Raw genomic sequence first — 72,089 nt, forward strand, 5'->3', positions numbered from 1 at the left:
ACACAACAGGATGTTGACAGTGCTGACATCTCCAAGTGGGGAGACTCTTAGTAAAGACGCTGGAGGGGTGAACCAGAGCACCAGGAGATGAGGAGATGAGATGTCTTTTCCAAACTCTTCCCGATCAGATGGTATACCATCCTCTGGATGTGACAGACATGTTTTAGCAGTAGGAAGAGTCCCATTCATGTAAGGAGAACACCAGGGCTTTTTCAAAATCAGTGTCTCCCCGAAACCCAAACTGGGGAGTTTTTTAAGCTACGGCTACACATATGTTCATTAAGGGCCTTGGGAAGTAGGCAGAGTCCAAACTTTAGATGATTGAAGTCTTCAGGGTCAGAAGCACTCACCACCGGCTTCCCTTAGGTTACACTTTAACTGTCATTGATTGATGATGTCAATAAAAATATCTATTCTTTTTCCGATTATTTCCCCTTATAGGTTATTGCAAAATATTGAGTGTAGTTCCCTGTGCTATACAGTAGTTCCTTGTTGATGATCTATTTTATACATAGCAGTGTGTATGTGTTAATTCCAAACTGTTAATTTATCCCTCCTCCCACCTTTCCCCTTTGATAATAATAAATTATAAGATTTTATACTTCTCAGAAATGGGGGAGCTGAAAGAGAGGTATCATTTTCAATGGAAAAGCATTTAAAACAAGATTGAAGCTTTAACCAAGATTATTAGATGTACATCCTTGGAAAGAAATCACTTCATTTCTCTAATATTGACCTGACAAATAAGACAAACCTTTTCACTGAACTTGCTGATAATAAAGTGATGGAAATATCAAATGGAAGTGTTAGAAACATCTTATTTTACCCGAGCCTTATAAACTGTTCTATGTTAACTACAGTTTGGCTCACACATCTGTTCATTGAAGTTACAATAGTCTCAATTTCTGTTACTGATCCTCCAGAGTGGACCCCAACAAGGGTCCCCCTGCCCAGTGTCATTGGGGCCAACAGATCGAGACTGAGTTTGGTTCCCAAGCAAAGGAAACTTTATATTTTGATCAGAGAATGGAGAGGTGAGAGCATGCACTACCCCGTGGGCTGTGGGCTGGGCTGCTGTGTAGAGATCCTGTCAGAGTCAGTGAGAGGGAGGGGGCGGAGCTCTGGAGGGCCGGGTTGGCTGCAGCTCAGGCTCTATATCTCGGAGTCTGCACTGGGCCCCAGGAGCTGAGGTGTCGACCCAGCCATTCTGCACTAGGAAATCTGGTCTGAAGTGCCGGGTGTGGAACCTCTGCATGCGGGACCCTAGGAGCACGTGAAATTAGACAAAGCACAAAGGATAAAAAAGGTCAGACTTGACTTTATTGCCCAGATTCTATTTTTATCTCCCAGGGATTTTTAATGGGCTTTGCTGGGGACAAACCCCTCCTCTGCCTTTTGTCCCGTTCCTCATTCTTGGAGTGCTGAGGGTGCAGACCTTTCTTCTGTAACTGCTGAGTGCTGAGTTGGGAGCCCTCATACCAGGGGACGAGGGTCAGAACTTCTCCCCAGCAGCCTCCAGGTGACGTTGATTGGCCCCAGGACCCCTGCCTCCCTGCTCGTCCGCCTGAGCACCAGCATTGGAAGTGTTATAGATTCTAATGACCTTTAAGGGTCCAGGAAAGAGATGTGCAGAGACGCTCTGGGGGCCGATTTCACCCCGCCCCACATTTGTTCGGCCACCTTAGGCTGACCGTTTCTGCCAGCCTAGATGCTCTGACCAGTAGTCTGCTCTTTCTTCAATTAGGCCCCTGAATTAACGTAAAAACAGCACCAGGTGTCAGAGCCCTGCCCGCTCAACTCCCAGACAGTCCAGGGTCAGTGGTGATCAAGGACCATGATGGCCACTGAGTCAACAGCCTTTTGAAGTAAACAGGAGTCCAGCCGGTCTTATTGGCCACCATCATCACGGTGTCTGTAGGCTTTTCTATGGTGACAGTGTGATATACAGTTCCCCCGCCAAGATTATTAGCAGTAAGTCCTGCAAGCAGTAGTCTACTCCTTCGGGACACACTATTGTTGTTTTATGAGAGAAACTCCAGGTCAAGTGATGTTCACACGAGTCGTCATGGTGCCCTGTTGCCCCCGGTTATCTCTCTGGATGTTGGAGTTGGAGGGCCTCCTCACTCGAGGTCGGTGTGCCCACGGAGCGAACCCTGCAACTTCAGGGCATGGTTGGTGATTAGGATCACCACGTGGGGTCCTTTCCCCTTAGGAGGGAGGTGGCCTTTTGGGCTGCTGATTTCCAGGTTTTTAGATACCGCCAGTATCTTGGCCAGATGTGGCAGTGGGCCAAGCCCCTTGGTGACTGTAGTTTATCCTACCTGGATGGCATTCTTGCGTTGTTCCATTTCAAGTGGTCCCAGTTTTTGCACTAATTCTCCAATGGCGATTCACCTTTCACCGGGAATGGAAAGGTCAAAGGGTTTAGCTCAATTAGGGAGTTCCAGGGCAAGGGTCTGAATTGACTGCTCTTTCCATTCTTGAAAGGCCACTTCTGGATTCTGTTCAAAAGGATCATCATCTTTTCCTTTCAGTGTTTCATATAGAGGCCCAGCTAGTAGACTGTAGTTAGGGATCCAGAAGCAGCAAACCCTGGCCTCCCCAGGAACCCCTAAGCTGTCTTCTAGTTTTAGAAAGGGGTAAGGCTGCAAATGGTTTCTTCCCTTTCCTGGGATGGGCTTCTCTGACCTTGTGTGAGAATGAAGCCCAGGCAGGTCACCGCAGTCTGTGATATTTGAGCTTTTTCTTGGACAACTTCTATCCTTTATTGGCTTGGTAGTTCAGAGGCCTCCTTAGTAGGGCTGGCGATCAGAATGTCATCTGCATATTGAAGGAGGGTTTCCTTTTCCAGAGGTAGAACATTTCGGTCTTTAGCTAAGCTTTCCCCAAAGATGGTGTGGGAATTTTTGAACCCTTGGGGCAAGACGGCCCGGAAGTATTGTTTTAGTTGTATGTTGAGTCCTGCCACTCACAAGCCAAAATTTCTTGTGACTCTGGGACTAATGGAATACAAAAGAAGGCATCATTGAAGACTAATAGAGAATACCATGTCCTGGTGGTTGGTAGAATGACCAGCAGGGTGTAGGAATCAGGAGCACCTGGAGGTATATCCTTGGTGGCTTCACTGACTGTCCTGACATCCTTTACCAGGTCCCCAGCAGCCCATGGGGCTCTCGTGGTCAGGCCAATCCCAGGATATGGAGCTCTCCTGGGCAGGTACCCCACCCCCAACCCAGCCCACGGGGCTCTCATGGTCAGGCCTCTCCCAGGATACAGAGCTACCCTTGCAGGTACCGTGGCAGGGCTGGGCACACAGGAACCGTACACATAGCCCTCATTGAAGAGCACCCCCAGCTCACCTGTCGCTCAGAGCTGACACAGAGCACCTCAGAGCAGGACTTGAACTAACAAACAGCAGCTCCGACAGGTCTGTGACCCTGGGCATCACTCTGTGTGGCCTCCCTCCACCTGGTCTTCCAGAGACTTCCACTGCACCCAGGGCACCAGGCCTCTGTCTCCAACCACCACCCACCCCCTCCTCTCCCTGACTCCTGGGTTCCTCTCATTAGGAGAGGGTTTTCTTGAAGTTGTCTCCCACTCATGGGCCAGATAAAATGATTAGAAAACAAGCCAAAGCTGCAGCCCCTTGTCTATCCTGACTCTCAGGAGCCCACACCTGTTCCTTGGACCTGGCCGGTTCAGCAAGTTCCATTTTCTGCAACTGTGAGCCCCTGAGGGGTGATGATTGGCTGACCTGGGCAGCCTTACCGTGCCGGCCAACCCTCCCCAGGCGTGCCTGGGTTGAGATCAATATAAATACCACTCCAGGCAGCAAGAGCCCCTGCAGCCGTGCCTGACGCCATTTTCTCTGCCCTGTCAGCAGTCTCGGGGCTGGGCTTGTGGGAGGGAGTGAGAGGCCATGGCTTTGTGGGTGGCCCAGTGTGAGTGGGGCTCTGCTGGACTTTCTGCAGCAGTTGCCAGGCTGCCACCTGCTAAAGAAGAGGATGTGTCACCCATACCTGCTGCTGGAATTTCTCCCTGGGCAGAGGTGAGGAAGGAAAAAAGCAGTGGGGGCAGGGACAGGACGGGTATCTCAGGCAGGGAAATGGAAATCTTCCAGAAGAGCACCCAGGGCCAGGACCATCCTGGCTGGCCTGCAGGCACCAAGTCAGCTGGCATGCTGTCACTCGTGTGGCTCCATGGCCCTTCCTCTAGGCTTTCAAGTCCTTGTATATATTCAGGTGTTTTACCTGGGAAGGGTGGGAACAGTTCAGCAGCAACTGGCCTGGGGCTCAGCTCACGTTTACTCACAGATGCCTCGGCACGGTGCCCCAGCTTTGCAATGAGGACGCTTGTTGTGTGGGCGCTGCTGGCTGAATGGGAGACGATTCCCCACCACGGACCAACTTCAGAATTGTTTACAACTGGAGCAAGTGCCCTGATACGGTTTTCCTCTGAGTAACTGGTGGGTTCTGTTTTTTTTTTTTCTCTTTTTCGTTTTTGGTTCAAGGTAGATTTTATTCCTCTTTTTTGTATTTACAGATATAAACATGGAAATAATTTATTCATATAAATACATGTATGTGAAGGGAATAATTGTTTTTTCTGTTTTATTTTTTAAATTTTATTTCTTTTTAATTTTGAATTTTATTTTATATTTTTATACAGCAGGTTCTTATTGGTTATCTATTTTATACATATAAATGTTTACATGCCAATCCCAATCTCTCAACTCCTCCCACCACCACCCCCCCAAGAGCTTTCCCCCCTTGTTGTCCATACGATTGTTGTCTACATCTGTTGCTCTATTTATGCCTTGCAAAACGGTTAATCTGTACAGTTTTTCTAGGTTCCACATATATGCATGAATATACAAGATTTGTTTTTCTCTTTCTGACTTACTTCACTCTGTATGACAGTCTCTAGATCCATCGACGTCTCTACAAATGACCCAATTTCATTCCTTTCATGGCTTAGTAATATTCCATTTTATATATGTACCACATCTTTATGCATTCGTCTGTCTGTGGGCATTTAGGTTGCTTCCATTACCTCGATATTGTAAATAGTGATGCAATGAACATTGCGTTGAATGTCTCTTTTTGATTTATGGTTTTGTCTGGGTATATGTCCAGTACTGGGATTGCTGTATCATATGGTAATTCTATTATTAGTTTCTTAAGAAACTCCATATTGTTCTCCATAGTGACTGTATCAATTTATATTCCCAACAATAGTGGAAGAGGTTTCCTTTTCTCCACACCCTTTCCAGCATTTGTTGTTTGTAGATTTTCAGATGATGCCCATTCTAACAGGTGTGAGGTGATACCTCATTGTTGAGTCCATTTCGTTGAGCAAGGGGTAGGTCTTGTCTATTACATATTTGGCTTATGGAACGGTATCTGTGCTAATTTCAAACTCTGGTTTTATGCAGCACCCCAACTCACCTTTCCCCTTAAGCAAGCATAAGTTGGTTTTCTAAACTTGAGACCCTGTTCTGTTTTGTAATTCAGTTCATGTGTAGCCAAGTTTACATTCCGTGCATTAGTGATACCTTATGATGTTTCTTTTTCTGTGTGACTTATTTCACTTAGAATCATCGTGCCTCAATCCACTCATTATGCTGGTACAGGCCTGGTGACACAGATTTCATTGCTGAGTGGTATTCTGTTGTACGTAAGTACCGCAACTTCTTTATCAATTATTTGTTCTCTGGGATATTTAACTTGTACTGTAGAAGAGGTTCCTGTAAACAGAGCCATCCCAAATTTTGGGGTGGCTGTGTCTTTTTGATTTTAATTTCCCTAAGCTATAGGACCATAAGTGGAAATGCCCTAGACTCTGTTGCTTTGTTTTTCAGATGTATCAGGAAACACCATACACTTCTCCAGAGTGGCTGTTGGCAATTTACATCCCGCCCATCAGCATAACAAGGCTCCTTTTTCCCCATGGCCTGTCTTGCCTTTCTGGATTTTACACTTTTCTCAGATGGCCCTTTAGACCGGGGGAAAGTGACACTTCATAGTAGTTTGGATATCCATTGCAAGCTTGCTTAGTTTGCCAAAAAGGGCGTATGTGTTTCTTCCTGAATATATTCAGGAACAAACTCATACGCCCTTTTTTGCCAAGTGCATCATTGTCGATGTTCTGCCTCTTTTCCTATGCTTTACATGCAATTCCAGTCTACCTCCCGAAATCGGTTTCCTGAAATTCTGCCCCGCTTTCAAGTCCTCTTCGCAGCCTTACTTCAATATATTTTTGGACGTTATCTGTCATTTATAACTCTGCAGGTTTGTGAATTACAGGGCCCCTGAGCTCCTTTCTTCAACTCGCTTTCTTGTGAGCTGGCCGCAAACCCACAAGACTGCTTCAGGCCCTAATCTGCTTCTGGCAGGGCACGCTGAGCCTTTGGTTAATTCCTCTTCCTGGTGGGAAATGAGTGTTAAATATGCCCGTCCAGACACCTACCTCACTCTCAACCCCTTGGTGATGTGGGTCCTCTGGTTTGTGGCCACCTTTGCTGGGTTCCTCACCTTTCGATGATGTGGCCCCACTAGTGTGAGGACACTCCTGCCTGGTTCTCATCCACGTGGTTATGTGGACCCCCTGGTGAGAGTCTGTTCCTGGCTGTGTTCCTCACCCTTCTGTGAGGGAGACCCTCTGCTGATAGGTCACTCCTGCATGGCTGGCACACATTGCCTTGGTGAAGTCAGCCGTGTGGTGGCAGTTGGAGCGTGCTGGGAATCTCCTCCCCCCGGTGATGAGGGCCCTCTTGCGTCAGGCCCTAACTGTTGGGCTCACCAACTTTTCTTAATGAGCCCAGTGATGCTTTGGCACTCCTCTTAGGATCCCATCTCCATGGGGATGTGGGTCTTCTGCTCTGAGGTCCCAAAGGCTGTGTTGTTCACATTTTCATGATGTGGGCTCTCTGGTGTTAGTTCACAGAGGCCTGGATCCCATAGCCTCTGTGCTCTTGGCCGCCTGCTGGGAGGTTCCAACTGCTGGATTCCTCACTTTTTTAATTTTTTGGGCTCTCTGTTGTGAGGATCCTCCTGCCTGCCTCACTCCCAGCCCCTTCATGATGTGTGTCGTCTGGTTTGAGGCCACATGTGCTGGGTTCCTCACCTTTCGATGATGTGGGACCAATGGTCTTAGGAGACTCCTGCCTGGTTCACATCCCCTTGGTGATGTGGGCCCTCTGTTGAGAGTCTGATCCTGGCTGGGTTCCTCACCCATCTGTGAGGTGGGCCGTCTGCTGTGAGGTCACTCCTCCCTGGCTTGCTCACCTCGCCTTGTGGACATGAGCCCTCTGGTGGCACTTGGAGCCTGCTGGGAGCCTCCTCCCCTTGGTGATGAGGGCCCTCTGGCGTCAGGCCCTAACTGCTGGGCTCCCCACATTTTGTGATGTGCGCCCAGTGGTGCGAGGACACTCCAGCCAGGTTCACATCCCCATTGGGATGTGGGCCTTCTGCTCTGAGGTCCCAACGCCTGGGTTGCTCACAGTTTCATGATGTGGGCTCTCTGCTGTTAGTTCACTCCTGCCTGCATCCCATAGCTTCTGTGCTCTCGGCCGCCTGCTGGGAGGTTCCAACTGCTGGATTCCTCACCTTTCTTATTCTTTGGGCCCTCTGTTTTTAGGCTACTCCTGCCTGCCTCACTCCCATTCCCTTTGTGATATGTGTCCTCTGATTTGAGGCCACATGTGCTGGGTTCCGCACCTTTCGATGATGTGGCCCCACTGGAGGGAAGACAGTCCTGACTGGTTCCCATCCCCTTGCTGATGTGGGCCCTCAGGTGAGAGTCTGATCCTGGCTGGGTTCCTCACCCTTCTGTGAGGTGGACCCTCTGCTGTGAGGTCAATCATGCCTGTCTGGCACACGTCACCTTGGCGACGTGGGCCCTCTGGTGGCAGTTGGAGTGTGCTGGGATCCTCCTCCCCTCGGTGATGAGGGCCCTCTTGCCTTAGGCCATAACTGCTGGGCTCCCCACATTTTCTGATGTGCGCCAAGTGAGTGAGGACACTCTTGCCAGCTTCCCATCCCCATGGGGATATGGGCCTTCTGCTCTGAGGTCAAAACGGCTGGCTTGCTCACAGTACCATGATGTGGGCCCTCTGCTGTGAGTTCACTCCGGCAAGGATCCCTTAACATCGGTGCTCTGAGCCGCCTGCTGGGAGGTTCCAACTGCTGGATTCCTCAACTTTTTTATTCTATGTGCCCTCTGTTGTGAGGCTCCTCCTGCCTGCCTCACTGCCAGCCCCTTGGTGATGACTGTCCTATGGCTTGAGGCCACATGTGCTGCGTTCCTCACCTTTCGATGATGTGGCCCCACTCGTGTGAGGACACTCCTGCCTGGTTCCCATCCCCTTGGTGAGGTGGGCCCTCTGGCGAGAGTCTAATCCTGGCTGGGTTCCTCAACGTTCTGTGAGGTAGGCCTTCTGCTGTGAGGTCACTCCTGCCTGGCTGGCACACGTCACCTTGGAGACATGAGCCCTCTGGTGGCAGTTGGAGCGTGCAGGGTGCCTCCTCCTTTTGGTGATGACGGCCCTCTGGCGTCAGGCCCTAAATGGTGGGCTCCCCACATTTTCTGATGTGCGCCCAGTGGTGCAAGGACACTCCAGCCAGGTTCCCATTCCCATGGGGATGTGGGCCTTCTGCGCTGAAGTCCCAACGCCTGGGTTGCTCACAGTTTTATGATGTGGGCCCTCTGCTGTGAGTTCACTGTGGCCTGGATCCCATAGCCTCGGTGTTCTGGGCCGCCTGCTGGAAGGTCTAAATGCTGGAATCCTCACGTTTTTTATATTATGTGCCCTGTGTTGTGAGGCTACTCCTGCCTGCCTCACTCCAAGGCCCTTGGTGATGTGGGTCCTCTGGTTTGAGGACACATGTGCTGGGTTCCTCACCTTAAGATGATGAGGCCCCGCTGGTGTGAGGATAATCCTGACTGGTTCCCATCCCCTTTGTGATGTGGGCCCTCTGGTGAGAGTCTGATCCTGGCTGGGTTCCTCACCCATCTGTGAGGTGGGCCCTCTACTATCAGGTAACTCTTGCCTGGCTTGCTCACCTCGCCTTGTTGACATGAGCCCTCTGGTGGCACTTGGACCCTGCTGGGAGCCTCCTCACCTCTGTGATGAGGGCCCTCTGACGTCAGGCCCTAACTGCTGGGCTCCCCAACTTTTCTTAGTGAGCCCAGTGATGCTCGGACACTCCTCTTAGGTTCCCATCTCCACGGGGATGTGGGCCTTCTGTTCTGAGGTTCCAACAGCTGGGTTGATCACAATTTCATGATGTGGGCTCTCTGGTGTTAGTTCACTGTGGCCTGGATCCCATAGCCTCTGTGCTCTTGGCCGCCTGCTGGGAGGTTCCAACTACTCGATTCCTCAACTTTTGTATTCTATGGGTCCTGTGTTGTGATGCTCCTCCTGCCTGCCTCACTCGCAACCCCTTTGTGATGTGGGTCTTTTGGTTTGAGGCCACATGTGCTGGGTTCCGCAACTTTCAATGATGTGGTCCCACTGGTGTGAGGACACTCCTGCCTGGTTCCCATCCCCTTGGTGATGTGGGCCTTCTGGTGACAGTCTTATCCTGGCTGGGTTCCTCACTCTTCTGTGAGGTAGGCCCTCTGCTGTGAGGTCAATCCTGCCTGACTTGCACACATCACCTTGGCGACGTGGGCCCTCTGTTGGCACATGGAACCTGCTGGGAGCCTCCTGCCCTTGGTGATGACGGCCCTCTAGCATCAGGCTCTAACTGCTGGGCTCCCCACGTTTTCTGATGTGAGCCCAGTGATGCCAGGACACTCCTGTCAGGTTCCCATCCCCATGGGGATGTGGGCTTTCTGCTCTGAGGTCCCAACGCCTGGGTTGCTCACAGTTTCATGATGTGGGCTCTCTGGTGTTAGTTCACTCCTGCCTGCATCCCATAGCTTCTGTGCTCTCGGCTGCCTGCTGGGAGGTTCCAAATCCTGGATTCCTCACCTTTTTTATTCTTTGGGCCCTCTGTTTTTAGACTACTCCTACCTGCCTCACTCCCATCCCCTTTGTGATGTATGTCCTCTGATATGAGGCCACATGTGCTGGGTTCCTCACCTTTCGATGATGTGGCCCCACTGGTGGGAGGACAGTCCTGACTGGTTCCCATCCCCTTGGTGTTGTGAGCTCTCTGGCGAGAGTCTCATCCTGCCTCGGTTCCTCACCCTTCTGTGAGATAGGCCCTCTGCTGTGAGGTCACTACTGCCTGGCTGGCGCATGCCACCTTGTAGACGTGGGCCTCTGTTGGCAGTTGGAACCTGCTGGGAGTCTCCTCCCCTCAGTTATGAGGGCCCCCTGGCGTCAGGCCCTAACTGCTGGGCTCCTAACATTTTCTGATATGTGCTAAGTGGTGCGAAGCCACTCCTGCCAGGTTCCCATCCCAATGGGGATGTGGGCCTTCTGTTCTGAGGTTCCAACGGCTGGGCTGCTCACAGGTTCATGATGTGGGCCCTCTGCTGTGAGTTCACTGCGGCCTGGATCCCATAGCCTCGGTGCTCTGGGCCACTTGCTGGGAGGTTCCAACTGCTGGATTCCTCAACTTTTATATTCTATGGACCCAGTGTTGTGAGGCCGGTCCTGCCAGCCTCATTCCGAACCCCTTGGTGATGTGGTTCCTCTGGTTTGAGGCTACATGTGCTGGGATCCTCACCTTTCGATGATGTTGTCCCACTGGTGTGGGGACACTCCTGCCTGGTTCCCATCCCCTTGGTGATGTGGGCCCTCTGGTGAGAGTCTGATCCTGGCTGTGTTCCTCACCCTTCTGTGAGGTGGGCCCTCTGCTGTGAGGTCACTCCTGCCAGGCTGACACACATCGCCTTGGCGACGTTGGCCCTCTGGTGGCAGCTGGAGCCTGCTGGGAGCCTCCTCCTCTCGGTGATGAGTGCCCTCTAGCGTCAGGCCCTAACTTCTGAGCACCCCACGTTTTCTGATGTGAGCCCAGTGATGCCAGGACACTCCTGTCATGTTCCCATCACCATGGGGATGTGGGTCTTCTGCTCTGAGGTCCCAATGTCTGGGTTGCTCACAGTTTCATGATGTGGGCTGTCTGGTGTTAGTTCACTCTGGCCTGGATCCCCTAGCCTCTCTGTTCTTGGCCACCTGCTGGGAGGTTCCAACTGCTGGATTCCTCACCTTTTTTATTTTTGGGCCCTCTGTTATGAGGCTCCTCCTGCCTGCCTCACTCCCAGTCCCTTGGTGAGGGGTGTCCTATGGTTTGAAGCCACATGTTCTGGGTTCCTCACCTTTAGATGATGTGGCCCTACTCATGTGAGGACACTCCTGCCTGGTTCCAATCCATTTGGTGATGTGGGCCCTCTGGTGTGAGTCTGATCCTGACTGGGTTCGTCACACTTCTCTGAGGTGGGCCCTCTGCTGTGAGGTCATTCGTGCCTGGTTGGCACACATCGCCTTGGCGACGTCAGCCCTCTGGTGGCAGTTGGAGCCTGCTGGGAGCCTCCTTCCCTTGGTGATGAGGGTCCTCTGGCGTCAGGCCCTAACTGCTGGTCGCCCAAAATTTTCTGATACGTTCTCAGTGGTGCGAGGACACTCCTACCAGATTTCCATCCCCATGGGGATGTGGGCCTCCTGCTCTGAGGTCCCAATGGCTGGGTTGCTCAGTTTCATGACATGGGCCCTCTTCTGTGAGTTCACTGTGGCCTGGATCCCATAGCCTCGGTGCTCTGGGCCGCCTGCTGGGAGGTTCCAACTGCTGGATTCCTCACTTTTTTATTCTATGGGCCCAGTTTTGTGAGGCTACTCCTGCCTGCCTCACTCCGAGGCCCTTGGTGATGTGGGTCCTCTGGTTTGAGGACACATGTGCTGAGTACCTCACCTTTCGATGATGTGGCCCCACTGATGTGAAGACACTCCTGCCTGGTTCCCATCCCCTTGGTGATGTGGGCCCTCTGGTGAGAGTCTGATGTTGACTGGGTTTCTCACCCTTCTGTGAGGTGGGACCTCTGCTGTGAGGTAACTCCTGCCTGCCTTGCTCACGTTGCCTTGGCAATGTGAGCCCTCAGGTGGCAGTTGGAGCCTGCTGGGAATCTCCTCCCCTCAGTTATGAGAGCTCTGGATATAACACATATGCCCTTTTTTGCCAACTGCATTATTTTCCAAGTTCTGTCTCTTTTCTTATGCTTTAAGAGCGACTCCCGTGTACCTTCTGAAATCGGTTTTCCAGCAATTCCGCCCCGCATTCAAGTCCTCTTCGCAGCCTTACTTCAGTATAATTTTGGATGATAGCTGTCATTTATAACTCTGCAGGTTTGTGAATTACAGTGCCCCTGAGCTCCTTTCTTCAACAAGCTTTCTTGTGAGCTGGCCACAACACCGCAGAATTGCTTCAGTCCCTAAAGTGGTTCCAGCACAGCACGCTGAGCCTTTGGTTAATTCCTCTTCCTGGTGGGAAATGAGAGTTAAATTTTCCCATCCAGACACCTCCAGCTAGTCTCTCATTGGTTCTCCCTATTCCTCTTCATTTTCCGCAGAAATTGCAAACTGGGCCAAACAGGAGGTTAAAGGCACTGACTCTCCAAGTGGGGAGAGTGTTAGTAAAGCGTCTGGAATGTTGCACCCGAGTACCAGGGGACGAAAACTGATACACCTTTGAACACGTTTCCCGATCACACGGTGGATCATACTCTGGGTTCCACATGCATGTTTTAGCTGAAGGAAGATCCCTTAAACCTGGAGAGTTGAGATCCATGGAATGGGTACCATGCAATATGACTTCAAAGGGTCTGCATTTGCTCACCGATCCTCACCAATCCTATTACTGCTTCGTTTATGCTGCTGTACACACGCTTGATTCTCTTTCGGAGACATAGAAATCCATAGGTTTTAAGATTCTTACTAGTCAGGTATATTCTTAGGCGTTTAATATGGGGTGTAGAGTCCACTTCGTTGAGCAAGGAGTAGCTCTTCTCTATTACATATTTGGCTTATGGAACGGTATCTGTGCTAATTTCAATCTCTGGTTTTATGCAGCACCCCAACTCACCTTTCCCGTTAAGCAAGCATAAGTTGGTTTTCTACATTTGAGACCCTGTTCTGTTTTGTAATTCAGTTCCTGTGTAGCCAAGTTTACATTCCATGTAGTAGTGATATCTTATGATGTTTCTTTTTCTCTGTGACTTATTTCACTTAGAATCATTGTACCTGAATCCACTCATTATGCTGTTACGGGCCTGATGACATAGATTTCATTGCTGAGTGATATTGCATTGGACGTAAGTACCACAACTTCTTTATCCATTTTTCGCTTTCTGTGATATTGAACTTGTACCGTAAATGAGGTTCTTGTCAACAGAGCCGTCCCAAACTTTGGGGTGGCTGTGTCTTTCTGATTTTAATTTGCCTAAGCTATAGGACCATAAGTGGAAGTGCCCTAGGCTCTGTTGCTTTGTTTTGTAGATGTTTCAGGAAACACCATACACTTCTCCAGAGTGGCTGTTGGCAATTTACAGCCCGCCCATCAGCATAACTAGGCTCCCAGTTCTCCATAGCCTGTCCTGACTTTCTGGATTTTACACTTTCTTCAGATGGCCCTTTTGACCGGGGGGCAGTGAGACTTCATTGTAGTGCAGATTTCCTTTGCAAGCTTGCTTGGTTGGCCAAAAAGGGCGTATGCATGTTTTGCTGAATATATTCAGGAAAAAACGCATACGCCCTTTTTGGCCAAGTGCATCATTGTGGATGTTCTGCCTCTTTTCCTATGCTTTACATGCAATTCCAGTCTACCTCCTGAAATCGGTTTTCTGCAATTCTGCCCCGCTTTCAAGTCCTCTTGGCAGCCTTACTTCAATATATTTTTGGACGATAGCTGTCATTTATAACTCTGCAGGGTTGTGAATGACAGTGCCCCTGAGCTCCTTTCCTCAACTCGCTTTCTTGTGAGCTGGCCACAACACCGCAGGATTGCTTCAGGCCCTAGTGTGGTTCCGGCATGGCACGCTGAGCCTTTGGTTAATTCCTCTTCCTGGTGGGAAATGAGAGTTAAATTTGCCCGTCCAGACACCTCCACTAGTCTCTCATTGGTTCTCCCTATTCCTGTTCATCTTACGCAGAAATTGCAAACTGGGCCAAACAGGAGGTTAAAGGCACTGACTCTCCAAGTGGGGAGAGTGTTAGTAAAGCGTCTGGAATGTTGCACCCGAGTACCAGGGGACGAAAACTGAGACACATTTGAACACATTTCCCGATCACACGGTGGATCGTACACTTTGTTCCACATGCATGTTTTAGCTGAATGAAGAATCCCTTAAAGCTGGAGAGTTGAGACCCATGGAATGGGTACCATGCAATATGACTTCAAAGGGTCAGCATTTGCTCACCGAATCTCACCAATCCTATCACTGTTTCGTTTATGCTGCTGTACACACACTTGGTTCTCTTTCGGAGACATATAAATCCATAGGTTTTAAGATTCTTACTAGTCAGGTATATTCTTAGGCGTTTAATATGTGTTGTAGAGTCCACTTTGTTGAGGAAGGAGTAGTTCTTGTCCATTATATATTTGGCTTATGGAACAGTATCTGTGCTAATTTCAATCTCTGGTTTTATGCAGCACTCCAACTCACCTTTCCCCTTAAGCAAGCATAAGTTGGTTTTCTACATTTGAGACCCTGTTCTGTTTTGTAATTCAGTTCCTGTGTAGCCAAGTTTACATTCCGTGTAGTAGTGATGTCTTGTGATGTTTCTTTTTCTGTGTGACTTATTTCACTTAGAATCATCGTACCTGAATCCACTCATTATGCTGCTACGGGCCTGATGACATAGATTTCATTGCTGAGTGATATTGCACTGTACGTAAGTACCACAACTTCTTTATCCATTTTTCGCTTTCTGTGATATTGAACTTTTACCGTAAACGAGGTTCTTGTAAACAGAGCCGTCCCAAATTTTGGGGTGGCTGTGTCTTTTTGATTTTAATTTCCCTAAGCTATAGGACCATAAGTGGAAGTGCCCTAGGCTCTGTTGCTTTGTATTGTAGATGTTTCAGGAAACACCATACACTTCTCCAGAGTGGCTGTTGGCAATTTACAGCCCGCCCATCAGCATAACAAGGCTCCCAGTTCTCCATGGCCTGTCCTGACTTTCTGGATTTTACACTTTTTTCAGATGGCCCTTTGGACAGGGTGGCAGTGAGACCTCATTGTAGTGCAGATTTCCTTTCCAAACTTGCTTGGCTGGCCAAAAAGGGCGTATGCGTTTTTTCCTGAATATATTCAGGAAAAAACGCATACGCCCTTTTTGGCCAAGTGCATCATTGTGGATGTTCTGCCTCTTTTCCTATGTTTTACATGCAATTCCAGTCTACCTCCTGAAATCGGTTTCCTGCAATTCTGCCCCGCTTTCAAGTCCTCTTGGAAGCCTTACTTCAATATATTTTTGGATGATAGCTGTCATTTATAACTCTGCAGGTTTGTGATTTACAGTGTCCCGAGCTCCTTTCTTCAACTCGCTTTCTTGTGAGCTGGCTGCAACACCGCAAGGTTGCTTCAGGCCCTAGTGTGGTTTCGGCATGGCACGCTGAGCCTTTGGTTAATTCCTCTTCCTGGTGGGAAATGAGAGTTAAATTTGCACGTCCAGACACCTCCAGCTAGTCTCTCATTGGTTCTCCCTATTCCTGTTCATTTTCCACAGAAATTGCAAACTGGGCCAAACAGGAGGTTAAAGGCACTGACTCTCCAAGTTTGGAGAGTGTTAGTAAAGCGTCTGGAATGTTGCACCCGAGTACCAGGGGACGAAAACTGAGACACATTTGAACACATTTCCCGATCACACGGTGGATCGTACTCTGGGTTCCACATGCATGTTTTAGCTGAAGGAAGAATCCCTTAAAGCTGGAGAGTTGAGACCCATGGAATGGGTACCATGCAATATGACTTCAAAGGGTCTGCATTTGCTCACCGAACCTCACCAATCCTATCACTGCTGCATTTATACCAGTATACACACGCTTGATTCTCTTTCGGAGACATATAAATCCATAGGTTTTAAGGTTCTTACTAGTCAGGTATATTCTTAGGCGTTTAATATGGCGTCTTGGGTCCACTTCGTTGAGCAAGGAGTAGCTCTTGTCTATTACATATTTGGCTTACGGAAAGGTATCTGTGCTAATTTCAATCTCTGGTTTTATGCAGCACCCCAACTCACCTTTCCCCTTAAGCAAGCATAAGTTGGTTTTCTACATTTGAGACCCTGTTCTGTTTTGTAATTCAGTTCCTGTGTAGCCAAGTTTACATTCCATGTAGTAGTGATATCTTATGATGTTTCTTTTTCTCTGTGACTTATTTCACTTAGAATCATTGTACCTGAATCCACTCATTATGCTGCTACGGACCTGATGACATAGATTTCATTGCTGAGTGATGTTGCATTGGACGTAAGTACCACAACTTCTTTATAAATTTTTCGCTTTCTGTGATATTGAACTTGTACCGTAAACGAGGTTCTTGTCAACAGAGCCGTCCCAAACTTTGGGGTGGCTGTGTCTTTCTGATTTTAATTTCCCTAAGCTATAGGACCATAAGTGGAAGTGCCCTAGGCTCTGTTGCTTTGTTTTTTAGATGTTTCAGGAAACACCATACACTTCTCCAGAGTGGCTGTTGGCCATTTACATCCGGCCCATCAGCATAACAAGGCTCCCAGTTCTCCATGGCCTGTCCTGACTTTCTGGACTTTACACTTTTTTCAGATGGCCCTTTTGACCGGGGTGCAGTGGGACTACATTGTAGTGCAGATTTCCTTTGCAAGCTTGCTTGGTTGGCCAAAAAGGGCGTATGCGTTTTTTCCTGAATATATTCAGGAAAAAACGCATACGCCCTTTTTGGGCAAGTGCATCATTGTGGACGTTCTGCCTCTTTTCCTATGCTTTACATGCAATTCCAGTCTACCTTCTGAAATCGGTTTCCTGCAATTCTGCCCCGCTTTCAAGTCCTCTTGGCAGCCTTACTTCAATATATTTTTGGACGATAGCTGTCATTTATAACTCTGCAGGTTTGTGAATGACAGTGCCCCTGAGCTCCTTTCTTCAACTCGCTTCCCTGTGAGCTGGCCGCAACACTGCAGGATTGCTTCAGGCCCTAGTGTGGTTCCGGAACGGCACGCTGAGCCTTTGATTAATTCCTCTTCCTTGTGGGAAATGAGAGTTAAATGTGTCCGTCCAGACACCTCCAGCTAGTCTCTCATTGGTTCTCCCTATTCCTGTTCATCTTCCGCAGAAATTGCAAACTGGGCCAAACAGGATGTTAAAGGCACTGACTCTCCAACTGGGGAGAGTGTTAGTAAAGCATCTGGAATGTTGCACCCGAGTACCAGGGGACGAAAACTTAGACAAATTTGAACACGTTTCCCGATCACACGGTGGATCATAATCTGGGTTCAACGTGCATGTTTTAGCTGAAGGAAGAATCCCTTAAACCTGGAGAATTGAGACCCATGGAATGTGTACCATGCAATATGACTTCAAAGGGTTTGCATTTGCTCACCGAACCTCAACAATCCTATCACTGCTGCCTTTATGCTGCTGTACACACGCTTGATTCTCTTTCGGAGACATATAAATCCATAGGTTTTAAGATTCTTACTAGTCAGGTATATTCTTAGGCGTTTAATATGGGGTGTTGAGTCCACTTCGTTGAGCAAGGAGTAGGTTTTGTCTATTACATATTTGGCTTATGGAATGGTATCTGTGCTAATTTCAATCTCTGGTTTTATGCAGCACCCCAACTCACCTTTCCCCTTAAGCAAGCATAACTTGGTTTGCTACATTTGAGACCCTGTTCTGTTTTGTAATTCAGTTCCTGTGTAGCCACGTTTACATTCCGTGTCGTAGAGATATCTTAAGATGTTTCTTTTTCTGTGTGACTTATTTCACTTAGAATCATCGTACCTGAATCCACTCATTATGCTGCTATGGGCCTGATGACATAGATTTCATTGCTGAGTGATATTGCATTGTACGTAAGTACCACAACTTCTTTATCCATTTTTCGCTTTCTGTGATATTGAACTTGTACCGTAAACGAGGTTTTTGTAAACAGAGCCGTCCCAAACTTTAGGATGGCTGTGTCTTTTTGACTTTAATTACCCTAAGCTATAGGACCATAAGTGGAAGTGCCCTAGGCTCTGTTGCTTTGTTTTTAGATGTTTCAGGAAACACCATAGTGTTCTCCATAGTGAGTGTTGGCAATTTACATCCCGCCCATCAGCATAACAAGGCTCCCAGTTCTCCATGGCCGGTCCTGCCTTTCTGGATTTTACACTTTTTTCAGATTGACGTTTTGACCAGGGGGAAGTGAGACTTCATTGTAGTGCAGATTTCCTTTGCAAGCTTGCTCTTTGGCCAAAAAGGGCGTAGGCGTTTTTTCCTGAATATATTCAGGAATAAACGCATACACCCTTTTTGGCCAAGTGCATCATTGTGGACGTTCTGCCTCTTTTCCTATGCTTTAAATGCAATTCCAGTGTACTTCCTAAAATCGGTTTCCTGCAATTCTGCCCCTCTTTCAAGTCCTCTTGGCAGCCTTACTTCAATATATTTTTGGACGATAGCTGTCATTTAGAACTCTGCAGGTTTGTGAATGACAGTGCCCCTGAGCTCCTTTCTTCAACTCGCTTTCTTGTGAGCTGGCCGCAACACCGCAGGATTGCTTCAGGCCCTAGTGTGGTTCCCGCGCGGCACGCTGAGCCTTTGGTTAATTCCTCTTCCTGGTGGGAAATGAGAGTTAAATTTGCCCATCCAGACACCTCCAGCTAGTCTCTCATTGGTTCTCCCTATTCCTGTTCATTTCCCGCAGAAATTGCAAACTGGGCCAAACAGGAGGTTAAAGGCACTGACTCTCCAAGTGGGGAGAGTGTTAGTAAAGCGTCTGGAATGTTGCACCCGAGTACCAGGGGACGAAAACTGAGACACATTTGAACACGTTTCCCGATCACACGGTGGATCATACTCTGGGTTCCACATGCATGTTTTAGCTGAAGGAAGAATCCCTTAAACCTGGAGAGTTGAGACCCATGGAATGGGTACCATGCAATATGACTTCAAAGGGTCTGCATTTGCTCACCGAACCTCACCAATCCTATCACTGCTGCGTAAATGCCGCTGTACACACACTTGATTCTCTTTCAGAGACATATAAATCCATAGGTTTTAAGATTCTTACTAGTCAGGTATATTCTTAGGCGTTTAATCTGTGGTGTTGAGTCCACTTCGTTGAGCAAGGAGTAGCTCTTGTCTATTACATATTTGGTTTATGGAACGGTATCTGTGCTAATTTCAATCTCTGGTTTTATGCAGCACCCCAACTCACCTTTCCCCTTAAGCAAGCATAAGTTCGTTTTCTTCATTTGAGACCCTGTTCTGTTTTGTAATTCAGTTCCTGTGTAGCCAAGTTTACATTCCGTGTAGTAGTGATATCTTATCATGTTTCTTTTTCTGTGTGACTTATTTCTCTTAGAATCATCGTACCTGAATCCACTCATTATGCTGCTACGGGCCTGATGACATAGATTTCATTGCTGAGTGATACTGCATTGTACGTAAGTACCACAACATCTTTATCCATTTTTCGCTTTCTGCGATATTGAACTTGTACCGTAAATGAGGTTCTTGTAAACAGAGCCATCCCAAACTTTGAGGTGGCTGTGTCTTTTTGATTTTAATTTCCCTAAACTATAGGACCATAATAGGAAGTTCCCTAGGCTCTGTTGCTTTGTTTTTTGGATGTTTCAGGAAACACCATACACTTCTCCAGAGTGGCTGTTGGCAATTTACATCCCGCCCATCAGCATAACAAGGCTCCCAGTTCTCCATGGCCTGTCCTGCCTTTCTGGATTTTACACGTTTTTCAGATGGCCCTTTTGACCGGGGGGCAGTGGGACTACATTGTAGTGCAGATTTCTTTTGCAAGCTTGCTTGGTTGGCCAAAAAGGGCGTATGCGTTTTTTCCTGAATATATTCAGGAAAAAACGCATATGCCCTTTTTGGCCAAGTGCATCATTGTGGACGTTCTGCCTCTTTTCCTATGCTTTACATGCGACTCCAGTCTACCTCCTGAAATCGGTTTCCTGCAATTCTGCCCCGCTTTCAAGTCCTCTTGGCAGCCTTACTTCAATATATTTTTGGACGATAGCTGTCATTTATAACTCTGCAGGTTTGTGAATGACAGTGCCCCTGAGCTCCTTTCTTCAACTCGCTTTCCTGTGAGCTGGCCGCAACACCACAGGATTGCTTCAGGCCCTAGTGTGGTTCCGGAACGGCACGCTGAGCCTTTGATTAATTCCTCTTCCTGGTGGGAAATGAGAGTTAAATTTGCCCGTCCAGACACCTCCAGCTAGTCTCTCATTGGTTCTCCCTATTCCTGTTCATCTTCCGCAGAAATTGCAAACTGGGCCAAACAGGATGTTAAAGGCACTGACTTTCCAACTGGGGAGAGTGTTAGTAAAGCGTCTGGAATGTTGCACCTGAGTACCAGGGGACGAAAACTGAGACACTTTTGAACACGTTTCCCGATCACACAGTGGGTCATACTCTGGGTTCCACATGCATGTTTTAGCTGAAGGAAGAATCCCTTAAACCTGGAGAGTTGAGACCCATGGAATGGGTACCATGCAATATGACTTCAAAGGGTCTGCATTTGCTCACCGAACCTCACCAATCCTATTACTGCTTCGTTTATGCCGCTGTACACACACTTGATTCTCTTTCAGAGACATATAAATCCATAGGTTTTAAGATTCTTACTAGTCAGGTATATTCTTAGGCGTTTAATATGGGGTGTTGAGTCCATTTCGTTGAACAAGGAGTAGCTCTTGTCTATTACATATTTGGCTTATGGAACGGTATCTGTGCTAATTTCAATCTCTGGTTTTATGCAGCACCCCAACTCACCTTTTCCTTAAGCAAGCATAAGTTGGTTTTCTACATTTGAGACCCTGTTCTGTTTTGTAATTCAGTTCCTGTGTAGCCAAGTTTACATTGCGTGTATTAGTGATATCTTATGATATTTCTTTTTCTGTGTGACTTATTTCACTTAGAATCATCGTACCTGAATCCACTCATTATGCTGCTACGGGCCTGATGACATAGATTTCATTGCTGAGTGATATTGCATTGTACGTAAGTACCACATCTTCTTTATCCATTTTTCGCTTTCTGCGATATTGAACTTCTCCCGTAAATGAGGTTCTTGTAAACAGAGTCGTCCCAAACTTTCGGGTGGCTGTGTCTTTTTGATTTTAATGTCCCTAAGCTATAGGACCATAAGTGGAAGTGCCCTAGGCTCTGTTGCTTTGTTTATTAGATGTTTCAGGAAACACCATACACTTCTCCAGAGTGGCTGTTGGCAACTTACATCCCGCCCATCAGCATAACAAGGCACCCAGTTCTCCATGGCCTGTCCTGCCTTTCTGGATTTTACACGTTTTTCAGATGGCTCTTTTGACCGGGGGCAGTGAGACGTCATTTTAGTGCAGATTTCCTTTGCAAGCTTGCTTGGTTGGCCAAAAAGGGCGTATGCGTTTTTTCCTGAATATATTCAGGAAGAAATGCATACGCCCTTTTTGGCCAAGTGCATCATTGTGGACGGTCTGCCTCTTTTCCTATGCTTTACATGCAATTCCAGTCTACCTCCTGAAATCAGTTTCCTGCAATTCTGCCCCGCTTTCACGTCCTCTTGGCAGCCTTACTTCAATATATTTCTGGACGATAGCTATCATTTATAACTCTGCAGGTTTGTGAATGACAGTGCCCCTGAGCTCCTTTCTTCAACTCGCTTTCTTGTGAGCTGGCCGCAACACTGCAGGATTGCTTCAGGCCCTAGTGTGGTTCTGGCATGCCATGCTGAGCCTTTGGTTAATTCCTCTTCCTGGTGGGAAATGAGAGTTAAATTTGCCCGTCCAGACACCTGCAGCTAGTCTCTCATTTGTTCTCCCTATTCCTGTTCATTTTCCGCAGAAATTGCAAACTGGCCAAACAGGAGGTTAAAGGCAGTGACTCTCCAAGTGGGCAGAGTGTTACTAAAGCCTCTGGAATGTTGCACCGGAGTACCAGGGGACGAAAACTGAGACACATTTGAACACGTTTCCCGATCACACGGTGGATCATACTCTGGGTTCCACATGCATGTTTTAGCTGAAGGAAGAATCCCTTAAACCTGGAGAGTTGAGACCCATGGAATGGGTACCATGCAATATGACTTCAAAGGGTCTGCATTTGCTCACCGAACCTCACCAATCCTAAAACTGCTGCGTTTATGCCGCTGTACACACGCTTGATTCTCTTTCGGAGACATATAAATCCATAGGATTTAAGATTCTTACTAGTCAGGTATATTCTTAGGCGTTTAATATGGGGTGTTGAGTCCACTTCGTTGAGCAAGGAGTAGCTGTTGTCTATTACATATTTGGCTTATGGAATGGTATCTGTGCTAATTTCAATCTCTGGTTTTATGCAGCACCCCAACTCACCTTTCCCCTTAAGCAAGCATACGTTGGTTTTCTACATTTGAGACCCTGTTCTGTTTTGTAATTCAGTTCCTGTTTAGCCAAGTTTACATTCCGTGTAGTAGTGATATCTTACGATGTTTCTTTTTCTGTGTGACTTATTTCTCTTAGAATCATCGTACCTGAATCCACTCATTATGCTGCTACGGGCCTGATGACATAGATTTCATTGCTGAGTGATATTGCATTGTACGTAAGTACCACAACGTCTTTATCCATTTTTCGCTTTCTGCGATATTGAACTTGTACCGTAAACGAGGTTCTTGTAAAAAGAGCCGGCCTAAACTTTGGGGTGGCTGTGTCTTTTTGATTTTAATTTCCCTAAGCTATAGGACCATAAGTGGAAGTGCCCTAGGCTCTGTTGCTTTGTTTTTTAGATGTTTCAGGAAACACCGTACACTTCTCCAGAGTGGCTGTTGGCAATTTACATCCCGCCCATCAGCATAACAAGGCTCCCAGTTCTCCATGGCCTGTCCTGCCTTTCTGGATTTTACACTTTTTTCAGATGGCCCTTTTGACTGGGGGGCAGTGAGACTTCATTGTAGTGCAGATTTCCTTTGCAAGCTTGCTTGGTTGGCCAAAAATGGCGTATGCGTTTTTCCCTGAATACATTCAGGAAAAATCCATACACACTTTTTGGCCAAGTGCATCATTGTGGACGTTCTGCCTCTTTTCCTATGCTTTACATGCAAATCCAGTCTACCTCCTGAAATCGGTTTCCTGCAATTCTGCCCCACTTTCAAGTCCTCTTGGCAGCCTTACTTCAATATATTTTTGGACGATAGCTGTCATTTATAACTCTGCAGTTTTTTGAATGACGGTGCCCCTGAGCTCCTTTCTTCAACTCGCTTTCTGTGAGCTGGCCGCAACACCGCAGGATTGCTTCAGGCCCTAGTGTGGTTCCGGCATGGCACGCTGAGCCTTTGGTTAGTTCCTCTTCCTGGTGGGAAATGAGAGTTAAATTTGCCCGTCCAGACACCTCCAGCTAGTCTCTCATTGGTTCTCCCTATTCCTGTTCATTTTCCGCAGAAATTGCAAACTGGGCCAAACAGGAGGTTAAAGGCACTGACTCTCCAAGTGGGGAGAGTGTTAGTAAAGCGTCTGGAATGTTGCACCCGAGTACCAGGGGACGAAAACTGAGACACATTTGAACACGTTTCCCGATCATACGGTGGATCATACTCTGGGTTCCACATGCATGTTTTAGCTGAAGGAAGAATCCCTTAAACCTGGAGAGTTGAGACCCATGGAATGGGTACCATGCAATATGACTTCAAAGGGTCTGCATTTGCTCAGTGAACCTCACCAATCCTATCACTGCTGCGTTTATGCCGCTGTACACACGCTTGATTCTCTTTCGGAGACATATAAATCCATAGGTTTTAAGATTCTTACTAGTCAGGTATATTCTTAGGCGTTTAATATGGGGTGTAGAGTCCACTTCGTTGAGCAAGGAGTAGCTCTTGTCTATTACATATTTGGCTTATGGAATGGTATCTGTGCTAATTTCAATCTCTGGTTTTATGCAGCACCCCAACTCACCTTTCCCCTTAAGCAAGCATAAGTTGGTTTTCTACATTTGAGACCCTGTTTTGTTTTGTAATTCAGTTCCTGTGTAGCCAAGTTTACATTCCGTGTAGTAGTGATATCTTATGATGTTTCTTTTTCTGTGTGGCATTTTTCACTTAGAATCATCGTACCTGAATCCACTCATTATGCTGCTATGGGCCTGATGACATAGATTTCATTGCTGAGTGATATTGCATTTTACGTAAATACCACAACGTCTTTATCCATTTTTCGCTTTCTGTGATATTGAACTTGTACCATAAACGAGGTTCTTGTAAACAGAGCCGTCCCAAAGTTTGGGGTGGCTGTGTCTTTTTATTTTAATTTCCCTAAGCTATAGGACCATAAGTGGAAGTGCCCTAAGCTCTGTTGCTTTGTTTTTTAGATGTTTCAGGAAACACCATACACTTCTCCAGAGTGGCTGTTGGCAATTTACATCCCGCCCATCAGCATAACAAGGCTCCCAGTTCTCCATGGCCTGTCCTGCCTTTCTGGATTTTACACTTTTTCAGATGGCCCTTTTGACCGGGGGGCAGTGAGACTTCATTGTAGTGCACATATCCTTTGCAAGCTTGCTTGGTTGGCCAAAAAGTGCGTATACGTTTTTTCCTGAATATATTCAGGAAGAAACGCATATGCCCTTTTTGGCCATGTGCATCATTGTGGACGTTCTGCCTCTTTTCCTATGCTTTACATGCAATTCCAGTCTACCTCCTGAAATCGGTTTCCTGCAATTCTGCCCCGATTTCAAGTCCTCTTGGCAGGCTTACTTCAATATATTTTTGGACGATAGCTGTCATTTATAACTCTGCAGGTTTGTGAATGACACTGCCCCTGAGCTCCTTTCTTCAACTCGCTTTCTTGTGAGCTGGCCGCAACACCGCAAGATTGCTTCAGACCCTAGGGTGGTTCCGGCACGGCACGCTGAGCCTTTGGTTAATTCCTCTTCCTGTTGGGAAGTGAGAGTTAAATTTGCCCGTCCAGACACCTCCAGCTAGTCTCTCATTGGTGCTCCCTATTCCTGTTCATTTTCCGCAGAAATTACAAACTGGGCCAAACAGCAGGTTAAAGGCACTGACTCTCCAAGTGGGGAGAGTGTTAGTAAAGCGTCTGGAATGTTGCACCCGAGTACCAGGGGACGAAAACTGAGACACATTTGAACACGTTTCCCGATTCCACGGTGGATCATACTCTGGGTTTCACATGCATGTTTTAGCTGATGGAAGAATCCCTTAAACCTGGAGAGTTGAGACCAATGGAATGTGTTCCATGCAATATCACTTCAAAGGGTCTGCATTTGCTCACCGGACCTCACCAATCCTATCACTGCTGCGTTTATGCGGCTGTACACACGCTTGATTCTCTTTCAGAGACATATAAATCCATAGGTTTTAAGATTCTTACTAGTCAGGTATATTCTTAGGCGTTTAATATGGGGTGTTGAGTCCACTTCGTTGAGCAAGGAGTAGCTCTTGTCTATTACATATTTGGCTTATGGAACGGTATCTGTGCTAATTTCAATCTCTGGTTTTATGCAGCACCCCAACTCACCTTTCCCCTTAAGCAAGCATAAGTTGGTTTTCTACATTTGAGACCCTGTTCTGTTTTGTAATTCTGTTCCTGTGTAGCCAAGTTTACATTCCGTGTAGTAGTGATATGTTATGATGTTTCTTTTTCTGTGTGACTTATTTCACTTAGAATCATCGTACCTGAATCCACTCATTATGCTGCTATGGGCCTGATGACATAGATTTCATTGCTGAGTGATATTGCATTGTACATAAGGACCACAACTTCTTTATCCATTTTTCACTTTCTGTGATATTGAACTTGTACCGTAAACGAGGTTCTTGTAAACAGAGCCATCCCAAAATTTGGGGTGGCTTTGTCTTTTTGATATTAATTTCCCTGAGCTATAGGACCATAAGTGGAAGTGCCCTAGGCTCTGTTGCTTTGTTTTGTAGATGTTTCAGGAAACACCATACACTTCTCCAGAGTGGCTGTTGGCAATTTACATCCCGCCCAACAGCATAACAAGGCTCCCAGTTCTCCATGGCCTGTCCTGCCTTTATGGATTTTACACTTTTTTCAGATGGCCCTTTTGACCGGGCGGCAGTGAGACTTCATTTTAGTGCAGATTTCCTTTGCAATCTTGCTTGGTTGGCCAAAAAGGGCGTATACGTGTTTTCCTGAATATATTCTAGAAAAAACGCATACGCACTTTTTGGCCAAGTGCATCATTGTGGACGTTCTGCCTCTTTTCCTATGCTTTACATGCAATTCCAGTCTACCTCCTGAAATCGCTTTCCTGCAATTCTGCCCCGCTTTCAAGTCCTCTTGGCAGCCTTACTTCAATATATTTTTGGACGATAGCTGTCATTTATAACTCTGCAGGTTTGTGAATGACACTGCCCCTGAGCTCCTTTCTTCAACTCGCTTTCTTGTGAGCTGGCCACAACACCACAGGATTGCTTCAGGCCCTAGTGTGGTTCCGGCACGGCACGCTGAGCCTTTGGTTAATTCCTCTTCCTGGTGCGAAATGAGAGTTAAATTTGCCCGTCCAGACACCTCCAGCTAGTCTCTCATTGGTTCTCCCTATTCCTGTTCATTTTCCATAGAAATTGCAAACTGGGCCAAACAGGAGGTTAAAGGCACTGACTCTCCAAGTGGGGAGAGTGTTAGTAAAGCGTCTGGAATGTTGCACCCGAGTACCAGGGGACGAAAACTGATACACCTTTGAACACGTTTCCCGATCACACGGTGGATCATACTCTGGGTTCCACATGCATGTTTTAGCTGAAGGAAGAATCCCTTAAACCTGGAGAGTTGAGACCCATGGAATGGGTACCATGCAGTATGACTTCAAAGGGTCTGCATTTGCTCACCGAACCTCACCAATCCTATCACTGCTGCATTTATGCCACTGTACACACGCTTGGTTCTCTTTCGGAGACATATAAATCCATAGGTTTTAAGGTTCTTACTAGTCAGGTATATTCTTAGGCATTTAATATGGCGTCTTGAGTCCACTTCGTTGAGCAAGGAGTAGCTCTTGATTATTCCATATTTGGCTTATGGAACGGTATCTGTGTTAATTTCAATGTCTGCTTTTATGCAGCACCCCAACTCACCTTTCCCCTTAAGCAAGCATAAGTTGGTTTTCTACATTTGAGACCCTGTTCTGTTTTGTAATTCAGTTCCTGTGTAGCCAAGTTTACATTCCGTGTATTAGTGATATCTTATGATGTTTCTTTTTCTGTGTGACTTATTTCACTTAGAATCATTGTAACTGAATCCACTGATTATGCTGCTACGGGCCTGATGACATAAATTTCACTGCTGAGTCATATTGCTTTGTACGTAAGTACCACAATGTCTTTATCCATTTTTCACTTTCTGTGATATTGAACTTGTACCGTAAATGAGGTTCTTGTAAACCGAGCCGTCCCAAAATTTGGGGTGGCTGTGTCTTTTTGATTTTAATTTCCCTAAGCTATAGGACCATAAGTGGAAGTGCCCTAGGCTCTGTTGCTTTGTTTTTTAGATGTTTCAGGAAACACCATACACTTCTCCAGAGTGGCTGTTGGCAATTTACAGCCCGCCCATCAGCATAACAAGGCTCCCAGTTCTCCATGGCCTGTCCTGCCTTTCTGGATTTTACACTTTTTTCAGATGTACCTTTTGACCGGGGGGCAGTGAGACTTCATTGTAGTGCACATTTCCTTTGCAAGCTTGCTTGGTTGGCCAAAAAGTGCGTATGTGTTTTTTCCTGAATATATTCAGGAAGAAACGCATATGCTCTTTTTGGCCAAGTGCATCATTGTGGACGTTCTGCCTCTTTTCCTATGCTTTACATGCAATTCCAGTCTACCTCCTAAAATCGGTTTCCTGCAATTCTGCCCCGATTTCAAGTCCTCTTGGCAGGCTTACTTCAATATATGTTTGGACGATAGCTGTCATTTATAACTCTGCAGGTTTGTGAATGACAGTGCCCCTGAGCTCCTTTCTTCAACTCACTTCCTTGTGAGCTGGCCGCAACACCACAAGATTGCTTCAGGCCCTAGGGTGGTTCCGGCACGGCACGCTGAACCTTTGGTTAATTCCTCTTCCTGGTGGGAAATGAGAGTTAAATTTGCCCGTCCAGACACCTCCAGCTAGTCTCTCATTGGTTCTCCCTATTCCTGTTCATTTTCCGCAGAAATTACAAACTGGGCCAAACAGGAGGTTAAAGGCACTGACTGTCCAAGTGGGGAGAGTGTTAGTAAAGCGTCTGGAATGTTGCACCCGAGTACCAGGGGACGAAAACTGAGACACATTTGAACACGTTTCCCGATCACACGGTGGATCATACTCTGGGTTCCACATGCATGTTTTAGCTGATGGAAGAATCCCTTAAACCTTTAGAGTTGAGACCCATGGAATGTGTACCATGCAATATGACTTCAAAGGGTCTGCATTTGCTCACCGGACCTCACCAATCCTATCACTGCTGCGTTTATGCGGCTGTACACACACTTGATTCTCTTTCAGAGACATATAAATCCATAGGTTTTAAGATTCTTACTAGTCAGGTATATTCTTAGGCATTTAATATGGGGTGTTGAGTCCACTTCGTTGAGCAAGGAGTAGCTCTTGTCTATTACATATTTGGCTTATGGAACGGTATCTGTGCTAATTTCAATCTCTGGTTTTATGCAGCACCCCAACTCACCTTTCCCCTTAAGCAAGCATAAGCTGGTTTTCTACATTTGAGACCCTGTTCTGTTTTGTAATTCTGTTCCTGTGTAGCCAAGTTTACATTCCGTGTAGTAGTGATATGTTATGATGTTTCTTTTTCTGTGTGACTTATTTCACTTAGAATCATCGTACCTGAATCCACTCATTATGCTGCTATGGGCCTGACGACATAGATTTCATTGCTGAGTGATATTGCATTGTACATAAGGACCACAACTTCTTTATCCATTTTTCACTTTCTGTGATATTGAACTTGTACCGTAAACAAGGTTCTTGTAAACAGAGCCGTCCCAATATTTGGGGTGGCTGTGTCTTTTTGATTTTAATTTCCCTGAGCTATAGGACCATAAGTGGACGTGCCCTAGGCTCTGTTGCTTTGTTTTGTAGATGTTTCAGAAAACACCATACACTTCTCCAGAGTGGCTGTTGGCAATTTACATCCCGCCCATCAGCATAACAAGGCTCCCAGTTCTCCATGGCCTGTCCTGCCTTTCTGGATTTTACACTTTTTTCAGATGGCCCTTTTGACCGGGGGGCAGTGAGACTTCATTTTAGTGCAGATTTCCTTTGCAAGCTTGCGTGGTTGGCTAAAAAGGGCGTATGCGTGTTTTCCTGAATATATTCAAGAAAAAACGCATACGCACTTTTTGGCCAAGTGCATCATTGTGGACGTTCTGCCTCTTTTCCTATGCTTTACATGCAATTCCAGTCTACCTCCTGAAATCGGTTTCCTGCAATTCTGCCCCGCTTTCAAGTCCTCTTGGCAGCCTTACTTCAATATATTTTTGGACGATAGCTGTCATTTATAACTCTGCAGGTTTGTGAATGACAGTGCCCCTGAGCTCCTTTCTTCAACTCGCTTTCTTGTGAGCTGGCCACAACACTGCAGGATTGCTTCAGGCCCTAGTGTGGTTCCGGCACGGCACACTGAGCCTTTGGTTAATTCCTCTTCCTGGTGGGAAATGAGAGTTAAATTTGCCCGTCCAGACACCTCCAGCTAGTCTCTCATGGGTTCTCCCTATTCCTGTTCATCTTACGCAGAAATTGCAAACTGGGCCAAACAGGAGTTTAAAGGCACTGACTCTCCAAGTGGGGAGAGTGTTAGCAAAGCATCTGGATTGTTGCACCCGAGTACCAGGGGACGAAAACTGAGACACATTTGAACACGTTTCCCGATCACATGGTGGATCATACTCTGGGTTCAACATGCATGTATTAGCTGTAGGAAGAATCCCTTAAACCTGGAGAGTTGAGACCCATGGTATGGGTAATATGCAATATGACTTCAAAGGGTCAGCATTTGCTCACCGAAGCTCACCAATCCTATCACTGCTGCATTTATGCCACTGTACACACACTTGATTCTCTTTCCGAGACCTATAAATCCATAGGTTTTAAGATTGTTACTAGTCAGGTATATTCTTAGGCGTTTAATATGGGGTGTTGAGTCCATTTCGTTGAGCAAGGAGTAGCTCTTGTCTATTACATATTTGGCTTATGGAACGGAATCTTTGCTAATTTCAATCTCTGGTTTTATGCAGCACCCCAACTCACCTTTCCCCTTAAGCAAGCATAAGTTGGTTTTCTACATTTGAGACCCTGTTCTGTTTTGTAGTTCAGTTCCTGTGTAGCCAAGTTTACATTCCGTGTATTAGTGATATCTTATGATGTTTCTTTTTCTGTGTGACTTATTTCACTTAGAATCATCATACCTGAATCCACTCATTATGCTGCTACGGGCCTGATGACATAGATTTCATTGCTGAGTGATATTGCATTGTACATAAGTACCACAACTTCTTCATCCATTTTTCGCTTTCTGCGATATTGTACTTGTACCGTAAACGAGAGTCTTGTAAACAGAGCCATTCCAAACTTTGGGGTGGCTGTGTCTTTTTGATTTTAATTTCCCTATGCTATAAGACCATAAGTGGAAGTGCCCTAGGCTCTGTTGCTTTGTTTTTTAGATGTTTCAAGAAACACCATACACTTCTCCAGAGTGGCTGTTGTCAGTTTACATCCCGCCCATCAGCATAACAAGGCTCCCAGTTCTCCATGGCCTGTCCTGCCTTGCTGGATTTTACACTTTTTTCAGATGGCCCTTTTGACCGGGGGGCAGTGAGACTTCATTGTAGTGCAGATATCCTTTGCAAGCTTGCTTGGTTGGCCAAAAAGTGCGTATGCGTTTTTTCCTGAATATATTCAGGAAAAAACACATACGCCCTTTTTGGCCAAGTGCATCATTGTGGACGTTCTGCCTCTTTTCCTATGCTTTACATGCAATTCCAGTCTACCTCCTGAAATCGGTTTCCTGCAATTCTGCCCTGCTTTCAAGTCCTCTTGGCAGCCTTACTTCAATATATTTTCGGACGATAGCTGTCATTTATAACTCTGCAGGTTTGTGAATGACAGTGCCCCTAAGCTCCTTTCTTCAACTCGCTTCCTTGTGAGCTGGCCGCAACACCGCAGGATTGCTTCAGACTCTAGTGTGGTTCCGGCACGGCACGTTGAGCCTTTGGTTAATTCCTCTTCCTGGTGGGAAATGAGAGTTAAATTTGCCCGTCCAGACACCTCCAGCTAGTCTCTCATGGGTTCTCCCTATTCCTGTTCATTTTCTGCAGAAATTGCAAACTGGGCCAAATAGGAGTTTAAAGGCACTGACTCTCCAAGTGGGGAGAGTGTTAGCAAAGCGTATGGAATGTTGCACCCGAGTACCAGGGGATGAAAACTGAGACACATTTGAACACGTTTCCCTATCACACGGTGGATCATACTCTGGGTCCACATGCATGTTTTAGCTGAAGGAAGAATCCCTTAAACCTGGAGAGTTGAGACCCATGGAATGGGTATCATGCAATATGACTTCAAAGGGTCTGCATTTGCTCACCGAACCCCACCAATCCTCTCACTGCTGCATTTATGCTGCTATACACACGCTTAATTCTCTTTCGGAGACATATAAATCCATAGGTTTTAAGATTCTTACAAGTCAGGTATATTCTTAGGCGTTTAATATGGGGTGTTGAGTCCACTTCGTTGAGCAAGGAGTAGCTCTTGTCTATTACATATTTGGCTTATGGAGCAGTATCTGTGCTAATTTCAATCTCTGGTTTTATGCAGCACCCCAACTCACCTTTCCCCTTAAGCAAGCATAAGTTGGTTTTCTACATTTGAGACCCTCTTCTGTTTTGTAATTCAGTTCCTGTGTAGCCAAGTTTTCATTCCGTGTAGTAGTGAAATCTTATGATGTTTCTTTTTCTCTGTGACTTATTTCACTTAGAATCATCGTACCTGAATCCACTCATTATGCTGCTACGGGCCTGATGACATAGATTTCATTGCTGAGTGATATTGCACTGTACGTAAGTACCACAAATTCTTTATCCATTTTTCACTTTCTGTGATATTGAACTTGAACCGTAAACGAGGTTCTTGTAAACAGAGCTGTCCCAAACATTGGGGTGGCTGTGTCTTTTTGATTTTAATTTCCCTAAGCTATAGTACCATAAGTGGAAGTGCCCTAGGCTCTGTTGCTTTGTTTTTTAGATGTTTCAGGAAATACCATACACTTCTCCAGAGTGGCTGTTGGCAATTTACATCCCGCCCATCAGCATAACAAGGCTCCCAGTTCTCCATAGCCTGTCCTGCCTTTCTGGATTTTACACTTTTTTCAGATGGCCCTTTTGACCGGAGGGCAGTGAGACGTCATTGTAGTGCAGATTTCCTTTGCAAGCTTGCTTGGTTGGCCAAAAAGGGCGTATGCGTTTTTTCCTGAATATATTCAGGAAAAAACGCATACGCCCTTTTTGGCCAAGTGCATCATTGTGGACGTTCTGCCTCTTTTCCTATGCTTTACATGCAATTCCAGTCTACCTCCTGAAATCGGTTTCCTGCAATTCTGCCCCGCTTTCAAGTCCTCTTGGCAGCCTTACTTCAATATATTTTTGGACGATAGCTGTCATTTATAACTCTGCAGGTTTGTGAATGACAGTGCCCCTGAGCACCTTTCTTCAACTCGCTTTCTTGTGAGCTGGCCACAACACCGCAGGATTGCTTCAGGCCCTAGTGTGGTTCCGGCATGGCACGCTGAGCCTTTGGTTAATTCCTCTTCCTGGTGGGAAATGAGAGTTAAATTTGCCTGTCCAGACACCTCCAGCTAGTCTCTCATTGGTTATCCCTATTCCTGTACATCTTCTGCAGAAATTGCAAACTGGGCCAAACAGGAGTTTAAATGCCCTGACTCTCCAAGTGGGGAGAGTGTTAGTAAAGTGTCTGGAATGTTGCACCCGAGTACCAGAGGAGGAAAACTGAGACAAATTTGAACACGTTTCCCGATCACACGGTGGATCATACGCTGGGTTCCACATACATGTTTTAGCTGAAGGAAGAATCCTTAAACCTGGAGAGTTGAGACCCATGGAATGGGTACCATTCAATATGACTTCAAAGGGTCTGCATTTGCTCACTGAACCTCACCAATCCTATAACTGCTGAACTTATGCCGCTGTACACACGCTTGATTCTCTTTCGGAGACCTATAAATCCATAGGTTTTAAGATTCTTACTAGTCAGGTATATCCTTAGGCGTTTAATATGGGGTGTTGAGTCCACTTCGTTGAGCAAGGAGTATCTCATGTCTATTACATATTTGGCTTATGGAACGGAATCTGTGCCAATTTCAATCTCTGGTTTCATGCAGCACCCCAACTCTCCGTTCCCCTGAAGCAAGCATAAGTTGGTTTTCTACACTTGAGAACCTGTTCTGTTTTGTAATTCAGTTCCTGTGTAGCCAAGTTTACATTCCGTGTAGTAGTGATATCTTATGATGTTTCTTTTTCTGTGTGACTTATTTCACTTAGAATCATCGTACCTTAATCCACTCATTATGCTGCTACGGGCCTGATGACACAGATTTCATTGCTGAGTGATATTGCATTGTACGTAAGTACCACAACTTCTTTATCCATTTTTCGCTTTCTGTGATATTGAACTTGTAGGGTAAACGAGGTTCTTGTAAACAGAGCCGTCCCAAACTTTGGGGTGGCTGTGTCTTTTTGATTTAAATTTCCCTAAGCTATAGGACCATAAGTGGAAGTGCCCTAGGCTCTGTTGCTTTGTTTTTTGGATGTTTCAAGAAACACCATACACTTCTCCAGAGTGGCTGTTGACAATTTACGTCCCGACCATCAGCATAACAAGGCTCCCAGTTCTCCATGGCCTGTCCTGCCTTTCTGGATTTTACACTTTTTTCAGATGGCCCTTTTGACTGGGGGGCAGTGAGACTTCATTATAGTGCAGATTTCCTTTGAAAGCTTGCTTGGTTGGCCAAAAAGTGCGTATGCGTTTTTTCCTGAAGAAAAAACGCATACGCCCTTTTTGGCCAAGTGCATCATTGTGGATGTTCTGCCTCTTTTCCTATGCTTTACATGCAATTCCAGTCTACCTCCTGAAGTCAGTTTCCTGCAATTCTGCCCCGCTTTCAAGTCCTCTTGGCAGCCTTACTTCAATATATTTTTGGACGATAGCTGTCATTTATTACTCTGCAGGTTTGTGAATGACAGTGCCCCTGAGCTCCTTTCTTCAACTCGCTTTCTTGTGAGCAGGCCGCAACACCGGAAAGATTGCTTCAGGCCCTAGTGTGGCTCCGGCACGGCACACTGAGCTTTTGGTTAATTCCTCTTCCTGGTGGGAAATGAGAGTTAAATTTGCCCGTCAAGACACCTCCAGCTAGTCTCACATTTGTTCTCCCTATTCCTGTTCATCTTCTGCAGAAATTGCAAACTGGGCCAAACAGGAGGTTAAAGGCACTGACTCACAAGGTGGGGAGAGTGTTAGTAAAGCGTCTGGAATGCTGCACCCAAGTACCAGGGGACGAAAACTGAGACACATTTGAACACGTTTCCCGATCACACGGTGGATCATACTCTGGGTTCCACATGCATGTTTTAGCTGAAGGAAGAATCCCTTAAACCTGGAGAGTTGAGACCCATGGAATGGGTACCATGCAATATGACTTCAAAGGGTCTGCATTTGCTCACCAAACCTCACCAATCCTATCACTGCTGCGTTTATGGCGCTGTACACACACTTGATTCTCGTTCGGGGACATATAAATCCATAGGTTTTAAGATTCTTACTAGTCAGGTATATTCTTAGGCGTTTAATATGGGGTGTTGAGTCCACTTCGTTGAGCAAGGAGTAGCTCTAGAGTATTACATATTTGGCTTATGGAACGGTATCTGTGCCAATTTCAATCTCTTGTTTCATGCAGCACCCCAACTCACTATCTCGTTAAGCAAGATTAAGTTGGTTTTCTGCATGTGAGACCCTGTTCTGTTTTGTAATTCAGTTCCTGTGTAGACAAGTTTACATTCCGTGTAGTAGTGATATCTTATGATGTTTCTTTTTCTGTGTGACTTATTTCACTTAGAATCATCGTACCTGAATCCACTCATTACGCTGCTATGGGCCTGATGACATAGATTTCATTGCTGAGTTATATTGCATTGTACGTAAGTACCACAACTTCTTTATCCATTTTTCGCTTTCTGTGATATTGAACTTGTACCGTAAACGAGGTTCTTGTAAACAGAGCCGTCCCAAACTTTGGGGTGGCTGTGTCTTTTTGATTTTATTTGCCCTAAGCTATAGGACCATAAGTGGAAGTGCCCTAGGCTCTGTTGCTTTGTTTTTTAGATGTTTCAGGAAACACCATACACTTCTCCAGAGTGGCTTTTGGCAATTTACATCCCGCCCATCAGCATAACAAGGCTCCCAGTTCTCCATGGCCTGTCCTGACTTTCTGGATTTTACACTTTTTTCAGATGGCTCTTTTGACCAGGGGGCAGTGAGACTTCATTGTAGTGCAGATTTCCTTTGCAAGCTTGCTTGGTTGGCCAAAAAGGGCGCATGCGTTTTTTCCTGAATATATTCGGGAAGAAACGCATACGTCCTTTTTGGCCAAGTGCATCATTGTGGACGTTCTGCCTCTTTTCCTATGCTTTACATGCATTTCCAGTCTACCTCCTGAAATCGGTTTCCTGCAATTCTGCCCCGCTTTCAAGTCCTCTTGGCAGCCTTACTTCAATATATTTTTGGACGATAGCTGTCATTTATGACTCTGCAGGTTTGTGAATTACAGTGCGTGTGAGATCCTTTCTTCAACTAGCTTTCTTGTGAGCTGGCCGCAACACCACAGGATTGCTTCAGGCCCTAGTGTGGTTCCGGCATGGCACGCTGAGCCTTTGGTTAATTCCTCTTCGTGGTGGGAAATGAGAGTTAAATTTGCCCGTCCAGACACCTCCAGCTAGTCTCTCATTGGTTCTCCCTATTCCTGTTCATTTCCCGCAGAAATTGCAAACTGGGCCAAACAGGAGGTTAAAGGCACTTACTCTCCAACTGGGGAGAGTGTTAGTAAAGTGTCTGGAATGTCGCACCCGAGTACCAGGGGACGAAAACTGAAACACATTTAAACGTGTTTCCTGATCTCATGGTGGATCAAACTCTGGGTACCACATGCATGTTTTTGCTGAAGGAAGAATCCCTTAAACCTGGAGAGTTGAGACCCATGGAATGGGTACCATGCAATATGACTTCAAAGGGTCTGCATTTTCTCACCGATCCTCACCAATCCTATCACTGCTGTGTTTATGCCGCTGTACACATGCTTGATTCTCTTTTGGAGACATATAAATCCACAGGTTTTAAGATTCTTACTAGTCAGGTATATTCTTAGGCGTTTAAGATGGGGTGTTGAGTCCACTTCATTGAGCAAGGAGTAGCTCTTGTCTATTACATATTTGGCTTATTGAACTGTATCCGTGCTAATTTCAATCTCTGGTTTTATGCAGCACCCCAACTCACCTTTCCCCTTAAGCAAGGATAACTTGGTTTTCTACATTTGAGATCCTGTTCTGTTTTGTAATTCAGTTGCTGTGTAGCCAAGTTTACATTCCGTGTAGTAGTGATATCTTATGATGTTTCTTTTTCTGTGTGACTTATTTCACTTAGAATCATCGTACCTGAATCAACTCATTATGCTGCTACGGGCCTGATGACATAGATTTCATTGCTGAGTGATATTGCATTGTACGTAAGTACCACGACTTCTTTATCCATTTTTTGCTTTCTGCGATATGGAACTTGTACCGTAAACGAGGTTCTTGTAAACAGAGCCATCCCAAACTTTGGGGTGGCTGTGTCTTTTTGATTTTAATTTCCCTAAGCTATAGGACCATAAGTGGAAGTGCCCTAGGCTCTGTTGCTTTGTTTTTTAGATGTTTCAGGAAACACCATAAACTTCTGCAGAGTGGCTATTGGCCATTTACATCCCGCCCATCAGCATAACAAGCCTCCCAGTTCTCCAAGGCCTGTTGTGCCTTTCTGGATTTTACAGGTTTTTCAGATGCCCCTTTTGACCTGTGGGAAGTGAGACTTCATTGTAGTGCAGATTTCCTTTGCAAGCTTGCTTAGTTGGCCAAAAAGTGCGTATGCGTTTTTTCTGAATATATTCAGGAAAAAATGCATACGCCCTTTTTGGCCAAGTGCATCATTGTGGACGTTCTGCCTCTTTTCCTATGCTTTAAATGCAATTCCCGTCTACCTCCTGAAATCGGTTTCCTGCAATTCTGCCCCGCTTTGAAGTCCTCTTGGCAGCCTTACTTCAATATATTTTTGGACGATAGCTGTCATTTATAACTCTGCAGGTTTGTGAATTTCAGGGCCCCAGAGCTCCTTTCTTCAACTCGCTTTCTTCTGAGCTGGCCGCAAACCCGCAAGACTGCTTCAGGCCCTAATCTGCTTCTGGCAGGGCACGCTGAGCCTTTGGTTAATTCCTCTTCCTGGTGGGAAATGAGTGTTAAATATGCCCATCCAGACACCTACCTCACTCTCAACCCCTTGGTGATGTGGGTCCTCTGGTTTGTGGCCACCTTTGCTGGGTTCCTCACCTTCCGATGATGTGGCCCCACTAGTGTGAGGACACTCCTGCCTGGTTCTCATCCACGTGGTTATGTGGACCCCCTGGTGAGAGTCTGTTCCTGGCTGTGTTCCTCACCCTTCTGTGAGGGAGACCCTCTGCTGATAGGTCACTCCTGCATGGCTGGCACATATTTCCTTGGTGAAGTCAGCCGTGTGGTGGCAGTTGGAACATGCTGGGAATCTCCTCCCACCAGTGATGAGGGCCCTCTTGCGTCAGGCCCTAACTGCTGGGCTCACCAACTTTTCTTAGTGAGCCCAATGATGCTTGGGCACTCCTCTTAGGATCCCATCTCCATGGGGATGTGGGCCTTCTGCTCTGAGGTTCCAACGGCTGGGTTGTTCACATTTTCATGATGTGGGCTCTCTGGTGTTAGTTCACAGAGGCCTGGATCCCATAGCCTCTGTGCTGTTGGCCACCTGCTGGGAGGTTCCAACTGCTGGATTCCTCACTTTTTTAATTTTTTGGGCCCTCTGTTGTGAGGATCCTCCTGCCTGCCTCACTCCCAGCCCCTTCGTGATGTGTGTCCTCTGGTTTGAGGCCACATGTGCTGGGTTCCTCACCTTTCGATGATGTGGGACCAATGGTCTTAGGAGACTCCTGCCTGGTTCACATCCCCTTGGTGATGTGGGCCCTCTGTTGAGAGTCTGATCCTGGCTGGGTTCCTCACCCATCTGTGAGGTGGGTCGTCTGCTGTGAGGTCACTCCTGCCTGGCTTGCTCACCTCGCCTTGTGGACATGAGCCCTCTGGTGGCACTTGGAGCCTGCTGGGAGCCTCCTCCCCTCGGTGATGAGGACCTTCTTGCGTCAGGCCCTAACTGCTGGGCTCCCCACATTTTGTGATGTGTGCCCAGTGGTGTGAGGACACTCCAGCCAGGTTCCCATTCTAATGGGGATGTGGGCCTTCTGCTCTGAGGTTCCAACGGCTGGGTTGTTCACAGTTTCATGATGTGGGCTCTCTGCTGTTAGTTCACTCTGGCCTGGATGCCATAGCCTCTGTGCTCTGGGCCGCCTGCTGGGAGGTTCCAACTGCTCGATACCTTAACTTTTAAATTCTATGGGTCCTGTGTTGCGATGCTCCTCCTGCCTGCCTCACTCGCAACCCCTTCGTGATGTGGATCCTCTGATTTGAGGCCACATGTGCTGGGTTCCGCAACTTTCAATGATGTGGCCCCACTGGTGTGAGGACACTCCTGCCTGGTTCCCATCCCCTTGGTGATGTGGGCCTCCTGGTGACAGTCTGATCCTGGCTGGGTTCCTCACTCTTCTGTGAGGTAGGCTCTCTGCTGTGACGTCAATCCTGCCTGACTTGCACACATCACCTTGGCGACGTGGGCCCTCTGTTGGCACATGGAACCTGCTGGGAGCCTCCTGCCCTCGGTGATGATGGCCCTCTAGCATCAGACCCTAACTGCTGGGCTCCCCACGTTTTCTGATGTGAGCCCAGTGATGCCAGGACACTCCTGTCAGGTTCCCATCCCCATGGGGATGTGGGCTTTCTGCTCTGAGGTCCCAACGCCTGGGTTGCTCACAGTTTCATGATGTGGGCTCTCTGCTGTTAGTTCACTGCTGCCTGCATTCCATAGCTTCTGTGCTCTCGGCCGCCTGCTGGGAGGTTCCAAATGCTGGATTCCTCACCTTTTTTATTCTTTGGGCCCTCTGTTTTTAGGCTACTCCTACCTGCCTCACTCCCATCCCCTTTGTGATGTATGTCCTCTGATATGAGGCCGCATGTGCTGGGTTCCTCACCTTTCGATGAGTGGCCCCACTGGTGGGAGGACAGTCCTGACTGGTTCCCATCCCCTTGGTGTTGTGAGCCCTCTGGGAAGAGTCTCATCCTGCCTCGGTTCCTCACCCTTCTGTGAGATAAGCCCTCTGCTGTGAGGTCACTACTGCCTGGCTGGCGCATGCCACCTTTTAGACGTGGGCCCTCTGTTGGCAGTTGGAACCTGCTGGGAGTCTCCTCCCCTCAGTTATGAGGGCCCCCTGGCGTCAGGCCCTAACTGCTGGGCTCCTAACATTTTCTGATATGTGCTAAGTGGTGCGAGGCCACTCCTGCCAGGTTCCCATCCCAATGGGGATGTGGGCCTTCTGTTCTGAGGTCCCAACGGCTGGGCTGCTCACAGGTTCATGATGTGGGCCCTCTGCTGTGAGTTCACTGCTGCCTGGATCCCATAGCCTTGGTGCTCTGGGCCACTTGCTGGGAGGTTCCAACTGCTGGTTTCCTCAACTTTTATATTCTATGGACCCTGTGTTGTGAGGCCGGTCCTGCCAGCCTAATTCTGAACCCCTTGGTGATGTGGTTCCTCTGGTTTGAGGCTACATGTGCTGGGATCCTCACCTTTCGATGATGTCGTCCCACTGGTGTGGGGACACTCCTGCCTGGTTCCCATCCCCTTGGTGATGTGGGCTCTCTGGTGAGAGTCTGATCCTGACTGGGTTCGTCACACTTCTCTGAGGTGGGCCCTCTGCTGTGAGGTCATTCGTGCCTGTTTGGCACACATCGCCTTGGCGACGTTGGCCCTCTGGTGGCAGCTGGAGCCTGCTGGGAGCCTCCTCCTCTCGGTGATGAGTGCCCTCTAGCGTCAGGCCCTAACTTCTGAGCACCCCACGTTTTCTGATGTGAGCCCAGTGATGCCAGGACACTCCTGTCATGTTCCCATCACCATGGGGATGTGGGTCTTCTGCTGTGAGGTCTCAATGTCTGGGTTGCTCACAGTTTCATGATGTGGGCTGTCTGGTGTTAGTTCACTCTGGCCTGGATCCCCTAGCCTCTCTGTTCTTGGCCACCTGCTGGGAGGTTCCAACTGCTGGATTCCTCACCTTTTTTATTTTTGGGCCCTCTGTTATGAGGCTCCTCCTGCCTGCCTCACTCCCAGTCCCTTGGTGAGGGGTGTCCTATGGTTTGAAGCCACATGTTCTGGGTTCCTCACCTTTAGATGATGTGGCCCTACTCATGTGAGGACACTCCTGCCTGGTTCCAATCCATTTGGTGATGTGGGCCCTCTGGTGTGAGTCTGATCCTGACTGGGTTCGTCACACTTCTCTGAGGTGGGCCCTCTGCTGTGAGGTCATTCGTGCCTGGTTGGCACACATCGCCTTGGCGACGTCAGCCCTCTGGTGGCAGTTGGAGCCTGCTGGGAGCCTCCTTCCCTTGGTGATGAGGGTCCTCTGGCGTCAGGCCCTAACTGCTGGTCGCCCAAAATTTTCTGATACGTTCTCAGTGGTGCGAGGACACTCCTACCAGATTTCCATCCCCATGGGGATGTGGGCCTCCTGCTCTGAGGTCCCAATGGCTGGGTTGCTCAGTTTCATGACATGGGCCCTCTTCTGTGAGTTCACTGTGGCCTGGATCCCATAGCCTCGGTGCTCTGGGCCGCCTGCTGGGAGGTTCCAACTGCTGGATTCCTCACTTTTTTATTCTATGGGCCCAGTGTTGTGAGGTTACTCCTGCCTGCCTCACTCCGAGGCCCTTGGTGATGTGGGTCCTCTGGTTTGAGGACACATGTGCTGAGTACCTCACCTTTCGATGATGTGGCCCCACTGGTGTGAAGACACTCCTGCCTGGTTCCCATCCCCTTGGTGATGTGGGCCCTCTGGTGAGAGTCTGATGTTGGCTGGGTTTCTCACCCTTCTGTGAGGTGGGACCTCTGCTGTGAGGTAACTCCTGCCTGGCTCGCTCACGTTGCCTTGGCAACGTGAGCCCTCAGGTGGCAGTTGGAGCCTGCTGGGAATCTCCTCCCCTCAGTTATGAGAGCTCTGGATAAAACACATATGCCCTTTTTTGCCAAGTGCATTATTTTCCAAGTTATGTCTCTTTTCCTATGCTTTAAGAGCGACTCCCGTGTACCTTCTGAAATCGGTTTCCAGCAACTCTGCCCCGCATTCAAGTCCTCTTCGCAGCCTTACTACAGTATAATTTTGGATGATAGCTGTCATTTATAACTCCGGAGGTTTGTGAATTACAGTGTCCCTCAGCTCCTTTCTTCAACTCGCTTTCTTGTGAGCTGGCCGCAAAACCAAGGATCTCTTCAGGCCCTAATCTAGTTCCAGCACGGCACGTGGAGCCTTTGGTTCATTCGTCTTCCTGGTGGGAAATGAGAGTTAAATTTGCCCGTTCACACACCTACAGATAGTCACCCATTGCTTCTCCTTATTCCTGTTCATCTTCCGAAGAAATTGCAAACTGGGCCAAACAGGAGGTTAAAGGCACTGACTCTCCAAGTGGGGAGAGTGTTAGTAAAGCGTCTGGAAAGTTGCACCGAGTAGCAGGGGACGAAAAATGAGATACATGTGAACACGTTTCCCGATCACACGGTGGATCATACTCTGGGTTCCACATGCATGTTTTAGCTGAAGGAAGAATCCCTTACACCGGGATAGTTGGGACCCATGGAATGCGTACCATGCAATATGACTTCAAAGGGTCTGCATTTGCTCACCAAACCTCACCAATCCTATCACTGCTGCGTTTATGCCGTTGTACACACACTTAATTCTCTTTTTGAGACATATAAATCCATAGGTTTTAAGATTCTTACAAGTCAGGTATATTCTTAGGCGTTTAATATGGGTTGTAGAGTCCACTTCGTTGAGCAAGGAGTACTCTTGTCTATTACATATTTGGCTTATGGAACGGTATATGTGCTAATTTCAATCTTTGGTTTTATGCAGCACCCCAACTCACCTTTCCCCTTAAGCAAGCATAAGTTGGTTTTCTACATTTGACACCCTGTTCTGTTTTGTAATTCAGGTCCTGTTTAGCCAAGTTTACATTCTGTGTAGTAGTGATATCTTATGATGTTTCTTTTTCTGTGTGATTTATTTCACTTAGAATCATCGTACCTGAATCTACTCATTATGCTGCTATGGGCGTGATGACATAGATTTCATTGCTGAGTGATATTGCATTGTACGTAAGTACCACAACTTCTTTATCCATTTTTCGCTTTCTGCGATATTGAACTTGTACCGTAAATGAGGTTCTTGTAAACAGAGCCGTCCCAAAATTTGGGGTGGCTTTGTCTTTTTGATTTTAATTTCCCTAAGCTATAGGACCATAAGTGGAAGTGCCCTAGGCTCTGTTGCTTTGTTTTTTAGATGTTTCAGGAAACACCATACACTTCTCCAGAGTGGCTTTTGGCAATTTACATCCCGCCCATCAGCATAACAAGGCTCCCAGTTCTCCATGGCCTGTCCTTCCTTTCTGGATTTTACACTTTTTTCAGATGGACCTTTTGACCGGGGGGAAGTGAGACTTCATTGTAGTGCAGATTTCCATTGCAAGCTTGCTTGGTTGGCCAAAAAGTGCGTGTGCCTTTTTTACTGAATATATTCAGGAAAAAACGCATACGCCCTTTTTGGCCAAGTGCATCATTGTGGACGTTCTGCCTCTTTTCCTATGCTTTAAATGCAATTCCAGTCTACCACCTGAAATCGGTTTCCTGCAATTCAGTCCCACATTCAAGTCCTCTTGGCAGCCTTACTTCAATATATTTTTGGACGATAGCTGTCATTTATAACTCTGCAGGTTTGTGAATTACAGTGCCCCTTAGCTCCTTTCTTCAACTCGCTTTCTTGTGAGCTGGCCGCAACACCGCAGTATTGCTTCAGTCCCTAGTGTGGTTCCGGCATGGTATGCTGAGCCTTTGGTTAATTCCTCTTCCTGGTGGGAAATGAGAGTTAAATTTGCCCGTTCAGACACCTCCAGCTAGTCTCTCATTGGTTCTCCCTATTCCTGTTCATCTTCCGCAGAAATTGCAAACTGGGCCAAACAGGAGGTTAAAATCACTGACTCTCCAAGTGGGGAAAGTGTTAGTAAAGCGTCTGGAATGTTGCGCCCGAGTACCAGGGGACGAAAACTGAGACACATTTGAACACGTTTCCCGATCACACGTGGATCATACTCTGGGTTACACATGCATGTTTTAGCTGAAGGAAGAATCCCTTAAACCTGGAGAGTTGAGACCCATGGAATGGGTACCATGCAATATGACTTCAAAAGGTCTGCATTTGCTCACCGAACCTCACCAATCCTATCACTGCTGCGTTTATTCCGCTGTCCACACGCTTGATTCTCTTTCGGAGACATATAAATACATAGGTTTTAAGATTCTTACTAGTCAGATATATTCTTAGGCGTTTAATTTGGGGTGTAGAGTCCACTTCGTTGAGCAAGGAGTAGCTCTTGTCTATTACATATTTGGCTTATGGAACAGTATCTGTGTTAATTTCAATCACTGGTTTTATGCAGCACCCCAACTCACCTTTCCCCTTAAGCAAGCATAAGTTGGATTTCTACATTTGAGACCATGTTCTGTTTTGTAATTCAGTTCCTGTGTAGCCAAGTTTACATTCCGTGTAGTAGTGATATCTTATGATGTTTCTTTTTCTGTGTGACTTTTTTCACTTAGAATCATCGTACCTGAATCCACTCATTATGCTTCTATGGGCCTGATGACACAGATTTCATTGCTGAGTGATATTGCATTGTACGTAAATACCACAACGTCTTTATCCATTTTTCGCTTTCTGTGATATTGAACTTGTACCATAAACGAGGTCCTTGTAAACAGAGCCGTCCCAAACTTTGGGGTGGCTGTGTCTTTTTGATTTTAATTTCCCTAAGCTATAGGACCATAAGTGGAAGTGCCCTAGGCTCTGTTGCTTTGTGTTTTAGATGTTTCAGGAAACACCATACACTTCTCCAGAGTGGTTGTTGGCAATTTACATCCCGTCCATCAGCATAACAAGGCTCCCAGTTCTCCATGGCCTGTCCTGTCTTTCTGGATTTTACACTTTTTCAGATGGCCCTTTTGACCGGGGGGCAGTGAGACTTCATTGTAGTGCAGATTTCCTTTGCAAGCTTGCTTGGTTGGCCAAAAAGGGCGTATGCGTTTTTTCCTGAATATATTCAGGAAAAAACGCATACGCCCTTTTTGGCCAAGTGCATATTGTGGTCGTTCTGCCTCTTTTCCTATGCTTTACATGCAATTCCAGTCTACCTCCTGAAATCCGTTTCCTGCAATTCTGCCCCGCTTTCAAGTCCTCTTGGCAGCCTTACTTCAATATATTTTTGGACGATAGCTGTCATTTATAACTCTGCAGGTTTGTGAATTACAGTGCCCCTGAGCTCCTTTCTTCACCTCTCTCTCTTGTGAGCTGGCCGCAACACCGCAGGATTGCTTCAGGCCCTAGTGTGGTTCCGGCATGGCACGCTGAGCCTTTGGTTAATTCCTCTTCCTGGTGGGAAATGAGAGTTAAATTTGCCCGTCCAGACACCTCCAGCTAGTCTCTCATTGGTTCTCCCTATTCCTGTTCATCTTACACAGAAATTGCGAACTGGGCCAAACAGGAGGTAAAAGGCTCTGACTCTCCAAGTGGGGAGAGTGTTAGTAAAGCGTCTGGAATGTTGCACCCGAGTACCAGGGGACGAAAACGGAGAGACATTTGAACACGTTTCCCGATCACACGGTGGATCGTACTCTGGGTTCCACATGCATGTTTTAGCTGAAGGAAGAATCCCTTAAACCTGGAGAGTTGAGACCCATGGAATGGGTTCCATGCAATATGACTTCAAAGGGTCTGCATTTGCTCACCGAACCTCACCAGTCCTATCACTGCTGCATTTATGCCGCTGTAAACATGCTTGATTCTCTTTCGGAGACATATAAATCCATAGGTTTTAAGGTTATTACTAGTCAGGTATATTCTTAGGCGTTTAATATGACGTCTTGAGTCCACTTCGTTGAGCAAGGAGTAGCTCTTGTCTATTACATATTTGGCTTATGGAACGGTACCTGTGCTAATTTCAATCTCTGGTTTTATGCAGCACCCCAACTCACCTTTCCCCTTAAGCAAGCATACGTTGGTTCTCGACATTTGAGACCCTGTTCTGTTTTGTAATTCAGTTCCTGTGTAGCCAAGTTTACATTCCGTGTAGTAGTGATATCTTGTGATGTTTCTTTTTCTGTGTGACTTATTTCACTTAGAATCATTGTAACTGAATCCACTGATTATCCTGCTATGGGCCTGATGACATAAATTTCATTGCTGAGTCATATTGCATTGTACATAAGGACCACAACTTCTTTATCCATTTTTCACTTTCTATGATATTGAACTTGAAACGTAAACGAGGTTCTTGTAAACAGAGCCGTCCCAAAATTTGGGGTGGCTGTGTCTTTTTGATTTTAATTTCCCTGAGCTATAGGACCATAAGTGGACGTGCCCTAGGCTCTGTTGCTTTGTTTTGTAGATGTTTCAGGAAACACCATACACTTCTCCAGAGTGGCTGTTGGCAATTTACATCCCGCCCATCAGCATAACAAGGCTCCCAGTTCTCCATGACCTGTCCTGCCTTTCTGGATTTTACACTTTTTTCAGATGGCCCTTTTGACCGGGGGGCAGTGAGACTTCATTTTAGTGCAGATTTCCTTTGCAAGCTTGCTTGGTTGGCCAAAAAGGGCGTATGCGTGTTTTCCTGAATATATTCAAGAAAAAACTCATACGCACTTTTTGGCCAAGTGCATCATTGTGGACGTTCTGCCTCTTTTCCTATGCTTTACATGCAATTCCAGTCTACCTCCTGAAATCGGTTTCCTGCAATTCTGCCCCGCTTTCAAGTCCTCTTGGCAGCCTTACTTCAATATATTTTTGGACGATAGCTGTCATTTATAACTCTGCAGGTTTGTGAATTACAGTGCCCCTGAGCTCCTTTCTTCAACTCGCTTTCTTGTGAGCTGGCCACAACACTGCAGGATTGCTTCAGGCCCTAGTGTGGTTCCGGCACGGCACGCTGAGCCTTTGGTTTATTCCTCTTCCTGGGGGGAAATGAGAGTTAAATTTGCCCGTCCAGACCCCTCCAGCTAGTCTCTCATTGGTTCTCCCTATTCCTGTTCATTTTCCACAGAAATTGCAAACTGGGCCAAACAGGAGGTTAAAGGCACGGACTCTCCAAGTGGGACGAGTGTTAGTAAAGCGTCTGGAATGTTGCACGGGAGTACCAGGGGATGAAAACTGAGACACATTTGAACACGTTTCCCGATCACATGGTGGATCATACTCTGGGTTCCACATGCATGTTTTAGCTGAAGGAAGAATCCCTTAAACCTGGAGAGTTGAGATCCATGGAATGGGTACCATGCAATATGACTTCAAAGGGTCTGCATTTGCTCACCGATCCTCACCAATCCTATTACTGCTTCGTTTATGCTGCTGTACACACGCTTGATTCTCTTTCAGAGACATAGAAATCCATAGGTTTTAAGATTCTTACTTGTCAAGTATATTCTTAGGCTTTGAATATGGCGTCTTGAGTCCACTTCGTTGAGCAAGGAGTAGCTCTTGTCTTTTACATATTTGGCTTATGGAACTGTATCTGTGCTAATTTCAATCTCTGGTTTTATGCAGCACCCCAACTCACCTTTCCCCTTCAGCAAGCATAAGTTGGTTTTCTACATTTGAGACCCTGTTCTGTTTTGTAATTCAGTTCCTGTGTAGCCAAGTTTACATTCCGTGTAGTAGTGATATCTTATGATGTTTCTTTTTCTGTGTGACTTATTTCACTTAGAATCATTGTACCTGAATCCACTGATTATGCTGCTACGGGCCTGATGACATAAATTTCATTGCTGAGTGATATTGCTTTGTACGTAAGTACCACAACTTCTTTATCCATTTTTCACTTTCTGTGATATTGAACTTGTACCGTAAACGAGGTTCTTGTAAACAGAGCCATCCCAAACTTTGGGGTGGCTGTGTCTTTTTGATTTTAATTTCCCTAAGCTATAGCACCATAAGTGGAAGTGCCCTAAGCTCCGTTTCTTTGTTTCTTAGATGTTTCAGGAAACACCATACACTTCTCCAGAGTGGCTGTTGGCAATTTACATCCCGCCCATCAGCATAACAAGGCTCCCAGTTCTCCATGGCCTGTCTTGCCTTTCTGGATTTTACACTTTTTTCAGATGGCCCTTTTGACCGGGAGGCGGTGAGACTTCATTGTAGTGCAGATTTCCTTTGCAAGCTTGCTTGGTTGGCCAAAAAGGGCGTATGCGTTTTTTCCTGAATATATTCGGGAAGAAACGCATACGTCCTTTTTGGCCAAGTGCATCATTGTGGACGTTCTGCCTCTTTTCCTATGCTTTACATGCAATTCCAGTCTACCTTCTGAAATCGGTTTCCTGCAATTCTGCCCCGTTTTCAAGTCCTCTTGGCAGCCTTACTTCAATATATTTTTGGACGATAGCTGTCATTTATAACTCTGCAGGTTTGTGAATTACAGTGCGTGTGAGATCCTTTCTTCAACTAGCTTTCTTGTGAGCTGGCCGCAACACCACAGGATTGCTTCAGGCCCTAGTGTGGTTCCGGCATGGCACGCTGAGCCTTTGGTTAATTCCTCTTCGTGGTGGGAAATGAGAGTTAAATTTGCCCGTCCAGACACCTCCAGCTAGTCTCTCATTGGTTCTCCCAATTCCTGTTCATTTTCCGCAGAAATTGCAAACTGGGCCAAACAGGAGGTTAAAGGCACTGACTCTCCAAGTGGGGAGAGTGTTAGTAAAGCGTCTGGAATGTTGCACCTGAGTACCAGGGGACGAAAACTGAGACACATTTGAACACGTTTCCGGATCACACAGTGGATCATACCCTGGGTTCCACGTGCATGTTTTAGCTGAAGGAAGAATCCCTTAAACCTGGAGATTTGAGACCCATGGAATGGGTACCATGCAATATGACTTCAAAGGGTCTGCATTTGCTCACCGATCCTCACCAATCCTATCACTGCTGCGTTTATGCCGCTGTACACACGCTTGTTTCTCTTTCGGAGACATATAAATCCATAGGTTTTAAGATTCTTACTAGTCAGGTATATTCTTAGGCGTTTAATATGGGGTGTTGAGTCCACTTCGTTGAGGAAGGAGTAGCTCTTGTCTATTATATATTTGGCTTATGGAACGGTATCTGTGCTAATTTCAATCTCTGGTTTTATGCAGCACCCCAACTCACCTTTCCCCTTAAGCAAGCATAAGTTGGTTTTCTACATTTGAGACCCTGTTCTATTTTGTAATTCAGTTCCTGTGTAGCCAAGTTTACATTCCGTGTTTTAGTGATATCTTATGATGTTTCTTTTTCTGTGTGACTTATTTCACTTAGAATCAATGTACCTGAATCCACTGATTATGCTGCTATGGGCCTGATGACATAGATTTCATTGCTGGGTGATATTGCATTATATGTAAGTACCACTACTTCTTTATCCATTTTTCGCTTTCTGCTATATTGAACTTGTACCGTAAACGAGGTTCTTGTAAACAGAGCCATCCCAAACTTTGAGGTGGCTGTGTCTTTTTGATTTTAATTTCCCTAAGCTATAGGACCATAAGTGGAAGTGCCCTAGGCTCTGTTGCTTTGTTTTTTAGATGTTTCAGGAAACACCATACACTTCTCCAGAGTGGCTGTTGGCAATTTACAACCCGCCCATCAGCAAAACAAGGCTCCCAGTTCTCCATGGCCTGTCCTGCCTTTCTGGATTTTACACTTTTTTCAGATGGCCCTTTTGACCGGGGGGCAGTGAGACTTCATTTTAGTGCAGATTTCCTTTGCAAGCTTGCTTGGTTGGCCAAAAAGTTCGTATGCGTTTTTTCCTGAATATATTCAGGAAAAAACGCATACGCACTTTTTGGTCAAGTGCATCATTGTGGACGTTCTGCATCTTTTCCTATGCTTACATGCAATTCCAGTCTACCTCCTGAAATCGGTTTCCTGCAATTCTGCCCCGTTTTCAAGTCCTCTTGGTAGCCTTACTTCAATATATTTTTGGACGATAGCTGTCATTTATAACTCTGTAAGTTTGTGAATTACAGTGCCCCTGAACTCCTTTCTTCAAGTCGCTTTCTTGTGAGCTGCCCGCCACACCGCAGGATTGCTTCAGGCCCTAGGGTGGTTCCGGCATGGCACGCTGAGCCTTTGGTTAATATCTCTACCTGGTGGGAAATGAGAGTTAAATTTGCCCGTCCACACACCTCCAGCTAGTCTCTCATTGGTTCTCCCTATTTCTGTTCATTTTCCACAGAAATTGCAAACTGAGCCAAACAGGAGTTTAAAGGCACTGACTCGCCAAGTGGGGAGAGTGTTAGTAAAGCGTCTGGAATGTTGCACCTGAGTACCAGGGGACAAAAACTGAGACACATTTGAACACATTTCCTGATCACACGGTGGATCATACTCTGGGTTCCACATGCATGTTTTAGCTGAAGGAAGAATCCCTTAAACCTGGAGAGTTGAGACCCATGGAATGGGTACCATGCAATATGACTTCAAAGGGTCTGCATTTGCTCACCGAACCTCACCAATCCTATCACTGCTGCGTTTATGCCATTGTACACACGCTTGATTGTCTTTCGGAGACATATAAATTCATAGGTTTTAAGATTCTTACTAGTCAGGTATATTCTTAGGCGTTTAATATGGGGTGTTGAGTCCACTTCGTAGAGCAAGGAGTAGCTCTTGTCTATTACATATTTGGCTTATGGAACGGTATCTGTGCTAATTTCAATCTCTGGTTTTATGCAACACCCCAACTCACCTTTCCCGTTAAGCAAGCATAAGTTGGTTTTCTACCTTTGAGACCCTGTTCTGTTTTGTAATTCAATTCCTGTGTAGCCAAGTTTACATTCCATTTGTAGTGATATCTTATGATGTTTCTTTTTCTGTGTGACTTACTTCACTTAGAATCATCGTACCTGAATCCACTCATTATGCTGCTTCGGGCCTGATGACATAGATTTCATTCCTGAGTGATATTGCATTGTACGTAAGTACCACAACTTCTTTATCCATTTTTCGCTTTCTGTGATATTGAACTTGTAACATAAAAGAGGTTTTTGTAAACAGAGCCGTCCCAAACTTTAGGGTGGCTGTGTCGTTTTGATTTTAATTTCCCTAAGCTATAGGACCATAAGTGGAAGTGCCCTAGGCTCTGTTGCTTTGTTTTGTAGAATTTTCAGGAAACACCATACACTTCTCCAGAGTGGCTGTTTGCAATTTACATCCTGCCCATCAGCATAACAAGGCTCCCAGTTCTCCATGGCCTGTCCTGTCTTTCTGGATTTTACACTTTTTTCAAATGGCCCTTTTGACCGGGGGGCAGTGAGACTTCATTGTAGTGCAGATTTCGTTTGCAAGCTTGCTTGGTTGGCCAAAAAGGGCGTATGCGTTTTTTCCTGAATATATTCAGGAAAAAACGCATACGCTCTTTTTGGCCAAGTGTATCATTGTGGACTTTCTGCCTCTTTTCCTATGCTTTACATGCAATTCCAGTCTACCTCCTGAAATCGGTTTCCTGCAATTCTGCCCCGCTTTCAAGTCCTCTTGGCAGCCTTACTTCAATATATTTTTGGACGATAGCTGTCATTTATAACTCTGCAGGTTTGTGAATTACAGTGCCCCTGACCTCCTTTCTTCAACTCGCTTTCTTGTGAGCTGGCCGCAACACCTCAGGATTGCTTCAGGCCCTAGTGTGTTTCCGGCATGGCATTTTTCAGTGATAGATATTTTCAACTCTGCAGTTTCATGAATTTTACTGCCCCTGAGTTCCATTGTTCAACTTGTGTTTATGGGAACTGGCCACAAAGCAGTGGGATTTCCTCAAGCCCTATACTGTTTCCATGGGCAACCCTAGCCTTTGGTCAATTCGTCTTCCTGATTGGAAATTAGAGTGACATGTGCCTGTCTGAACACCTAGAACTTGTCTCTCATTGTTCCTCATCCTTCCGCTTCATCCTCTGGACAAATTCCAAACTGTACACAACAGGATGTTGACAGTGCTGACATCTCCAAGTGGGGAGACTCTTAGTAAAGACGCTGGAGGGGTGAACCAGAGCACCAGGAGATGAGGAGATGAGATGTCTTTTCCAAACTCTTCCCGATCAGATGGTATACCATCCTCTGGATGTGACAGACATGTTTTAGCAGTAGGAAGAGTCCCATTCATGTAAGGAGAACACCAGGGCTTTTTCAAAATCAGTGTCTCCCCGAAACCCAAACTGGGGAGTTTTTTAAGCTACGGCTACACATATGTTCATTAAGGGCCTTGGGAAGTAGGCAGAGTCCAAACTTTAGATGATTGAAGTCTTCAGGGTCAGAAGCACTCACCACCGGCTTCCCTTAGGTTACACTTTAACTGTCATTGATTGATGATGTCAATAAAAATATCTATTCTTTTTCCGATTATTTCCCCTTATAGGTTATTGCAAAATATTGAGTGTAGTTCCCTGTGCTATACAGTAGTTCCTTGTTGATGATCTATTTTATACATAGCAGTGTGTATGTGTTAATTCCAAACTGTTAATTTATCCCTCCTCCCACCTTTCCCCTTTGATAATAATAAATTAGAAGATTTTATACTTCTCAGAAATGGGGGAGCTGAAAGAGAGGTATCATTTTCAATGGAAAAGCATTTAAAACAAGATTGAAGCTTTAACCAAGATTATTAGATGTACATCCTTGGAAAGAAATCACTTCATTTCTCTAATATTGACCTGACAAATAAGACAAACCTTTTCACTGAACTTGCTGATAATAAAGTGATGGAAATATCAAATGGAAGTGTTAGAAACATCTTATTTTACCCGAGCCTTATAAACTGTTCTATGTTAACTACAGTTTGGCTCACACATCTGTTCATTGAAGTTACAATAGTCTCAATTTCTGTTACTGATCCTCCAGAGTGGACCCCAACAAGGGTCCCCCTGCCCAGTGTCATTGGGGCCAACAGATCGAGACTGAGTTTGGTTCCCAAGCAAAGGAAACTTTATATTTTGATCAGAGAATGGAGAGGTGAGAGCATGCACTACCCCGTGGGCTGTGGGCTGGGCTGCTGTGTAGAGATCCTGTCAGAGTCAGTGAGAGGGAGGGGGCGGAGCTCTGGAGGGCCGGGTTGGCTGCAGCTCAGGCTCTATATCTCGGAGTCTGCACTGGGCCCCAGGAGCTGAGGTGTCGACCCAGCCATTCTGCACTAGGAAATCTGGTCTGAAGTGCCGGGTGTGGAACCTCTGCATGCGGGACCCTAGGAGCACGTGAAATTAGACAAAGCACAAAGGATAAAAAAGGTCAGACTTGACTTTATTGCCCAGATTCTATTTTTATCTCCCAGGGATTTTTAATGGGCTTTGCTGGGGACAAACCCCTCCTCTGCCTTTTGTCCCGTTCCTCATTCTTGGAGTGCTGAGGGTGCAGACCTTTCTTCTGTAACTGCTGAGTGCTGAGTTGGGAGCCCTCATACCAGGGGACGAGGGTCAGAACTTCTCCCCAGCAGCCTCCAGGTGATGTTGATTGGCCCCAGGACCCCTGCCTCCCTGCTCGTCCGCCTGAGCACCAGCATTGGAAGTGTTATAGATTCTAATGACCTTTAAGGGTCCAGGAAAGAGATGTGCAGAGACGCTCTGGGGGCCGATTTCACCCCGCCCCACATTTGTTCGGCCACCTTAGGCTGACCGTTTCTGCCAGCCTAGATGCTCTGACCAGTAGTCTGCTCTTTCTTCAATTAGGCCCCTGAATTAACGTAAAAACAGCACCAGGTGTCAGAGCCCTGCCCGCTCAACTCCCAGACAGTCCAGGGTCAGTGGTGATCAAGGACCATGATGGCCACTGAGTCAACAGCCTTTTGAAGTAAACAGGAGTCCAGCCGGTCTTATTGGCCACCATCATCACGGTGTCTGTAGGCTTTTCTATGGTGACAGTGTGATATACAGTTCCCCCGCCAAGATTATTAGCAGTAAGTCCTGCAAGCAGTAGTCTACTCCTTCGGGACACACTATTGTTGTTTTATGAGAGAAACTCCAGGTCAAGTGATGTTCACACGAGTCGTCATGGTGCCCTGTTGCCCCCGGTTATCTCTCTGGATGTTGGAGTTGGAGGGCCTCCTCACTCGAGGTCGGTGTGCCCACGGAGCGAACCCTGCAACTTCAGGGCATGGTTGGTGATTAGGATCACCACGTGGGGTCCTTTCCCCTTAGGAGGGAGGTGGCCTTTTGGGCTGCTGATTTCCAGGTTTTTAGATACCGCCAGTATCTTGGCCAGATGTGGCAGTGGGCCAAGCCCCTTGGTGACTGTAGTTTATCCTACCTGGATGGCATTCTTGCGTTGTTCCATTTCAAGTGGTCCCAGTTTTTGCACTAATTCTCCAATGGCGATTCACCTTTCACCAGGAATGGAAAGGTCAAAGGGTTTAGCTCAATTAGGGAGTTCCAGGGCAAGGGTCTGAATTGACTGCTCTTTCCATTCTTGAAAGGCCACTTCTGGATTCTGTTCAAAAGGATCATCATCTTTTCCTTTCAGTGTTTCATATAGAGGCCCAGCTAGTAGACTGTAGTTAGGGATCCAGAAGCAGCAAACCCTGGCCTCCCCAGGAACCCCTAAGCTGTCTTCTAGTTTTAGAAAGGGGTAAGGCTGCAAATGGTTTCTTCCCTTTCCTGGGATGGGCTTCTCTGACCTTGTGTGAGAATGAAGCCCAGGCAGGTCACCGCAGTCTGTGATATTTGAGCTTTTTCTTGGACAACTTCTATCCTTTATTGGCTTGGTAGTTCAGAGGCCTCCTTAGTAGGGCTGGCGATCAGAATGTCATCTGCATATTGAAGGAGGGTTTCCTTTTCCAGAGGTAGAACATTTCGGTCTTTAGCTAAGCTTTCCCCAAAGATGGTGTGGGAATTTTTGAACCCTTGGGGCAAGACGGCCCGGAAGTATTGTTTTAGTTGTATGTTGAGTCCTGCCACTCACAAGCCAAAATTTCTTGTGACTCTGGGACTAATGGAATACAAAAGAAGGCATCATTGAAGACTAATAGAGAATACCATGTCCTGGTGGTTGGTAGAATGACCAGCAGGGTGTAGGAATCAGGAGCACCTGGAGGTATATCCTTGGTGGCTTCACTGACTGTCCTGACATCCTTTACCAGGTCCCCAGCAGCCCATGGGGCTCTCGTGGTCAGGCCAATCCCAGGATATGGAGCTCTCCTGGGCAGGTACCCCACCCCCAACCCAGCCCACGGGGCTCTCATGGTCAGGCCTCTCCCAGGATACAGAGCTACCCTTGCAGGTACCGTGGCAGGGCTGGGCACACAGGAACCGTACACATAGCCCTCATTGAAGAGCACCCCCAGCTCACCTGTCGCTCAGAGCTGACACAGAGCACCTCAGAGCAGGACTTGAACTAACAAACAGCAGCTCCGACAGGTCTGTGACCCTGGGCATCACTCTGTGTGGCCTCCCTCCACCTGGTCTTCCAGAGACTTCCACTGCACCCAGGGCACCAGGCCTCTGTCTCCAACCACCACCCACCCCCTCCTCTCCCTGACTCCTGGGTTCCTCTCATTAGGAGAGGGTTTTCTTGAAGTTGTCTCCCACTCATGGGCCAGATAAAATGATTAGAAAACAAGCCAAAGCTGCAGCCCCTTGTCTATCCTGACTCTCAGGAGCCCACACCTGTTCCTTGGACCTGGCCGGTTCAGCAAGTTCCATTTTCTGCAACTGTGAGCCCCTGAGGGGTGATGATTGGCTGACCTGGGCAGCCTTACCGTGCCGGCCAGCCCTCCCCAGGCGTGCCTGGGTTGAGATCAATATAAATACCACTCCAGGCAGCAAGAGCCCCTGCAGCTGTGCCTGACGCCATTTTCTCTGCCCTGTCAGCAGTCTCGGGGCTGGGCTTGTGGGAGGGAGTGAGAGGCCATGGCTTTGTGGGTGGCCCAGTGTGAGTGGGGCTCTGCTGGACTTTCTGCAGCAGTTGCCAGGCTGCCACCTGCTAAAGAAGAGGATGTGTCACCCATACCTGCTGCTGGAATTTCTCCCTGGGCAGAGGTGAGGAAGGAAAAAAGCAGTGGGGGCAGGGACAGGACGGGTATCTCAGGCAGGGAAATGGAAATCTTCCAGAAGAGCACCCAGGGCCAGGACCATCCTGGCTGGCCTGCAGGCACCAAGTCAGCTGGCATGCTGTCACTCGTGTGGCTCCATGGCCCTTCCTCTAGGCTTTCAAGTCCTTGTATATATTCAGGTGTTTTACCTGGGAAGGGTGGGAACAGTTCAGCAGCAACTGGCCTGGGGCTCAGCTCACGTTTACTCACAGATGCCTCGGCACGGTGCCCCAGCTTTGCAATGAGGACGCTTGTTGTGTGGGCGCTGCTGGCTGAATGGGAGACGATTCCCCACCACGGACCAACTTCAGAATTGTTTACAACTGGAGCAAGTGCCCTGATACGGTTTTCCTCTGAGTAACTGGTGGGTTCTGTTTTTTTTTTTTCTCTTTTTCGTTTTTGGTTCAAGGTAGATTTTATTCCTCTTTTTTGTATTTACAGATATAAACATGGAAATAATTTATTCATATAAATACATGTATGTGAAGGGAATAATTGTTTTTTCTGTTTTATTTTTTAAATTTTATTTCTTTTTAATTTTGAATTTTATTTTATATTTTTATACAGCAGGTTCTTATTGGTTATCTATTTTATACATATAAATGTTTACATGCCAATCCCAATCTCTCAACTCCTCCCACCACCACCCCCCCGAAGAGCTTTCCCCCCTTGTTGTCCATACAATTGTTGTCTACATCTGTTGCTCTATTTATGCCTTGCAAAACGGTTAATCTGTACAGTTTTTCTAGGTTCCACATATATGCATGAATATACAAGATTTGTTTTTCTCTTTCTGACTTACTTCACTCTGTATGACAGTCTCTAGATCCATCGACGTCTCTACAAATGACCCAATTTCATTCCTTTCATGGCTTAGTAATATTCCATTTTATATATGTACCACATCTTTATGCATTCGTCTGTCTGTGGGCATTTAGGTTGCTTCCATTACCTCGATATTGTAAATAGTGATGCAATGAACATTGCGTTGAATGTCTCTTTTTGATTTATGGTTTTGTCTGGGTATATGTCCAGTACTGGGATTGCTGTATCATATGGTAATTCTATTATTAGTTTCTTAAGAAACTCCATATTGTTCTCCATAGTGACTGTATCAATTTATATTCCCAACAATAGTGGAAGAGGCTTCCTTTTCTCCACACCCTTTCCAGCATTTGTTGTTTGTAGATTTTCAGATGATGCCCATTCTAACAGGTGTGAGGTGATACCTCATTGTTGAGTCCATTTCGTTGAGCAAGGGGTAGGTCTTGTCTATTACATATTTGGCTTATGGAACGGTATCTGTGCTAATTTCAAACTCTGGTTTTATGCAGCACCCCAACTCACCTTTCCCCTTAAGCAAGCATAAGTTGGTTTTCTAAACTTGAGACCCTGTTCTGTTTTGTAATTCAGTTCATGTGTAGCCAAGTTTACATTCCGTGCATTAGTGATACCTTATGATGTTTCTTTTTCTGTGTGACTTATTTCACTTAGAATCATCGTGCCTCAATCCACTCATTATGCTGGTACAGGCCTGGTGACACAGATTTCATTGCTGAGTGGTATTCTGTTGTACATAAGTACCGCAACTTCTTTATCAATTATTTGTTCTCTGGGATATTTAACTTGTACTGTAGAAGAGGTTCCTGTAAACAGAGCCATCCCAAATTTTGGGGTGGCTGTGTCTTTTTGATTTTAATTTCCCTAAGCTATAGGACCATAAGTGGAAATGCCCTAGACTCTGTTGCTTTGTTTTTCAGATGTATCAGGAAACACCATACACTTCTCCAGAGTGGCTGTTGGCAATTTACATCCCGCCCATCAGCATAACAAGGCTCCTTTTTCCCCATGGCCTGTCTTGCCTTTCTGGATTTTACACTTTTCTCAGATGGCCCTTTAGACCGGGGGAAAGTGACACTTCATAGTAGTTTGGATATCCATTGCAAGCTTGCTTAGTTTGCCAAAAAGGGCGTATGTGTTTCTTCCTGAATATATTCAGGAACAAACTCATACGCCCTTTTTTGCCAAGTGCATCATTGTCGATGTTCTGCCTCTTTTCCTATGCTTTACATGCAATTCCAGTCTACCTCCCGAAATCGGTTTCCTGAAATTCTGCCCCGCTTTCAAGTCCTCTTGGCAGCCTTACTTCAATATATTTTTGGACGATAGCTGTCATTTATAACTCTGCAGGTTTGTGAATTACAGTGCCCCTGACCTCCTTTCTTCAACTCGCTTTCTTGTGAGCTGGCCGCAAACCCACAAGACTGCTTCAGGCCCTAATCTGCTTCTGGCAGGGCACGCTGAGCCTTTGGTTAATTCCTCTTCCTGGTGGGAAATGAGTGTTAAATATGCCCGTCCAGACACCTACCTCACTCTCAACCCCTTGGTGATGTGGGTCCTCTGGTTTGTGGCCACCTTTGCTGGGTTCCTCACCTTTCGATGATGTGGCCCCACTAGTGTGAGGACACTCCTGCCTGGTTCTCATCCACGTGGTTATGTGGACCCCCTGGTGAGAGTCTGTTCCTGGCTGTGTTCCTCACCCTTCTGTGAGGGAGACCCTCTGCTGATAGGTCACTCCTGCATGGCTGGCACACATTGCCTTGGTGAAGTCAGCCGTGTGGTGGCAGTTGGAGCGTGCTGGGAATCTCCTCCCCCCGGTGATGAGGGCCCTCTTGCGTCAGGCCCTAACTGTTGGGCTCACCAACTTTTCTTAATGAGCCCAGTGATGCTTTGGCACTCCTCTTAGGATCCCATCTCCATGGGGATGTGGGTCTTCTGCTCTGAGGTCCCAAAGGCTGTGTTGTTCACATTTTCATGATGTGGGCTCTCTGGTGTTAGTTCACAGAGGCCTGGATCCCATAGCCTCTGTGCTCTTGGCCGCCTGCTGGGAGGTTCCAACTGCTGGATTCCTCACTTTTTTAATTTTTTGGGCTCTCTGTTGTGAGGATCCTCCTGCCTGCCTCACTCCCAGCCCCTTCATGATGTGTGTCGTCTGGTTTGAGGCCACATGTGCTGGGTTCCTCACCTTTCGATGATGTGGGACCAATGGTCTTAGGAGACTCCTGCCTGGTTCACATCCCCTTGGTGATGTGGGCCCTCTGTTGAGAGTCTGATCCTGGCTGGGTTCCTCACCCATCTGTGAGGTGGGCCGTCTGCTGTGAGGTCACTCCTCCCTGGCTTGCTCACCTCGCCTTGTGGACATGAGCCCTCTGGTGGCACTTGGAGCCTGCTGGGAGCCTCCTCCCCTTGGTGATGAGGGCCCTCTGGCGTCAGGCCCTAACTGCTGGGCTCCCCACATTTTGTGATGTGCGCCCAGTGGTGCGAGGACACTCCAGCCAGGTTCACATCCCCATTGGGATGTGGGCCTTCTGCTCTGAGGTCCCAACGCCTGGGTTGCTCACAGTTTCATGATGTGGGCTCTCTGCTGTTAGTTCACTCCTGCCTGCATCCCATAGCTTCTGTGCTCTCGGCCGCCTGCTGGGAGGTTCCAACTGCTGGATTCCTCACCTTTCTTATTCTTTGGGCCCTCTGTTTTTAGGCTACTCCTGCCTGCCTCACTCCCATTCCCTTTGTGATATGTGTCCTCTGATTTGAGGCCACATGTGCTGGGTTCCGCACCTTTCGATGATGTGGCCCCACTGGAGGGAAGACAGTCCTGACTGGTTCCCATCCCCTTGCTGATGTGGGCCCTCAGGTGAGAGTCTGATCCTGGCTGGGTTCCTCACCCTTCTGTGAGGTGGACCCTCTGCTGTGAGGTCAATCATGCCTGTCTGGCACACGTCACCTTGGCGACGTGGGCCCTCTGGTGGCAGTTGGAGTGTGCTGGGATCCTCCTCCCCTCGGTGATGAGGGCCCTCTTGCCTTAGGCCATAACTGCTGGGCTCCCCACATTTTCTGATGTGCGCCAAGTGAGTGAGGACACTCTTGCCAGCTTACCATCCCCATGGGGATATGGGCCTTCTGCTCTGAGGTCAAAACGGCTGGCTTGCTCACAGTACCATGATGTGGGCCCTCTGCTGTGAGTTCACTCCGGCAAGGATCCCTTAACATCGGTGCTCTGAGCCGCCTGCTGGGAGGTTCCAACTGCTGGATTCCTCAACTTTTTTATTCTATGTGCCCTCTGTTGTGAGGCTCCTCCTGCCTGCCTCACTGCCAGCCCCTTGGTGATGACTGTCCTATGGCTTGAGGCCACATGTGCTGCGTTCCTCACCTTTCGATGATGTGGCCCCACTCGTGTGAGGACACTCCTGCCTGGTTCCCATCCCCTTGGTGAGGTGGGCCCTCTGGCGAGAGTCTAATCCTGGCTGGGTTCCTCAACGTTCTGTGAGGTAGGCCTTCTGCTGTGAGGTCAATCCTGCCTGGCTGGCACACGTCACCTTGGAGACATGAGCCCTCTGGTGGCAGTTGGAGCGTGCAGGGTGCCTCCTCCTTTTGGTGATGACGGCCCTCTGGCGTCAGGCCCTAAATGGTGGGCTCCCCACATTTTCTGATGTGCGCCCAGTGGTGCAAGGACACTCCAGCCAGGTTCCCATTCCCATGGGGATGTGGGCCTTCTGCGCTGAGGTCCCAACGCCTGGGTTGCTCACAGTTTTATGATGTGGGCCCTCTGCTGTGAGTTCACTGTGGCCTGGATCCCATAGCCTCGGTGTTCTGGGCCGCCTGCTGGAAGGTCTAAATGCTGGAATCCTCATGTTTTTTATATTATGTGCCCTGTGTTGTGAGGCTACTCCTGCCTGCCTCACTCCAAGGCCCTTGGTGATGTGGGTCCTCTGGTTTGAGGACACATGTGCTGGGTTCCTCACCTTAAGATGATGAGGCCCCACTGGTGTGAGGATAATCCTGACTGGTTCCCATCCCCTTTGTGATGTGGGCCCTCTGGTGAGAGTCTGATCCTGGCTGGGTTCCTCACCCATCTGTGAGGTGGGCCCTCTACTATCAGGTAACTCTTGCCTGGCTTGCTCACCTCGCCTTGTTGACATGAGCCCTCTGGTGGCACTTGGACCCTGCTGGGAGCCTCCTCACCTCTGTGATGAGGGCCCTCTGACGTCAGGCCCTAACTGCTGGGCTCCCCAACTTTTCTTAGTGAGCCCAGTGATGCTCGGACACTCCTCTTAGGTTCCCATCTCCACGGGGATGTGGGCCTTCTGTTCTGAGGTTCCAACAGCTGGGTTGATCACAATTTCATGATGTGGGCTCTCTGGTGTTAGTTCACTGTGGCCTGGATCCCATAGCCTCTGTGCTCTTGGCCGCCTGCTGGGAGGTTCCAACTACTCGATTCCTCAACTTTTGTATTCTATGGGTCGTGTGTTGTGATGCTCCTCCTGCCTGCCTCACTCGCAACCCCTTTGTGATGTGGGTCTTTTGGTTTGAGGCCAAATGTGCTGGGTTCCGCAACTTTCAATGATGTGGCCCCACTGGTGTGAGGTCACTCCTGCCTGGCTGGCACACGTCACCTTGGAGACGTGAGCCCTCTGGTGGCACTTGGAGTGTGCAGGGTGCCTCCTCCTCTCGGTGATGACGGCCCTCTGGCGTCAGGCTCTAAATGGTGGGCTCCCCACATTTTCTGATGTGCGCCCAGTGGTGCGAGGACACTCCAGCCAGGTTCCCATTCCCATGGGGATGTGGGCCTTCTGTGCTGAGGTGCCAACGCCAGGGTTGCTCACAGTTTTATGATGTGGGCCCTCTGCTGTGAGTTCACTGTGGCCTGGATCCCATAGCCTCGGTGTTCTGGGCCGCCTGCTGGAAGGTCTAAATGCTGGAATCCTCACGTTTTTTATATTATGTGCCCTGTGTTGTGAGGCTACTCCTGCCCGCCTCACTCCAAGGCCCTTGGTGATGTGGGTCCTCTGGTTTGAGGACACATGTGCTGGGTTCCTCACCTTAAGATGATGAGGCCCCACTGGTGTGAGGATAATCCTGACTGGTTCCCATCCCCTTTGTGATGTGGGCCCTCTGATGAGAGTCTGATCCTGGCTGGGTTCCTCACCCATCTGTGAGGTGGGCCCTCTACTATCAGGTAACTCTTGCCTGGCTTGCTCACCTCGCCTTGTTGACATGAGCCCTCTGGTGGCACTTGGACCCTGCTGGGAGCCTCCTCACCTCTGTGATGAGGGCCCTCTGACGTCAGGCCCTAACTGCTGGGCTCCCCAACTTTTCTTAGTGAGCCCAGTGATGCTCGGACACTCCTCTTAGGTTCCCATCTCCACGGGGATGTGGGCCTTCTGTTCTGAGGTTCCAACAGCTGGGTTGATCACAATTTCATGATGTGGGCTCTCTGGTGTTAGTTCACTGTGGCCTGGATCCCATAGCCTCTGTGCTCTTGGCCGCCTGCTGGGAGGTTCCAACTACTCGATTCCTCAACTTTTGTATTCTATGGGTCCTGTGTTGTGATGCTCCTCCTGCCTGCCTCACTCGCAACCCCTTTGTGATGTGGGTCTTTTGGTTTGAGGCCACATGTGCTGGGTTCCGCAACTTTCAATGATGTGGCCCCACTGGTGTGAGGACACTCCTGCCTGGTTCCCATCCCCTTGGTGATGTGGGCCTTCTGGTGACAGTCTTATCCTGGCTGGGTTCCTCACTCTTCTGTGAGGTAGGCCCTCTGCTGTGAGGTCAATCCTGCCTGACTTGCACACATCACCTTGGCGACGTGGGCCCTCTGTTGGCACATGGAACCTGCTGGGAGCCTCCTGCCCTCGGTGATGACGGCCCTCTAGCATCAGGCTCTAACTGCTGGGCTCCCCACGTTTTCTGATGTGAGCCCAGTGATGCCAGGACACTCCTGTCAGGTTCCCATCCCCATGGGGATGTGGGCTTTCTGCTCTGAGGTCCCAACGCCTGGGTTGCTCACAGTTTCATGATGTGGGCTCTCTGGTGTTAGTTCACTCCTGCCTGCATCCCATAGCTTCTGTGCTCTCGGCTGCCTGCTGGGAGGTTCCAAATCCTGGATTCCTCACCTTTTTTATTCTTTGGGCCCTCTGTTTTTAGACTACTCCTACCTGCCTCACTCCCATCCCCTTTGTGATGTATGTCCTCTGATATGAGGCCACATGTGCTGGGTTCCTCACCTTTCGATTATGTGGCCCCACTGGTGGGAGGACAGTCCTGACTGGTTCCCATCCCCTTGGTGTTGTGAGCTCTCTGGCGAGAGTCTCATCCTGCCTCGGTTCCTCACCCTTCTGTGAGATAGGCCCTCTGCTGTGAGGTCACTACTGCCTGGCTGGCGCATGCCACCTTGTAGACGTGGGCCCTCTGTTGGCAGTTGGAACCTGCTGGGAGTCTCCTCCCCTCAGTTATGAGGGACCCCTGGCATCAGGCCCTAACTGCTGGGCTCCTAACATTTTCTGATATGTGCTAAGTGGTGCGAAGCCACTCCTGCCAGGTTCCCATCCCAATGGGGATGTGGGCCTTCTGTTCTGAGGTTCCAACGGCTGGGCTGCTCACAGGTTCATGATGTGGGCCCTCTGCTGTGAGTTCACTGCGGCCTGGATCCCATAGCCTCGGTGCTCTGGGCCACTTGCTGGGAGGTTCCAACTGCTGGATTCCTCAACTTTTATATTCTATGGACCCAGTGTTGTGAGGCCGGTCCTGCCAGCCTCATTCCGAACCCCTTGGTGATGTGGTTCCTCTGGTTTGAGGCTACATGTGCTGGGATCCTCACCTTTCGATGATGTTGTCCCACTGGTGTGGGGACACTCCTGCCTGGTTCCCATCCCCTTGGTGATGTGGGCCCTCTGGTGAGAGTCTGATCCTGGCTGTGTTCCTCACCCTTCTGTGAGGTGGGCCCTCTGCTGTGAGGTCACTCCTGCCGGACTGGCACACATCGCCTTGGTGGCGTTGACCATCTGGTGGCAGCTGGAGCCTGCTGGGAGCCTCCTCCCCTCGGTGATGAGTGCCCTCTAGCGTCAGGCCCTAACTTCTGAGCACCCCACGTTTTCTGATGTGAGCCCAGTGATGCCAGGACACTCCTGTCATGTTCCCATCACCATGGGGATGTGGGTCTTCTGCTCTGAGGTCCCAATGTCTGGGTTGCTCACAGTTTCATGATGTGGGCTGTCTGGTGTTAGTTCACTCTGGCCTGGATCCCCTAGCCTCTCTGTTCTTGGCCACCTGCTGGGAGGTTCCAACTGCTGGATTCCTCACCTTTTTTATTTTTGGGCCCTCTGTTATGAGGCTCCTCCTGCCTGCCTCACTCCCAGTCCCTTGGTGAGGGGTGTCCTATGGTTTGAAGCCACATGTTCTGGGTTCCTCACCTTTAGATGATGTGGCCCTACTCATGTGAGGACACTCCTGCCTGGTTCCAATCCATTTGGTGATGTGGGCCCTCTGGTGTGAGTCTGATCCTGACTGGGTTCGTCACACTTCTCTGAGGTGGGCCCTCTGCTGTGAGGTCATTCGTGCCTGGTTGGCACACATCGCCTTGGCGACGTCAGCCCTCTGGTGGCAGTTGGAGCCTGCTGGGAGCCTCCTTCCCTTGGTGATGAGGGTCCTCTGGCGTCAGGCCCTAACTGCTGGTCGCCCAAAATTTTCTGATACGTTCTCAGTGGTGCGAGGACACTCCTACCAGATTTCCATCCCCATGGGGATGTGGGCCTCCTGCTCTGAGGTCCCAATGGCTGGGTTGCTCAGTTTCATGACATGGGCCCTCTTCTGTGAGTTCACTGTGGCCTGGATCCCATAGCCTCGGTGCTCTGGGCCGCCTGCTGGGAGGTTCCAACTGCTGGATTCCTCACTTTTTTATTCTATGGGCCCAGTTTTGTGAGGCTACTCCTGCCTGCCTCACTCCGAGGCCCTTGGTGATGTGGGTCCTCTGGTTTGAGGACACATGTGCTGAGTACCTCACCTTTCGATGATGTGGCCCCACTGATGTGAAGACACTCCTGCCTGGTTCCCATCCCCTTGGTGATGTGGGCCCTCTGGTGAGAGTCTGATGTTGACTGGGTTTCTCACCCTTCTGTGAGGTGGGACCTCTGCTGTGAGGTAACTCCTGCCTGCCTTGCTCACGTTGCCTTGGCAATGTGAGCCCTCAGGTGGCAGTTGGAGCCTGCTGGGAATCTCCTCCCCTCAGTTATGAGAGCTCTGGATATAACACATATGCCCTTTTTTGCCAACTGCATTATTTTCCAAGTTCTGTCTCTTTTCTTATGCTTTAAGAGCGACTCCCGTGTACCTTCTGAAATCGGTTTTCCAGCAATTCCGCCCCGCATTCAAGTCCTCTTCGCAGCCTTACTTCAGTATAATTTTGGATGATAGCTGTCATTTATAACTCTGCAGGTTTGTGAATTACAGTGCCCCTGAGCTCCTTTCTTCAACAAGCTTTCTTGTGAGCTGGCCACAACACCGCAGAATTGCTTCAGTCCCTAAAGTGGTTCCAGCACAGCACGCTGAGCCTTTGGTTAATTCCTCTTCCTGGTGGGAAATGAGAGTTAAATTTTCCCATCCAGACACCTCCAGCTAGTCTCTCATTGGTTCTCCCTATTCCTCTTCATTTTCCGCAGAAATTGCAAACTGGGCCAAACAGGAGGTTAAAGGCACTGACTCTCCAAGTGGGGAGAGTGTTAGTAAAGCGTCTGGAATGTTGCACCCGAGTACCAGGGGACGAAAACTGATACACCTTTGAACACGTTTCCCGATCACACGGTGGATCATACTCTGGGTTCCACATGCATGTTTTAGCTGAAGGAAGATCCCTTAAACCTGGAGAGTTGAGATCCATGGAATGGGTACCATGCAATATGACTTCAAAGGGTCTGCATTTGCTCACCGATCCTCACCAATCCTATTACTGCTTCGTTTATGCTGCTGTACACACGCTTGATTCTCTTTCGGAGACATAGAAATCCATAGGTTTTAAGATTCTTACTAGTCAGGTATATTCTTAGGCGTTTAATATGGGGTGTAGAGTCCACTTCGTTGAGCAAGGAGTAGCTCTTCTCTATTACATATTTGGCTTATGGAACGGTATCTGTGCTAATTTCAATCTCTGGTTTTATGCAGCACCCCAACTCACCTTTCCCGTTAAGCAAGCATAAGTTGGTTTTCTACATTTGAGACCCTGTTCTGTTTTGTAATTCAGTTCCTGTGTAGCCAAGTTTACATTCCATGTAGTAGTGATATCTTATGATGTTTCTTTTTCTCTGTGACTTATTTCACTTAGAATCATTGTACCTGAATCCACTCATTATGCTGTTACGGGCCTGATGACATAGATTTCATTGCTGAGTGATATTGCATTGGACGTAAGTACCACAACTTCTTTATCCATTTTTCGCTTTCTGTGATATTGAACTTGTACCGTAAATGAGGTTCTTGTCAACAGAGCCGTCCCAAACTTTGGGGTGGCTGTGTCTTTCTGATTTTAATTTGCCTAAGCTATAGGACCATAAGTGGAAGTGCCCTAGGCTCTGTTGCTTTGTTTTGTAGATGTTTCAGGAAACACCATACACTTCTCCAGAGTGGCTGTTGGCAATTTACAGCCCGCCCATCAGCATAACTAGGCTCCCAGTTCTCCATAGCCTGTCCTGACTTTCTGGATTTTACACTTTCTTCAGATGGCCCTTTTGACCGGGGGGCAGTGAGACTTCATTGTAGTGCAGATTTCCTTTGCAAGCTTGCTTGGTTGGCCAAAAAGGGCGTATGCATGTTTTGCTGAATATATTCAGGAAAAAACGCATACGCCCTTTTTGGCCAAGTGCATCATTGTGGATGTTCTGCCTCTTTTCCTATGCTTTACATGCAATTCCAGTCTACCTCCTGAAATCGGTTTCCTGCAATTCTGCCCCGCTTTCAAGTCCTCTTGGCAGCCTTACTTCAATATATTTTTGGACGATAGCTGTCATTTATAACTCTGCAGGGTTGTGAATGACAGTGCCCCTGAGCTCCTTTCCTCAACTCGCTTTCTTGTGAGCTGGCCACAACACCGCAGGATTGCTTCAGGCCCTAGTGTGGTTCCGGCATGGCACGCTGAGCCTTTGGTTAATTCCTCTTCCTGGTGGGAAATGAGAGTTAAATTTGCCCGTCCAGACACCTCCACTAGTCTCTCATTGGTTCTCCCTATTCCTGTTCATCTTACGCAGAAATTGCAAACTGGGCCAAACAGGAGGTTAAAGGCACTGACTCTCCAAGTGGGGAGAGTGTTAGTAAAGCGTCTGGAATGTTGCACCCGAGTACCAGGGGACGAAAACTTAGACAAATTTGAACACGTTTCCCGATCACACGGTGGATCATACTCTGGGTTCAACGTGCATGTTTTAGCTGAAGGAAGAATCCCTTAAACCTGGAGAGTTGAGACCCATGGAATGTGTACCATGCAATATGACTTCAAAGGGTTTGCATTTGCTCACCGAACCTCAACAATCCTATCACTGCTGCCTTTATGCTGCTGTACACACGCTTATTTCTCTTTCGGAGACATATAAATCCATAGGTTTTAAGATTCTTACTAGTCAGGTATATTCTTAGGCGTTTAATATGGGGTGTTGAGTCCACTTCGTTGAGCAAGGAGTAGGTTTTGTCTATTACATATTTGGCTTATGGAATGGTATCTGTGCTAATTTCAATCTCTGGTTTTATGCAGCACCCCAACTCACCTTTCCCCTTAAGCAAGCATAACTTGGTTTGCTACATTTGAGACCCTGTTCTGTTTTGTAATTCAGTTCCTGTGTAGCCACGTTTACATTCCGTGTCGTAGAGATATCTTAAGATGTTTCTTTTTCTGTGTGACTTATTTCACTTAGAATCATCGTACCTGAATCCACTCATTATGCTGCTATGGGCCTGATGACATAGATTTCATTGCTGAGTGATATTGCATTGTACGTAAGTACCACAACTTCTTTATCCATTTTTCGCTTTCTGTGATATTGAACTTGTACCGTAAACGAGGTTTTTGTAAACAGAGCCGTCCCAAACTTTAGGATGGCTGTGTCTTTTTGACTTTAATTACCCTAAGCTATAGGACCATAAGTGGAAGTGCCCTAGGCTCTGTTGCTTTGTTTTTAGATGTTTCAGGAAACACCATAGTGTTCTCCATAGTGAGTGTTGGCAATTTACATCCCGCCCATCAGCATAACAAGGCTCCCAGTTCTCCATGGCCTGTCCTGCCTTTCTGGATTTTACACTTTTTTCAGATTGACGTTTTGACCAGGGGGAAGTGAGACTTCATTGTAGTGCAGATTTCCTTTGCAAGCTTGCTCTTTGGCCAAAAAGGGCGTAGGCGTTTTTTCCTGAATATATTCAGGAATAAACGCATACACCCTTTTTGGCCAAGTGCATCATTGTGGACGTTCTGCCTCTTTTCCTATGCTTTAAATGCAATTCCAGTGTACTTCCTAAAATCGGTTTCCTGCAATTCTGCCCCTCTTTCAAGTCCTCTTGGCAGCCTTACTTCAATATATTTTTGGACGATAGCTGTCATTTAGAACTCTGCAGGTTTGTGAATGACAGTGCCCCTGAGCTCCTTTCTTCAGCTCGCTTTCTTGTGAGCTGGCAGCAACACCGCAGGATTGCTTCAGGCCCTAGTGTGGTTCCAGCACGGCACGCTGAGCCTTTGGTTAATTCCTCTTCCTGGTGGGAAATGAGAGTTAAATTTGCCCATCCAGACACCTCCAGCTAGTCTCTCATTGGTTATCCCTATTCCTGTTCATTTCCCGCAGAAATTGCAAACTGGGCCAAACAGGAGGTTAAAGGCACTGACTCTCCAAGTGGGGAGAGTGTTAGTAAAGCGTCTGGAATGTTGCACCCGAGTACCAGGGGACGAAAACTGAGACACATTTGAACATGTTTCCCGATCACACGGTGGATCATACTCTGGGTTCCACATGCATGTTTTAGCTGAAGGAAGAATCCCTTAAACCTGGAGAGTTGAGACCCATGGAATGGGTACCATGCAATATGACTTCAAAGGGTCTGCATTTGCTCACCGAACCTCACCAATCCTATCACTGCTGCGTAAATGCCGCTGTACACACACTTGATTCTCTTTCAGAGACATATAAATCCATAGGTTTTAAGATTCTTACTAGTCAGGTATATTCTTAGGCGTTTAATCTGGGGTGTTGAGTCCACTTCGTTGAGCAAGGAGTAGCTCTTGTCTATTACATATTTGGCTTATGGAACGGTATCTGTGCTAATTTCAATCTCTGGTTTTATGCAGCACCCCAACTCACCTTTCCCCTTAAGCAAGCATAAGTTCGTTTTCTTCATTTGAGACCCTGTTCTGTTTTGTAATTCAGTTCCTGTGTAGCCAAGTTTACATTCCGTGTAGTAGTGATATCTTATGATGTTTCTTTTTCTGTGTGACTTATTTCACTTACAATCATCGTACCTGAATCCACTCATTATGCTGCTACGGGCCTGATGACATAGATTTCATTGCTGAGTGTTACTGCATTGTACGTAAGTACCACAACATCTTTATCCATTTTTCGCTTTCTGCGATATTGAACTTGTACCGTAAATGAGGTTCTTGTAAACAGAGCCATCCCAAACTTTGAGGTGGCTGTGTCTTTTTGATTTTAATTTCCCTAAACTATAGGACCATAATAGGAAGTTCCCTAGGCTCTGTTGCTTTGTTTTTTGGATGTTTCAGGAAACACCATACACTTCTCCAGAGTGGCTGTTGGCAATTTACATCCCGCCCATCAGCATAACAAGGCTCCCAGTTCTCCATGGCCTGTCCTGCCTTTCTGGATTTTACACGTTTTTCAGATGGCCCTTTTGACCGGGGGGCAGTGGGATTACATTGTAGTGCAGATTTCCTTTGCAAGCTTGCTTGGTTGGCCAAAAAGGGCGTATGCGTTTTTTCCTGAATATATTCAGGAAAAAACGCATACGCCCTTTTTGGCCAAGTGCATCATTGTGGACGTTCTGCCTCTTTTCCTATGCTTTACATGCGACTCCAGTCTACCTCCTGAAATCGGTTTCCTGCAATTCTGCCCCGCTTTCAAGTCCTCTTGGCAGCCTTACTTCAATATATTTTTGGACGATAGCTGTCATTTATAACTCTGCAGGTTTGTGAATGACAGTGCCCCTGAGCTCCTTTCTTCAACTCGCTTTCCTGTGAGCTGGCCGCAACACCACAGGATTGCTTCAGGCCCTAGTGTGGTTCCGGAATGGCACGCTGAGCCTTTGATTAATTCCTCTTCCTGGTGGGAAATGAGAGTTAAATTTGCCCGTCCAGACACCTCCAGCTAGTCTCTCATTGGTTCTCCCTATTCCTGTTCATCTTCCGCAGAAATTGCAAACTGGGCCAAACAGGATGTTAAAGGCACTGACTCTCCAACTGGGGAGAGTGTTAGTAAAGCGTCTGGAATGTTGCACCCGAGTACCAGGGGACGAAAACTGAGACACTTTTGAACACGTTTCCCGATCACACAGTGGGTCATACTCTGGGTTCCACATGCATGTTTTAGCTGAAGGAAGAATCCCTTAAACCTGGAGAGTTGAGACCCATGGAATGGGTACCATGCAATATGACTTCAAAGGGTCTGCATTTGCTCACTGAACCTCACCAATCCTATCACTGCTTCGTTTATGCCGCTGTACACACACTTGATTCTCTTTCAGAGACATATAAATCCATAGGTTTTAAGATTCTTACTAGTCAGGTATATTCTTAGGCGTTTAATATGGGGTGTTGAGTCCATTTCGTTGAGCAAGGAGTAGCTCTTGTCTATTACATATTTGGCTTATGGAACGGTATCTGTGCTAATTTCAATCTCTGGTTTTATGCAGCACCCCAACTCACCTTTTCCTTAAGCAAGCATAAGTTGGTTTTTTACATTTGAGACCCTGTTCTATTTTGTAATTCAGTTCCTGTGTAGCCAAGTTTACATTGCGTGTATTAGTGATATCTTATGATATTTCTTTTTCTGTGTGACTTATTTCACTTAGAATCATCGTACCTGAATCCACTCATTATGCTGCTACGGGCCTGATGACATAGATTTCATTGCTGAGTGATATTGCATTGTACGTAAGTACCACATCTTCTTTATCCATTTTTCGCTTTCTGCGATATTGAACTTCTCCCGTAAATGAGGTTCTTGTAAACAGAGTCGTCCCAAACTTTTGGGTGGCTGTGTCTTTTTGATTTTAATGTCCCTAAGCTATAGGACCATAAGTGGAAGTGCCCTAGGCTCTGTTGCTTTGTTTTTTAGATGTTTCAGGAAACACCATACACTTCTCCAAAGTGGCTATTGGCAACTTACATCCCGCCCATCAGCATAACAAGGCACCCAGGTCTCCATGGCCTGTCCTGCCTTTCTGGATTTTACACGTTTTTCAGATGGCTCTTTTGACCGGGGGCAGTGAGACGTCATTTTAGTGCAGATTTCCTTTGCAAGCTTGCTTGGTTGGCCAAAAAGGGCGTATGCGTTTTTTCCTGAATATATTCAGGAAGAAATGCATATGCCCTTTTTGGCCAAGTGCATCATTGTGGACGGTCTGCCTCTTTTCCTATGCTTTACATGCAATTCCAGTCTACCTCCTGAAATCAGTTTCCTGCAATTCTGCCCCGCTTTCACGTCCTCTTGGCAGCCTTACTTCAATATATTTCTGGACGATAGCTATCATTTATAACTCTGCAGGTTTGTGAATGACAGTGCCCCTGAGCTCCTTTCTTCAACTCGCTTTCTTGTGAGCTGGCCGCAACACTGCAGGATTGCTTCAGGCCCTAGTGTGGTTCTGGCATGCCATGCTGAGCCTTTGGTTAATTCCTCTTCCTGGTGGGAAATGAGAGTTAAATTTGCCCGTCCAGACACCTGCAGCTAGTCTCTCATTTGTTCTCCCTATTCCTGTTCATTTTCCGCAGAAATTGCAAACTGGCCAAACAGGAGGTTAAAGGCAGTGACTCTCCAAGTGGGCAGAGTGTTACTAAAGCCTCTGGAATGTTGCACCGGAGTACCAGGGGACGAAAACTGAGACACATTTGAACACGTTTCCCGATCACACGGTGGATCATACTCTGGGTTCCACATGCATGTTTTAGCTGAAGGAAGAATCCCTTAAACCTGGAGAGTTGAGACCCATGGATTGGGTACCATGCAATATGACTTCAAAGGGTCTGCATTTGCTCACCGAACCTCACCAATCCTAAAACTGCTGCGTTTATGCCGCTGTACACACGCTTGATTCTCTTTCGGAGACATATAAATCCATAGGATTTAAGATTCTTACTAGTCAGGTATATTCTTAGGCGTTTAATATGGGGTGTTGAGTCCACTTCGTTGAGCAAGGAGTAGCTGTTGTCTATTACATATTTGGCTTATGGAATGGTATCTGTGCTAATTTCAATCTCTGGTTTTATGCAGCACCCCAACTCACCTTTCCCCTTAAGCAAGCATACGTTGGTTTTCTACATTTGAGACCCT

The sequence above is a fragment of the Orcinus orca genome, chromosome 1 (assembly GCF_937001465.1).
Source record: "Orcinus orca chromosome 1, mOrcOrc1.1, whole genome shotgun sequence".
Taxonomy (NCBI): domain Eukaryota; kingdom Metazoa; phylum Chordata; class Mammalia; order Artiodactyla; family Delphinidae; genus Orcinus; species Orcinus orca.